We start from the raw sequence: 72,089 nt of genomic DNA on the forward strand, positions 1-72,089 counted from the left end.
GTCAGCACGGTTGGGGGTGAACTTTGCATATGTAGGGGTTTATAGGGAGACACTCTTCGAGTTGAATCCGCAATGCATTCCATAGATAATTTGACTACTTTTTATGTTTTCATGAATCTCAGATTCTGAACAACATCATAATGATTATGAGCTTGCGCGCATGAAAAGAATAAAGCAGAACAATGCCATGGCTGTCAAACTTGGCATTAAGGGAATGAAATCAAGTCTGGATGCAATGCAATGCAAACGCTCTCCACCTACAGATTCATGCTCAGAATCTGATCCTAACAGTGATTCTGAGCTAGAGGGAGACCTAAGTCAATGTAGCTCCCTAGTGGAGGAGTCAGAGGAAGATGCCCTATCTTATTCACCCATCAAGGTGCTTGCTCTAACTTTCCAAGGTTATATTTGTTGCACATATCTTGCAACTGATGCTTTGCATTGCTTCTACTTTGTTGAACTGCCATTAGCTTAGTTTACACATCGTGTATGTGCATACGCCCTGCCTATCCATTTTCAGTACATATTCCATCTGTCATCATACCATATTTATCCATTCAAATGATGTTCTTGTGTATCAGACGTTCAAAAGGAAGAGGGCGATTGCTGATCGTGGAGGAGCACAAGCAAAGTATTTGGAAAAGGTAGTGGCACCTGATAAATCAAATAGCCCATTAGGTGTAGTTGCAATATCACCTGACCCACAAAACACCCCAACTCTAGCAGACTCTAGCCCTACTACACTGGTCATTTCTGATGCCCCAACTCAGCAGACCCCAACTGCAGCAAACATTATGATTATGCCAGTTGACATAGCACCAGCTCTACGATGCAAAACCCCCATTCCAGCAAAGAGTACACCAAATCCAGTTGCCAAATCCCTTTTCGAACCAGAGAGAGCCCCAATTGCAGCAAATAGGACCCCTGTTCCATTTCTTCCCAGTTTAGAAGGCAAAGCTTATATTGTTGTCAGGAACTTTGTGCGCATCTTTCCTTCATGGAAAGATTATACCGCAGACACAGAACAATTTCCAGTCTTCCTCCGCAACTTATGCGTAAGTAATGTACTAATGTTATTCATGGTCATTGCTGCATATGTTTCTGCTGTCAGAAGACACAAGATTTCATTCTTTTAAATAGGCGAGGACCAAACTGGATTGTGAAGACGAGCAAGGGTTGGTTGCGCTTTTCAAGCACTCGTTGATGAAGTAACGTTCCTACATGAGGCAAGCGGACTTCAATGGCAAGTCTCTAAACAAAATTTCTGTAAAGTCTCCGGTGCTACATTTATCCGACGGTGACTAGAATAATCTTGTTACACATTGGTCTCGGCTGCAGTGTAAGGTACTATCTATGATATCACATCACAATTTGAACTACATTTCTGCATTTTCCTTAACGTCTCACTTGTACGAAAACTGTTAGCAGAAGAACATTCATTCTCAAGGGACCACAGAATCTCGCAACTATACTACACACTACATTGCTCTTGTGAGTACCTCTTGCCCTGTATGACCATACTTACTTTCATAGTTGTTTGATTATGTAGCATCACTGCACATGTTAGCCTCGTTATCGTCCAGTTGGTGGACATTATAAGATCTATATGGACTCTTACATAAATTTAGAATCAACCCAATGCTTTTGAAGAGGTTTAGCTCTGCAGTCCTCTTGTAAGGACTGAACGTCGTCTATCACTGTACTTACATTAACAGCTACTCCCTCCGTCCCATAATATAAGAACGTTTTGTACAGTACACCAGTGTTCAAAACACTCTTGTATTATGGGAAGAGGGATTGATTCATTATGTAGCATTCTGCATCTTATCTCCCTCGCCCACCATTTACTAAAAAAGATTAGATCTATATTTAATCTTACCAAAAAGTAGAATACACAGACAATCCCAGTGCAGAAGTGTAGCCCATTGCTCTTGTCAGTACATTTTGTCTTGTAATGCTTGTACTTCCAGGGATTGGTAGTTGATTATGTAGCATCAATCTGCATCTTATCTTCATTATCTTCTATCCCTTCTAGTATTATCATATCTATAATTACTCTCTACAAAATGTAGAGTACAGGCAATGCTTATGAAGAAGATTATGTGCTGAAATTCTTGAGTTATCCTTCCCTTGACATGGAGAAGGGCATTATAAAGCCGGTGTTAACTGTTAATGTAAGTCAGTCCTTCTAAAGACTTTATCCTCAACTGCTGTTTAATTTGCTCATACTCCCTATCGTTTACTGCTATTTAGTTTGCTGTTTCTACCAAAATGCATGTTCGCAAGAACCGTAAGTTCTAAGTTTTACTTGTAAAACCAAATTCCTTATTCATACCATGCACATTACTCAATAATCCCTATATGTATGCTTGTTTTTGGGGATCTATAATCCAGTGTGTGGTGAAGCAGCCCACATTTGCACCTTGTCATCTCCTGTTTTATCTTACTGATGTGGCTGATGGTATGAACAACATGCCATGCACATTAACCAAAATAGATACAATGATTTTCTTTGCCCTTCATCTATGCTTGTTATGTTGACATGGTAATCCAGTAGTGTGGTGAAGCTCCCCGCATTATGAACAATGCCAAATTATGCTATTGATATTTTGAACTTACTCTTTATTTTCTAATTTGAAATTGGATGGAATTGACAGCACAGTTATCATCTTTGTTTATACACGTGCAAAACCTGTCATCTCTCTGCTTTGTTTCTGGGTGATATGCCTGATGGCATGCACAAGTCTGCTGAAGGCTGTGAAACAAACCCAACATATATTGCAGCAAAGAAGGCAAAACATCTTGAAGATAGCGAGACAACCCCAAAGTCTTGTCTTGATGCAGTGTTCAAGTTACTTGAGACTAGCAGTCAGACAAGCTCACAGAAGTCGTTGTCTGAATCAGTTCGACTTCTTCAGTCCCAAGTTCTAGCAGAAAGGCATTCTGCAACTCAACTTCGACTTGAAGTCCTATCTCTAAGAAAGATTGCGGAGAACACCAATGAGAACCTCATCGCTAAACAGCTACACCTGGAAGCTATGACCGACATGCTAGGCCAGTCTCACAGCCTTGCTCAGCAGCTTGCACAGCAGTTCCCGTGCAAGGCTAACCTTTCTTGAACTGCCTTGGAAGTGGTCTCGGTTCAGTATTATTTTGTTACGCTGCAATGGTGCCCAGTTTTTGTAATCTGCTTCTTCGTTGCACGTTATGATCACTGGTGGTGAACTTCGATGCCCAGTGGATGTAATATACCATAAATCCTTTATTGTATAGTGTAGGTTTATTCTTAGTTACTATGCCGTAATTTCTTTATTGTATAGAGTAGGTTTGTTCTTAATTCCTACCTAGTTACTGCCATCATTCGCTATCTGAAAGAAAATTAGATGTAGTCGACCGGGCCAAAACATTCGCCTCTAACGGGCCTGGTGTTTAGCGGGCCACAATTGGGCCGGCCTACATCTTTCTTGGGCCCGAATCATTGGGGCCTTCACACTTTGCGCGAGGCCCACAACTTACACCGGCCTATATTTTAGTTGGGCCTTTTGTGGACCCAGCGCTTAGTTTGGCCCAAGCAGCGTTGGGCCATTAACATGCTGAATATTGTACTGGCCTATTATGGCCCAGATGAAACCATGGGTATCGGTGTACAAAAGTAGGGGTGCTCCTTTTGACCCCTTTACTTGTGCACGGACAGTCGGAGCCGCGCCCATGGCCACACTAACCAAAGCAGGGGAGGGAAGCTGGAGAGAAGCCGAAGCACAAGATGGCCAAGGCAATGCCAAGACCAAAGATACCAAAGAGCGAGAGGGCGAGGTGGACTCCCCCGGCAAGATCCTTGCCGGCGCAGGCCTCCGCGGCCCCGGCAAGAACTTTGCCAGGGCAACTTGCCCAAACACCAACAGAGCGAGCCGCCCTTGAGCCCACGGGTTCCAACCCAACCAACTACGATTGGACCAGGGCTCGGGAGGCACCTCTGTGGTGGCATGCAGATCTTTGTCAAGACCATAGAGATATGAGATCAGATGAGAACCAGAAGATGGCGACCCTCGGCGGAATCCTTGCCGAGGAGATCCATAAGACCCCCAGCAAGAGCCTTGCCAGGGACGACTGTAGCGCCACGGCAAGACCCTTGTAGGGCCCCCGGCAAGGCCCTTGCCGAGGGCGTCCGCGGGGCCACAGTCAGGCCCGCGCTGACCAAGACTCCACCGCCGTCCCCAAGCAGCTGCTAGCTCAACCAGCTGGGCAGGCACCTGCGTGGCGATGGGCGGCCTCTACGCCAACTCAGCAAGCACCTGCGTGGTGGCATGCAGATCTTCGTGAAGACCCTACTACCGCGCCACCTCAGCTGCCTGCCTGCGTGTATGGCGCCGCATGCATCGCTGGCCAGGGCGCGTGTCGAAACGAAGAGGAACGGCGACGGACGGGACGGGCCTTGCTCCCGTCCTCGATAAAGCTACGGGACACCTAAGCGACACATTAAATGCGTCTTGTCCTGTAATACGGGCGATAAGCTCATAGTACTGTAGGCCTTTCCACCTCCTGTGTGCCACTGTGGCAGCCCCTTTCGACTATAAAAGGAGGCCCATGGCGTACTGGAGGGGGATTCAGCTCTTTGCAACTACACAACCACCATAGATAGTTCGAGAGCTCAAGAACACTCAATACATCCACCAAAGCAGGACTAGAGTACTACGCATCCTCGCGGCCTGAACCTGGGTAAACGATCCTTGTGCTGACTATTAATCCTGCTCTTCTCACAACCTCGCGCCCCGGCAACCGTAGTAGGGATTCTTGTGATCACATAGGTGTCGTTTCCCACCGACATCTTTGGCGCGCCAGGTAGGGGGCACAATTGTGAGAATCTGGTCTAGTAGTTAGCCTAGCAGTTCTTCATCGCCATGGCTCCCAAGAAGAAGACGATCACAGCGATCGGCTCATCGGGAGCCGAACGGCCCGTGCCAGTGCGGGCAAGGAGCGGGCCGGTCGCGGACAGGACCCGGGCCACAGTCCGCGAGCACCAGCATCGCTCTGGCAGTCAGAGCCTGGCGAGCGGCGTCGTTCGTGCCCCAGGCAACGGGCCGCACGCCGCCAAATCTAAAGACGGAGTTGGGCCCCCCGCAGGCGGCGCGGGGCCCTCCAGGAGTGTCGTTGTGCCACCCACGGGCGGCGCAGCAACCTCCAAGACGCCCACGCGAGCGCCCACAGCGCGCTCTTCCCAGGGTGCGCGCGACAAGCAGCGCCACCATGCTGGAGACTCCGGACACCGACGTGGGAAGAGCCATGTGCATCGTCCGCGGGACGAAGGAGTCCAACATGCTCGCCGAAGTGCTGGCGAAAATGGCATGCAGCCGCTGGGCCGTGGTAGAGCTCCTTCTAACGTAGTTAGAAGTCGAAGCGCGCCACGGTCCACGCAGCTGTCACCACCACCCACGCCAGCGGAAGCTTTGGCGCGCGCGCAGCTGCTCCTCGACTTCCCTCCTGCCGTGGAGAAGCTCGACGAGTGGAGAGCCACCATCTGGAGCCTCGTCGCCGTCGCCAATAAAGATGATCCACGACCGGCGGGGCCTTCGGGCCGGCGCTCCATCGAACCACCGCATGCCAGCGGTGGAGGGGCCGGGGGCGCTGCGGCCACGGTGCACTCTCCTCCTCCACGCCAGCCACCGCGGGTGTCGGTCCGTCGCGATGACACTTCTGATAATATTTCCATAGCGTCGTCCGACCCACGGACCCACCGCGACCAGCGCCAAGTTCTTCGAGAACGAGCTCACGAAGATGCTCGAACCACTATCGAGCGTCGGCGTGATACACGCCACCAGTCGAACAAGCGGGCGGGACCCGCTATGGACCACCCAGCACCGGGGGGGCTCCGGCGGCCTACCTTACGAGGTGGGCTGCCCAGCCTTTACCCGTGAGCTCCGGCAGTTCCAGTGGCCGTCCCACCGCACGTCCAAGCCCGACGTCGGTGAGAAGTACACTGGCAAGACCCATCCGTCAGAGTTCCTCAGCATCTACACCATCGCGATGCAGGCTGCCGGACCTCGCGGCAACAAGGTGCTTGCCAATTACTTCCCGTTGGCACAGAAGCCCAATGTCATGTCTTGGTTGATGCACTTGCCGGCGGATTCCATTTCTTCTTGGTCGAATCTGTGCCATGAGTTCGTTGGCGCCTTCACTGGAGGCCACCAAGCTCATGGCCAGGCCAGTGATTTGCATATTATTCCCCAGAAGGAAGGGGAAACCCTGCGCAAGTACATCCAGAGGTTCAGCCGGGTGCAGTACAACATCCCCGATGTTCATCCCGCCGCCGTGATCAGCGCGTTCCATCAGAACGTGCGCAACCGCAAGATGTGTGAAGAGCTGGCGATGAACAAGGTTAAGGATGTGGCTGAACTTTGTGTTCTAACCGATAGGTGCGCCTGGGCTGAAGAGGGAAGGAAGTACCCCGGCGAGGACGCCGGCGCGGAAACTGACTCTACTGATGAAGACACCGCCGCCCCGATGAAGAAGGGCCGGCGTCGCAACAGGAAACACAAGGGCAAGACCGTGCTTGCCGTCGAGGGATCCGATAGCACCGGCGCTGCCAAGAAGGCCAAGGCAGACGACCCCGGCAAGGAGATTGCTGGGTGCGCCGCCTGCCGGGCCTTGGCGGCTGCCGACAAGCCAGGAAGCTCCGACAAGCAGTACTGCAAGATCCACCGCACCAAGGGCCACGACATCCAGAACTGCCGACAAGTCGAGCTGCTTGCTGAGAAGCAAAAAGCTGAGTACGAGAGGCGGGACAAGGAGAAGGGCCAGGATGGTGCCGAGGGATCCAGCAAGAAGCATGGCGGCCAAGGAGGCCGCCGCGGCAAGGTTAACCAACAAGAGAGGCCCGCTCGGGGCCGCGACAAGAAGCAAGAAGATGATGATCATGACGGGGACAACGAGTCCGGCGAGCAAGAGTTCTAGAAGGCTACAGAGGCCATGTGCGTCGACGGTGGCGCCTCGCTGCATACTTCTCACCGCCAGCTCAAACAGTGGGCGCGTGAGATTACAGTGGCGGAGCCCTCATTCGACGCTCAGAAGCCGCTGAAGTGGTCCAGCACGCCCCTCATCTTTGACGCCGAGGATCACCCTGACCGCACAAATGCGGTCGGGTGTTTGCCGTTGTTGGTTTCACCAACGATACGCAACCTCAAGGTGAACAAGATGCTGGTTGACGGCAGGGCCAGTCTGCTTGATTTCACCCGTTGTGATCAAAAGGCTGCAAATTCCTGATGGAGACCTCGAGGAAACGGGCACGTTTTAAGGGGTCAACCCGGGGAGGAGCCAGCCAAAGGGGAAGGTCACGTTGCCCGTGACGTTTGGAGGCGAGCTGAACTACATGACGGAGAGGATTGTCTTCGACGTAGCCGAGATCCCCTTGCCCTACAACGGGATCCTCGGCCGCCCGGCACTAGCCAAGTTCATGGCGGCGTCGCACTACGCCTACAACATGTTGAAGATGCCCGGGCCATTGACCTTCATCTTCGTCCCCTCCGACAAGAAGGATGCGCTGATTTGCACCGGCCAACTCTACTAGAAAGCAGTTGCAGCAGCTGCCACCAAGGCACTTGCTCCTGCCGCTGAAGCCCTGGGAGGGAAGAAGAAGCCCAGCAAGACCTCTCGCACCCACTCCGGCAAGCGCACCTCTTCGGAGTGTTGTGCTACCATCGAGGACTTGCCAGAGAGCTCCACCGGCAAGAGCAAGAAATCCAGAGCTGAGCCACCGCAGATCAAGAAGGTGTCCGTTAGGGAGGATGGCACGGGAGGGGCTTTCACCATAAGCTCCACCCTCGACAGCAAATAGGAAGGCGCGATCATCATCTTCGTGCGGGCGAATGTCGACGTGTTTGCATGGCAAGCATCCGACATCCCCGGTGTTCCCAGGGAGGTGATTGAGCACCACCTAACTGTCTGTCCTCATGCGCGGCCCGTCAAGCAGAAGGTCAGGAAGCAGGCTCTGGAAAGGTAGGAGTTCATCACAGAGGAGATCAGGAAGTTGGAAGCGGCAGGTTTGGTGAGAGGAGTGCTCCATCCGACGTGGTTGGCCAATTCGGTGGTGGTGCGCAAGGCAAATGGGAAGTGGAGGCTGTGTATTGACAACACAGATATCAATAAGGCTTGTCCCAAGGACCCCTTCCCGTTGCCGCGCATCGACCAGATTGTTGACTCCACGGCCGGGTGTGATCTGTTGTCATTCCTCGACTCCTACTCAGGCTACCACCAGATCTTCATGACAAGAGAAGATGAAGAGAAGACAGCATTCATCACCCCATGTGGTACGTATTGCTTTTTACGGATGCCATTCGGGTTGAAGAGTGCTGGCTCGACGTTTGCAAGAGCGGTCCAAATTGGTTTTGAACCCCAGCTCCATAGAAATATGGAAGCATACATGGATGACATAGTGGTCAAAACCAAGGACGGGGCAACTCTTGTACAACACCTGGAAGAGACGTTTGCCAACCTGCGCAAGATCAACCTCAAGCTGAACCCTGAGAAGTGTGTCTTCAGCGTTCCGTCCGGCAAGCTTCTTGGGTTCTTTGTGTCACAGCGCGGGATCGAGGCAAACCCAGACAAAATCAAGGCTATTGAACAGATTGAGGCGCCCAAGCGGATCAAGGACGTGCGTCGGCTCACTGGCTGCGTTGCCACCATGAGCCGATTCATCTCCAAGTCCGCCGAGCGCGCCCTCCCCTTTTTTAAAATCTTGAAGAAGGCAGGCCCAATGGAGTGGAACCCAGAAGCCGAGGCGGCGTTGCAGGATCTGAAGAAATACCTTTCCTCCACGCCAATACTGGTTGCGCCTAAACCACAAGAGTCGTTGCTGCTGTATCTAGCAGCAACGAATCAAGTGGTCAGCGCCGCACTGGTGGCACAGAGGGAGGTCGACGCGGAGGTAGTGGCAACGGCAGGACCGGTGGATGGCAAGCCAGAGATTCCCCCGGCAGGGCCTGGTGCCGGCAAGGCAAGGCCCCCGGCAGAGTCTGATGCCATCGGGGCGATGCCCGCACAGTCAAGTGAAGTGGTGCAGAAGAAGAAGATGATGCAACACGTGGTTTACTTTGTCAGCTCCCTCTTGCAGGGGGCTAGGTCGAGGTACTCCGGTGTGCAGAAATTGCTCTGCGGCCTCCTTATGGGCTCGAGGAAGCTGTGTCATTACTTCCAAGCCCACAAGATCACTGTCGTCACCCGCCTCCCATTGCAACGGATACTGCACAACCCAGATGCAACCGGAAGGATTGTGGAATGGGCCTTGGAGTTGTCGAGCTTTGGGTTGAAGTTTGAAAGTACCTCGACAATCCAGAGCAGAGTCTTGGCGGAGTTCATTGCAGAATGGACCTCAACGGCCGACGAAGAAATTCAGGAGACCGCTCTCCCCGGCAAGGAAGCAAGCCACGACTGGATCATGTACTTTGATGGGGCTTTCTCGCTGCAAGGCACCGGTGCCGGTGTGCTGCTTGTCGCACCCACCGGAGAGCACCTCAAGTATGTGATCCAGATGCACTTTCCCAGGGAGATGTCCACAAACAACACTGCCGAATACGAGGGGTTGCTTGCCGGTCTCAGGATCGCGGCGGACCTCGGGGTGAAAAAGCTCATCGTCAGGGGTGATTCACAGCTTGTCGTCAGACAAGTTAACAAGGATTATCAGAGTCCGTTGATGGAGGCCTACGTAGATGAGGTGAGGAAACTAGGGGAGCGCTTCATACAAGCAGAGCACGTTCCCCGAGCAGAGAACGACATCGCTGACTACCTGTCAAAGCGTGCTGCATTCAAGCTACCTGTGGAACGAGGTACCTTTTTGCTTCAGTTAACTAACCATCCGTCGAGCCATCAACAGAGCAGAACAAGCGGAGGAAGTCAGGCCCCGGCAAGTATGCTACCTCTTGAGCACTGCATTGGTTTTTCCCTTGAAGAGGAAAGGGTGATGCAGTAAAGTAGCGTAAGTATTTCCCTCAGTTTTTGAGAACCAAGGTATCAATCCAGTAGGAGACCATGCTCAAGTCCCTCGCACCTACACAAACAAATAAGAACCTCGCAACCAACGCAATAAAGGGGTTGTCAATCCCTTCATGGTCACTTACGAGAGTGAGATCTGATAGATATGATAAGATAATATTTTTGGTATTTTATGATAAAGAGAAATAAAGATGCAAAGTAAAATAAAAGGCAATAGAAATAGCTAAGTGTTGGAAAATTAATATGATGGAAAATAGACCTTGGGCCATAGGTTTCACTAGTGGCTTCTCTCAAGAGCATAAGTATTACGGTGGGTGAACAAATTACTGTTGAGCAATTGATAGAATTGAGCATAGTTATGAGAATATCTAGGTATGATCATATATATAGGCATCACGTCCGTGACAAGTAGACCGACTCCTGCCTGCATCTACTACTATTACTCCACACATCGACCGCTATCCAGCATGCATCTAGAGTATTAAGTTCATAAGAACAGAGTAACGCTTTAAGCAAGATGACATGATGTAGAGGGATAAACTCATGCAATATGATATAAACCCCATCTTGTGATCCTCGATGGCAACAATACAATACGTGCCTTGCTGCCCCTGCTGACACTGGGAAAGCACGACACCGCAAGATTGAACCCAAAGCTAAGCACTTCTCCCATTGCAAGAAAGATCAATCTTGTAGGCCAAACCAAACTGATAATTCGAAGAGAATTGCAAAGATAACCAATCATACATAAAATAATTCAGAGAAGATTCAAATATTGTTCATAGATAAACTTGATCATAAACCCACAATTCATCGGTCCTGAAAAACACACCGCAAAAGGAGATTACATGGAATAGATCTCCATGAGAATCGTGGAGAACTTTGTATTGAGATCCAAAGAGAGAGAATAAGCCATCTAGCTAATAACTATGGACCCGAAGGTCTGAGGTAAACTACTCACACATCATCGGAGAGGCTATGGTGTTGATGTAGAAGCCCTCCGTGATCAATGCCCCCTCCGGCAGGACGCCGGAAAAGGCCCCAAGAAGGGATCTCACGGGTACAGAAGGTTGCGGCGGTGGAATTAGGTTTTCGTGGATGCCCCTGATGGTTTGGGGGTACGTAGCTATATATAGGAGGAAGAAGTACGTTGGTGGAGCAATGTGGGCCCCACGAGGGTGGAGGGCGCGCCTGGGGGGGTAGGCGCTCCCCCTGCCTCGTGCTCTCCTCATTGCTTTCTTGACGTGGACTCCAAGTCCTCTGGATCACGTTTGTTCCAAAAATCACGTTCCCGAAGGTTTCATTCCGTTTGGACTCCGTTTGATTTTCTTTTTCTGCGAAACACTGAAATAGGCAAAAAACAGCAATTTGGGCTGAGCCTCCGGTTAATATGTTAGTCCCAAAAATAATATAAAGTGTATAATAAAGCCCATTAAACATCCAAAATAGAATATAATATAGCATGGAACAATAGAAAATTATAGATACGTTGGAGACGTATCAAAGTACTTTCCCGCCGAGCCCCCAGGGGCTGCCGGCAAGGGTGTTGCCGCGGATCCTGAGCCTGCCGAGGGACGGATGGCTCCGGCAGGGCGCCAAGCCCTGGCCGTAGAGACGGCTGCCCCCGTGGCGGAAGAGATGCCTTTGGTCCTTGCCGTCGAGCCCCAGGCTCCAGCATGGGCACAGCATACCGTCCATTTCCTCCAGACAGGGGAACTTCCTGAGGAGCAGGAAGAAGCGGAAAAAGTAGCCCGTCGGTCTGCCTTGTACCAGTTCGTCGACGACGTCCTGTACAGAAGAAGACCGAACGGTGTGAAATTGAAGTGCATCCCCCGGGAGGAAGGACTGGAGTTGTTGGCAGAGATACATGGAGGCATATGTGGCTCCCACATAGGGTCAAGGGCCCTTGCCGGCAAGGCATTCCGGCAAGGCTTCTTCTGGCCCACCGCCTCCAGGATGCAACGGCACTAGTAACCAAGTGTGAAGCGTGTCAGTTCCATTCAAAGAAGCTTCATCAACCAGCTCAAGCCCTTCAAACAATCCCTCTCGCCTGGCCATTTTCGGTCTGGGGGCTCGACATACTGGGCCCCTTCCCCCATGTTGTCGGGGGCATTGAGTACTTGTACGTTGCAATCGACAAGTTCACAAAGTGGCCGGAGGTGGAACCGGTGAGGAAGGTGACAGCACAGTCAGCCGTCAAGTTCTTCAAGGGACTAGTCTGCCGTTTGGTGTGCCAAACAGAGTCATCACCGATAACGGCACGCAGTTCACAAGACACACCTTCATGCAATACATTCAAGACCTCAGCAGCAAGGCATGTTTTGCTTCCGTGGCACACCCCTGGAGCAATGGCCAAGCGGAGAGGGCAAATGATGAAGTGTTGCGAGGCCTGAGAACGAAGACCTTTGACAAGCTGCACAAGAGTGGAAGGCACTGGATTGATGAGTTGTCGGCGGTTCTTTGGTAGATCAGGACGACGCCAAATCGAGCCACCGGCCAGACACCCTTTGCCCTAGTATATGGGGCAGAACCAATTCTCCCCATGGAACTCATATACGGGTCACCTCAAGTGCTCGCTTATGATGAGCTTGAGCAAGAGCAGTTGCGGCAAGATGACGCAATGCTCCTTGAGGAAGATCGTCTTCGGGCGGCTATGAGAGCAGCACGCTACCAGCAGGTCTTGCACCGCTACCATAGCCGCAAGGTCCATGCCCGAAGCTTTGAGGAAGGTGACCATGTTCTTCGGCGCGTTCAGTCGGCCAAGAATTCCAACAAGTTGACGCCAAAGTGGGAAGGCCCTTATTGGGTAATACGAGTCACCAGGCCCGGCGCAGTTCGCCTGGAGACCGAAGATGCTGTCCTAGTGAGCAACTCCTGGAACATCAAGCATCTTCGCAAGTTTTACCCATAAGGCGCGGCTTGTCGGGCCTCCCGGCAAGCCACCTTTTGTACAAGCTTCGCCGGCAAGGCATGTAACCCTCTGTACAAAGCCAGGCGCAGACCCTGAGCATAAATAAACGAAGCGCTGGCGCCCTAAGTTATAGCATGCATGCTAGGTCTAGGTCTCTTCCTTGGATAGGGTTGGTAGTGCTTAGCAGCGACTAACCCCTAGCCTGGAGTTCGAGTTTCGCGTCTTTCTGTTCTCTTTGGTTCACAGGGCACGCGGACACTTCTGCTGAGCCGCTTCGGAAGAAGGGAACGAACCGACGCTCCGGCCCCGGCATGCCAAGACCGCCGGGGGCTGAAGATACAAGGATCCAACCACGGCAAGCCAAGGTTGCCGGAGGCTACAGATTCAGATAAGTCTTTCATCCCCCTGTCATGCGTTTCCGTATAGAGCTGGGACATGTGAAACCTCGTTTATATTCTTAAAACCACCGTGCTCCCCCTTTCCTAAACCCAAGAGCTACCTCTTGGATCGGAATTTGGTAGTAGCCGCGGTGCCAAGGAGATGAACGAGGGGCCTAACTCTACTTCGCCCCTGCCTCCGCCAAGAGCGCGAGAACGGTCGACCGAAGTGGAGAGACAGCAAGGCCTGTTGCCGGGCAACAATGTTTATCTTAAAAATAACAAGGATTCGTCCTTGGCATGGGCCTCGCTCACGCACAAAGAACCCGGCAAGCCCCCTTTTCATTAAAAACATCCCATACAGGTACAGTTCATACGGAATTATAAACATGAGCAAGGGGATTACAAGTCTTAAATCTAACAAGTGCCCGCAGGCTTACAAACTAAAAAAAGATAAGGTGCCCGTAATCCCTTTCTTGTCCCTCTCCTCAGAAGGTGGAGCAAGACAGTGGAGGGCAAAAGGGGCGCCTAGGCGAGGAGCGAGGAACAAAAGGCACCAAGAGAACATCTTGGTGCTGGGGAAGGAGCTGGAAGACGAGGCAGCGGGCCGGCAATACGCGACGAAGGCGTCGGTGCCCGCATACTCCGAGTTGACGGCCGCCGCCTTCTTCACCTTCTCCGGCCCTCCTACGCCAGCCGCCCAAGGAAACGACGGGGAGCGCCCCGATGGAGAGCTTGGCGAGGAAGACCCTCGGCAGGGCGTAGGGCCGAGGAAGGGGCAGCGAGGTCAGTCGGAGTCGGCATCCTGCCGCTCGACTCCCTCGTCGTCGCTGTCGCTGTCCTCCTCGTCACTCCCGCTTGAGGAGGAATCTTCATCGTCGGAGGAGCTCTCCACGCAGCACTTCAGGTGAATTCCAAGGTCTCCGAAGACATCGACGGAGAGCAAGCCGCCCTCCATTAACATGAAGTAGAGGACGAGCCCCACTGTCAAGCTATGGATGCGGGCGAATGTCTTCCATCCGCGACGGAGATACATAACATGAGGAGCGGGGAAGTCGACGTCGACCCGCGTGTCGCCTGTCCCGCAGCCCCTCATGTGCAATCTGAGGGTCTGGGGCAGATCGAGCTCCATCTCCTGAGCGAAGGGGGTGGGGAGACGGAGACGACGACGCGGTGGCCGGCGCAGCCGGATGAAGAACTCGCGGGGCCGGTCCCCGACGTGACCCTCCATTGCGGGAGGCGCGGCCGCCGCGCCACCTCGTCCCCCTCTCCCCGACCACCGCGGCAACCTCGGCCACGCCCCCTCCCCCTTCCTTTTGCGGCTGGCTCCGCCGCCGCAGGCTCGTGGGAAGGAGGGATGCACTGACGAGCAGCGACCCTTGCCGCCACCGTCGAAGGCCCAGCACCTCCTCTCGCCATGGCAGGTGGGAAGAAACACATGTGAAGGAGGATGGGTGCTGAAGGAATGTGGGACGACGCCCTCCCTCCCCCTCCTTATAAAGGGGCGAGGTCGGGGCTCGGCCACCCCACTCAGCCAATCCAGCAGTTAGAGGCGCAGGGAATCAGGACCGACCCGCCGCCATCGCCAGCCACTTGCATGAAGGACGCGTGGCGGGCGAGCAGGGTCGAGAGGACAAGTGAGGCGACCGTTCCCCGCCCCATGATCGGGGGGGCGTGGGCGCCTTGAAGACCGCGACCCGAGTCCACCCAGTAAATGAGTCGCGCCTCCACGCCTCCCTCTTTTATGGGGAAGGCGCGAGCCGCCTCTTTACCACGATGTGACACATGCATGTGGAAACCGCCCCACGCATGACCCCCACGTCACGCACGACCCTCCACGTCACGCGCAGGTCATGTGGAAGCATAGCAGACGGTAAATTACTGTGGTAGAATCCGCCCCTCCTGCCCGCGCACCGTTTTGGGCCTGGCCCAACAACGTGTCGCGCTTATGTGTGGCCCAGGCCCGGGGGCTCCTGTCGGTGTACAAAAGTAGGGGCACTCCTTTTGACCCCTTTACTTGTGCACGGACAGTCGGAGCCGCGCCCACGGCCACACTAAGCAAAGCAGGGGAGGGAAGCCGGAGAGAAGCCGAAGCACAAGATGGCCAAGGCAACGCCAACACCAAAGATACCAAAGAGCGAGAGGGCGAGGTGGTCTTGCCGGGGCAGGCCTCCGCGGCCCCGGCAAGAACCTTGCCGGGGCAACTTGCCCAAACACCAATAGAGCGAGCCGCCCTTGAGCCCACGGGTTCCAACCCAACCAATTACGATTGGACCAGGGCTCGGGAGGCACCTCTGTGGTGGCATGCAGATCTTTGTCAAGACCATAGAGATATGAGATCAGATGAGAACCAGAAGACGGCGACCCTCGGCGAGATCCTTGCCGAGGAGATCCACAAGACCCCCGGCAAGCACCTTGCCGGGGATGACTGCAGCGCCACGGCAAGACCCTTGCCGGGCCCCCGGCAAGGCCCTTGCCGAGGGCGTCAGCGGGGCCACAGTCAGGCCCGCGTCGATGAAGACTCCACCGCCGTCCCCAAGCAGCTGCTAGCTCAACCAGCTGGGCAGGCACCTGCGTGGCGACAAGCGACCTCTACGCCAACACAGCAAGCACCTGCGTGGTGGCATGCAGATCTTCATGAAGACCCTACCACCGCGCCACCTCAGCTGCCTGCCTGCCTGCATGGCGCTGCATGCATCGCTAGCCAGGGCGCGTGTCGAAACGAAGAGGAGCGACGACGGACAGGACGGGCCTCGCTCCCGTCCCCGATAAAGCTAGGGGACACCTAAGCGACGCATTAAATGCGTCTTGTCCTGTAATACGGGCGATAAGCTCATAGTACTGTAGGCCTTTCCACCTCCTGTGTGCCACTGTGGCAGCCCCTTTCGACTATAAAAGGAGGCCCATGGCGTACTGGAGGGGGATTCAGCTCTTTGGAACTACACAGCCACCATAGCTAGTTTGAGAGCTCAATAACACTCAATACATCCACCAAAGCAGGACTAGGGTTTTACGCGTCCTCACGGCCCGAACCTGGGTAAACGATCCTTGTGTTGACTGTTAATCCTGCTCTTCTCACAACCTCGCGCCCCGGCAACCGTAGTAGGGATTCTTGTGATTCCATAGGTGTCGTTTCCCACCGACAATGGGCCTTTAGCAGGCCGAAATGCATATTGGGCCTCAATTTTCACTAGTCGTCGACGGGCCTTCAGTAGGCTGAAATGTAGACCGGGCCTTCTTGGGCCCAGTTATATCACGGGCAGTTACCAGGCCGAAACATATCTTGGGCCTTAGTTGGCCCACTGATATCATGGGCCTTTAAGAGGCCGAAAGCTTAGTATAGACATCAATGGGCAGAATTATGCGACAGGCCTTTAACAGGAGTCACGTTGGGCTTAACTGTTGCCACCTTTATCACGGGCCGTTAGTGGGCCTGATGTCCTATCGGACCATATATGGCCCATGGGCAGCACGGGCCATTCCCAGGCCGAAAGTCACACCGGGCTGAAATGGGCCCATGTCTACATCGGGCCTCTAACAGGCCGAAAGTCACTGGGCTGTAATTGGGCCCAAATATTCGGCGAACAATTAACGGGCCAGATCTGGCTTCGGGCCGTAAATGGGCCCAAATATTCGGCGAACAATTAACGGGCCAGATCTGGCTTGGGCCGTAAATGGGCCTTTATTAAGCAGGTCGTTATTGGGCTGGCCCACTAGTACCTAAGTAAGTACTACGGGCCTTTGACTGGGCCGGCCTTTTTAACCTATATGGGCCTCTGTTGGGTCGTGCCATGTGTCGACGTATCATAGGCGCTTTGGGTCCAATGAGTGGATGACATCTGTCCCAACGGTGAGCCGACACGTGTTTCCTCCAGCCAATGATGATTTTACACGTGGAAAATCCCCATTGGTCGGGACTGTTAACGGGTTATCGGATCCAAAACCGGACCCGATAGCTTAATGGTGTTCCGTTACGGTGGATGCCACGTGTCGGTCACCCTTGACGAAAGCACTTCTGTGACGCGCGATTTATCGTCATGGAAGTGGACACTTCCGTGATGATAATTTTTGTAATGTCATGGAACACTTCTACGACAGCACAGGTAAGACTATCTTGATTCGTTCATAAATTTGTCATGGATGTACATGGATGACAGAAAACGTGACCTACTGTGACAAACACGTATCATCATGGAAGTGTATCTTTTTTGTAGTGCATGACGTTGTTGGGCCGATCTCGGGTAGGCCCTAACGGGTTGTGAGTTACCGGGCCGTAAAATGGGCTATTTGCAAAGAGACCGTTAACAGGCTTTTCATGGGCCAGCCCGCTAACTTTTGACCAAGTCAAAGGGCCGGCCTTTGTAAGCTAAATGGGCCAGTGGTGGGCCGTCGCACGTGTCGACATATCATAGGCGCTTATCTGACCCACTGACGAGCTGACACGTGTTTCCTCCGGCCAATCAGAATTTTACACGTGGAAATTTCCCATTGGTCCGGGCTGTTAACGGGTTATCGGATCCAAAACCGGACCCGATAGCTTAACGGTGTCCCGTTACGGTGGATGCCACGTGTCGGTCACCCTTGACGAAAGCACTTCTGTGACGCGCGATTTATCGTCATGGAAGTGGACACTTCCGTGATGATAATTTTGGTAATGTCATGGAACACTTCTACGACAGCACAGGTATGACTATCTTGATTCTGTTATAAAATCGTCATGGATGTACATGCATGACAAAACGTGACCTACTGTGACAAACACGTATCATCACGGAAGTGTATTTTTTTGTAGTGCGTGATGATATATAAATTGTTGTATGAGATGATCATGTTTTGTAAAAGTTATCAGCAACTGGCAGGAGGCTTATGGTTGTCGCTTTATTGTATGAAATGCAGTCGCCATGTAATTGCTTTACTTTATCACTAAGCGGTAGCGATAGTCGTAGAAGCAATAGTTGGCGAGACGACAACGATGCTACGATGGAGATCAAGGTGTCAAGCCGGTGACTATGGTGATCATGACAGTGCTTTGGAGATGGAGATCAAAGGCACAAGATGATGATGGCCATATCATATCACTTATATTGATTTCATGTGATGTTTATCCTTTATGCATCTTATTTTCCTTAGTACAGCGGTAGCATTATAAGATGATCTCTCACTAAATTTCAAGGTACAAGTGTTCTCCTTGAGTATGCACCGTTGCTACAGTTCGTCATGCCGAAACACCACGTGATGATCAGGTGTCATAAGCTCTACGTTCACATATAATGGGTGCAAGCCAGTTTTGCACACGCAGAATACTCGGGTTAAACTGGACGAGCATAACATATGCAGATATGGCCTCGGAACACTGAGACCGAAAGGTCGAGCGTGAATCATATAGTAGATATGATCAACATAGTGATGTTCACCATTGAAAGCTACTCCATCTCACGTGATGACCGGACATGGTTTAGTTGATATGGATCATGTGATCATTTAGATGACTGGAGAGATGTCTATCTAAGTGGGATTTCTTAAGTAATATGATTAATTGAACTTTAATTTATCATGAACTTAGTCCTGATATTATTTGCATATCTATGTTGTAGATCAATAGCTCGCGTATATCTCCCCTGTTTTATTTTTGATATGTTCCTAGAGAAAACTAAGTTGAAAGATGATAGTAGCAATGATGCAGACTAGGTTCGCGATCTGAGGATTATCCTCATTGTTGCACAAAAGAATTATGTCCTTGATGCACCGCTAGGTGACATACCTATTGCAGGAGTATATGCAAACGTTATGAACGTTTGACAAGCTCGATATGATGACTACTTGATAGTTTAGTGCACCATGCTTTACGGCTTAAAACCGGGACTTCAAAAACGTTTTGAACGTCATGGAGCATATAAGATGTTCTAGGAGTTGAAATTAGTATTTCAGACTCATGCTCGTGTCGAGAGGTATGAGACCTCTGACAGTACTTTGCCTACAAGATGGAGGAGAATAGCTCAACCAGTGAGCATGTGCTCAGATTGTCTGGGTACTACAATCGCTTGAATCAAGTGGGAGTTAATCTTCCAGATAATATAGTGATTGATAGTGTTCTCTAGTCACTATCACCGAGCTACTAGAACTTCGTGATGAACTATAATATGCAAGGGATGACAAAAACGATTCCCGAGCTCTTCGCGATGCTGAAATCGGCGAAGGTAGAAATCAAGAAAAAGCATCAAGTGTTGATGTTAACAAGACCGCTAGTTTCAAAAAGGGCAAAGGAAAATAAAGGGAACTTCAAGAAGAATGGCAAGCAAGTTGCCACTCCCATGAAGAAACCCAAAGCTAGACCCAAGCCTGAAACTGAGTGCTTCTACTGCAAAGGAAATGGTCGCTGGAAGTGGAACTACCCTAGATACTTGGTGGATAAGAAGGATGGCAAAGTGAACAGAGCTATATTTGATATACATGTTATTGATGTGTACTTTATTAGCGTTTATAGTAACCCCTCGGTATTTGATACTGGTTCAGTTTCTAAGAGTAGTAACACGAAAACAGGAGTTGCAAGATAAACAGAGACTAGTTAAGGACGAGGTGACAATGTGTATTGGAAATGATTCCAAGGTTGATAAGATCAGCATCGCACACTCCTTTTACCTTCGGGATTAGTGTTGAACCTAAAATAAATGTTATTTGGTGTTTGCGTTGAGCATGAATATGATTGGATCATGTTTATTGCAATACAGTTATTCATTTAAGTTGAAGAATAATTGTTGTTCTGTTTACATGAATAAAACCTTCTATGGTCATACACTTAATATAAATGGTTTGTTGAATCTCGATTGTAGTGATACACATATTCATAATATTGAAGCCAAAAGATGCAAGGTTAATAATGATAGTGCATCTTATTTGTGGCACTGTCGTTTAGGTCATATTGGTGTAAAGCGCATAAAGAAACTCCATGCTGATGGGCTTTTGGAATCACTTGATTATGAATCACTTGATGCTTGCAAACCATGCCTCATGGGCAACATGACTAAAACTCCATTCTGGAGCGAGCAACTAACTTTTTGGAAATAATACATACTGATGTATGCGGTCCGATGAGTGTTGAGGCTCGCGGCGGGTATCATTATTTTCAAACCTTCACAGATGATTTGAGCAGATATGGGTATATCTACTTAATGAAACACAAGTCTGAAACATTTGAAAAGTTCAAAGAATTTCAGAGTGAAGTGGAGAATCGTCGTAACAAGAAAATAAAGTTTCTACGATCTGATCGCGGAGGCGAATATTTGAAGTTACGAGTTTGGCCTTCATTTAAAACAATGTGAAATAGTTTCACAACTCATGCCACCTGGAAAACCACATCGTAATGGTGTGTTCGAACATCATAACCGTACTTTATTAGATATGGTGTGATCTATGATGTCTCTTACCGATTTACCACTATTATTTTGGGTTTATGCATTAGAGACAGCTGCATTCACATTAAATAGGGCACCATCTAAATCGGTTGAGGTGACACCGTATGAATTGTGGTTTGGCGAGAAACCTAAGCTGTTGTTTCTTCAAATTTGGGGCTACGATGCTTATGTGAAAAAGCTTCAACCTGATAAGCTCGAACCCAAATTGGAGAAATGCGTCTTCATAGGGTACCCAAAGGAAACTGTTGGGTACACCTTCTATCACAGATCCGAAGGCAAGATATTCGTTGCTAAGAATGGATCCTTTCTAGAGAAGGAGTTTCTCTCGAAAGAAGTGAGTGGGAGGAAAGTAGAACTTGATGAGGTAATTGTACCTTCTTCCGAATTGGAAAGTAGTTCATCACAGAAATTAGTTCCAATTATGCCTACACCAATTAGTGAGGAAGTTAATGATGATGCTCATAAAACTTCAGATCAAGTTACTACCAAACCTCGTAGGTCAACCAGAGTACGTTTCGCACCAGAGTGGTATGGTAATCCTTTTTTGGAAGTCATGTTACTAGACCATGACGAAGCTACAAACTATGAGGAAGCGATGATGAGCCCAGATTCCGCGAAATGGCTTGAGGCCATGAAATCTGAGATAGGATCCATGTCTGAGAAACAAAGTATGGACTTTCATTGACTTGCCAGATGATCGGCAAGCCATTGAGAATAAATGGATCTTCAAGAGGAAGACGGACGCTGATAGTAGTGTTACTATCTACAAAGCTCGAATTGTCACAAAAGGTTTTCAACAAGTTCAAGGTGTTGACTATGATGAGATTTTCTCACTCGTATCGATGCTGAAAGTCTGTCCAAATCATGTTAGCAATTGCCACATTTTATGAAATCTGGCAAATGGATATCAAAATTGTATTCCTTAATGGATTTATTAAAAGAAGAGTTGTATATGATGCAACCAGAAGGTTTTCTCAATCCTAAAGGTGCTAACAAAGTGTGCAAGCTCCAGCAATCCATCTATGGATTGGTGCAAGCATCTCGGAGTTGGAATATACGCTTTGATGAGTTGATCAAAGCATATAGTTTTGTACAGACTTGCAGTGAAGCCTGTATTACAAGAAAGTGAGTGGGAGCACTACAGCCTTTCTGATAAGTATATGTGAGTGACATATTGTTGATCAGAAATGATGTAGAATTTCTGAAAAGCATAAAGGAGTGTTTGAAAGGAGTTTTTCAAAGAAAGACCTCGGTGAAGCTGCTTACACATTGAGCATCAAGATCTATAGAGATAGATCAAGACGCTTGATAAGATCTTTCAATGTGTACATACCTTGACAAGATTTTGAAGTAGTTCAAAATGGAACAGTCAAAGAAGGAGTTCTTGCCTGTGTTGCAAGGTGTGAAGTTGAGTAAGACTGAAAACCCGACCACTGCAGAAAATAGAAAGAGAATGAAAGTCATTCCCTATGCCTCAGTCATAGGTTCTATAAAGTATGCTATGTTGTGTACCAGACCTATTGTGTACCTCACCATAAGTTTGGCAAGAGGGTACAATAGTGATCCAGGAGTGGATCACTGGACAGCGGTCAAAATTATCCTTAGTAGAATAAGGAAATATTTCTCGGTTATGGAGGTGATAAAGAGTTCATCGTAAAGAGTTACGTCGATGCAAGCTTTGACACCAATCTAGATGACTCTGGGTCTCGATCTAGATACATATTGAAAGTGGGAGCAATTAGATAGAGTAGCTCAGTGCAGAGCATTATAGACATAGAAATTTGCAAAATACATACGGATCTGAATGTTGCAGATTCGTAGACTAAAATTTATCTCACAAGCAAAACATGATCACACTTTAGTGCTCTTGGGTGCTAATCATATAACATTGTGAACTAGATTATTGACTCTCGTAAACCCTTTTGAGTGTTGGTCACGTGGCGATATGAACTATGGGTGTTAATCACATGGTGATGTGAACTATTGGTATTAAATCACATGGCAATGTGAACTAGATTATTGACTCTAGTGCAAGTGGGAGACTGAAGGAAATATGCCCTAGAGGTGATAATAAAGTTATTATATTATTTCCTTATATCATGATAAATGTTTATTATTCATGCTAGAATTGTATTAACCGGAACTTGATACATGTGTGTATACATAGACAAAACAAAAGTGTCCCTTGTATGCCTCTACTGGACTAGCTCATTTATCAAAGATGGTTATGTTTCCTAACCATAGACATGTGTTGTCATTTGATGGACGGGATCACATCATTAGGAGAATGATGTGATGGACAAGACCCATTCGTTAGCTTAGCATTATGATCGTTACAGTTTCATTGCTACTGCTTTCTTCATGACTTATACTTGTTCCTCAGACTATGCGATTATGCAACTCCCGAATACCGGAGGTACACTTTGTGTGCTATCAAACGTCACAATGTAAATGGGTGATAAAGATGCTCTACAGGTGTCTCCGAAGGTATTTGTTGGATTGGCATAGATCGAGATTAGGATTTGTCACTCCGTGTTTCGAAGAGGTATCTCTAGGCCCTCTCAGTAATGCACATCACCATAAGCCTTGCAAGCAATGTGACTAATGAGTTAGTTGCGGGATGATACATTACGGAACGAGTAAAGAGACTTTCCGGTAACGAGATTGAACTAGGTATGATGATACCGACGATCGAATCTCGGGCAAGTAACATACTGATGACAAAGGGAACAACGTATGTTATTATGTGGTTTGACCGATAAAGATCTTCATAGAATATGTAGGAGCCAATATGAGCATCTAGGTTCCGCTATTGGTTATTGACCGGAGATGTGTCTCGGTCATGTCTACATAGTTCTCGAACCCGTAGGGTCCGCATGCTTAACGTTCGATGACGTATTATGAGTTATGCGTTTTTGATGACCGAAGTTTGTTCGGAGTCCCGGATGAGATCACGGACATGACGAGGAGTCTCGAAATGGTTGAGACATAAAGATTGATATATTGGAAGGCTATATTCGGACACCGGAATGGTTCCAAAGTGTATCGGGTATTTTCCGGAGTACCGGGGGGTTACCGGAACCCCCCGGGGGGTTAATGGGCCTTCATGGGCCCTAGTGGAAGAGAGGAGGCAGCAGGCAGGTGGAGGTGCGCGCTCCCCAAGCCCAAACCAAATTGGACTAGGGTTGGGGGGTGCGGCCCCCTTTCCTTCTCTCCTCCTCCCCTTTCCCCCTTCTCCTTGCAAGAATAGGAAGGGGGGCGAATCCTACTTGGAGTAGGACTCCCCCCTTGGGCGCGCCACACCTTGGCCGGCCTCCTCCTCCCTCCCCCCCTTTATATACGTGGGAGGGGCACCCCAAAGACACACAAGTTGATCTTTTAGCCGTGTGCGATGCCCCCCTCCATAGTTACACACCTTAGTCATATCGGTCGGATCGTGAAGACGTACGACTACATCAACCGCGTTGATAAAACGCTTCCGCTTTCGGTCTACGAGGGTACGTGGACACACTCTCCCCGCTTGTTGCTATGCTTCTCCTAGATAGATTTTGCGTGATCGTAGGAATTTTTTTGAAATTGTTGCGTTCCCCAACACTGACCAATGTTAGGCTCATGTCCATACAGTGCTTTGTAAGGAGAACAACCTAAAGAGGAGTGAAATGTGGAATTGTACCAGAATTCAGCCTGTGGCAGCCACTGTTTCCACTTGGCAGGACAATCATGGACTGCACATCTGAGATACATCTCCAAACACTAATTCACACGTTCAGTCTGGCCATCAGTTTGTGGATGATACGCTGTACTCATTTGTAATTCAGTGCCCCATACTCTAAAAAGCTCTTTCCAAAATGCACCAGTAAACACCTTGTCTCTGTCAGACACTATAGACAGGGGTAGCCCATGCAGCCTCACAACATTCTGAAGAAATGCTTTGGCCACTCCAGCAGCAGTGAATGGATGCTTGAGAGGGATAAAATGACTTACTTTAGTAAATCTGTCAACCACCACCAAAATAGAGCTATATCCTTCAGATTTGAGCAACCATTCTATGAAATCCATGTTGATGGACTGCCAGGGCCCTTCAGGTATTGGTAAGGGTTGTAGGAATCCAGGAGATTTACACAGCTCATGCTTTGCTTGTTGACAGATAGCACACTGCTTCACAAAGTTTTCCACATCAGTTTTCATACCTTGCCAACTGAATAGTTGCTTGACTCTGAAATAAGTAGGAAGAACTCCAGAATGGCCTCCGACAGGAGTAGAGTGAAAGGCTTGTATCAGTCTGGTTTGCAACCCCACATTAGCTCCAATCCAGATTTTATCATTATGTTTCAGAATTCCTTCATGCAATGTAAACCCAGGGCAAGCATTTGTATCAATAGCTAGTTTCTGTAGCGTTTCCTGAGCTATAGAGTCCACAGAGTAAGAATTTAAAACCTCTTGAATCCAAACAGGTTGTGAAGTGGATATAGCTTGTACTGGAAACAAGTGAGCTACCCTAGACAGTGCATCTCCCACTGTGTTCTCCACCCCTTTCTTGTATTGAATTGTGAACTATAGTCCCACTAATTTGGTCATGGCCTTTCTCTGCAGCTCGGAAGTTAGAACTTGATTTCCCAAGTGACATAAGCTCTAGTGATCTGTTTTGATTACAAAAGGGCCTCTGAACAAATAAGACCTCCACTTATCTATAGCCATCATAATTGCTAGAAACTATTTTTCATAAATTGATAACTTCTGGTTTTTCTGACCCAATGCTTTGTTGTAAAAAGCCACAGGATGTCCCTCTTGAGTAAGCACAACTCCAACTCCAAAGTCACATGCATCAGTTTCCACACCAAATTGCTTGTCAAAATCAGGTAGAGCTAGAACTGGAGTGGAGGCCATTGCTTGCTTTAACTGTTCAAAAGCATTCCAAGCCTCCTCTGACCAAAGAAATGATTGTTTCTTCAATAACATTGTCAAGGGTTTTGCTATGATCCCATAATTCTGGACAAATTTTCTATAGTACCCAGTGGGTCCAAGAAATCCTCTAAGCTCAGTTACATTACTGGGTATAGGCCAATCCAACATAGCAGAAGTTTTTGAGGGGTCATGGCCACACCTTTGTTAGAGATCACATGCCCCAGATATTCCAAAGACTGCTGCCCAAAGGAACATTTACTCTCCTTTACATAAAATTGATTTTCTCTCAGTACTATTAGCACTTCTCTCAAATCTTTGAGATGATCTTCCAAGGTCTTACTGAAAACAAGTATGTCATCCATAAAGGAGAGAACCTTCTTTCTGCCAGGAAATAAGAAGTTATCATACACTGAAAAGTGCCAGGAGCAGTTGCTAACCCAAAGGGCACTACTCTGAACTGGAATTGACCATGATGTGTTTTAAAGGCTGTTTTATATTCATCTTCAGGGACCATTCTAATTTGATGATATCCAGCTCTCAAATCCAGTTTAGAAAACCATTTTGCTCCAGCCAGTTCATCTATGACTGGCAAGGGAAATCTGCTTTTGATTGTCAGTGCATTGAGTTTTCTATAATCTACACAAAACCTCCATGTTCATCCTTTTTCTTAACTAGCAGCACTGGAGAGGCAAAAGGGCTCAAACTGGTTGTAATGAGTCCTGCCTTCATCATCTCATCTACTTGTCTTTCAATTTCATCCTTCTGCAAAGGAGAATACCTATAAGGTCTACTATTGACCGGTACAGCCCCAGGAACCAGATTAATAGCATGATCAATCTGTCTGCGAGGAGGTAGTTCAGGAAAGTCCTATTTGTCCTCTTTCTCATACACATGATGAATTAAAACCACTGCCATAATATCATTTCCCTTATCCCATTTCAATAACTGTTCCACAGGCATTTCCTTCAGTTCTGAGGTCTGATTGGGTATCACTCCCTGCAATTTCACAGACTGTCCTTTATAATCAAATTTAATCCACTTTTCAGCCCAATGGCACTTCATCACTCCCCATTTTTCTAACCAGTCCATGCCCAAAATTATGTCATAACTTCCCAATTGCAGTACTTTCATAGGACTAGTAAAGTTTTGTCCCTGCAACCACCAGGTTAAATTTGGAACATAGTCAGTACACTGTAGTTTATCACCATTTGCCACCTTGACAGATAAGGGCTCAAACAATTTTTCAGGTGTTAGCTTAATCCTATCCAGCAAGGCCTGGTCCACAAAAGTGTGTGTACTACCAGAATCCAACAACAGTAACACCACTTGGTTTCCAATCAGTGCTCTGAACTGTATAGTTTTTGGATGAGTAGCACCTGACAAGGCCTGAACAGAAATAGTAGCACATTCCTCTTGCTGGTCATACAACAGTGCATCTAACACAGCACCAGAAATGATCTCATGGGGATTCATAGCTTCCACTGACTTAAGCTGAGCAGATTTCTCACTTGAAGATGTGCAAACATGTCCAGGACTGTACTTCTCCCCACACCCATAACATAGCCCATTGGCTCTTCTGTACTCCTTAAGTTGTTTAGCTTTCCACAACTCACCTGGTGCAAAAGCACTTCTAGAGTCCTGTCTACCAGTGATTTTTTTGGATAAGTAGTTTTAATGCCCTTGTTTTGTTGCAGTAACCTCTTCTGGACTTGAGCATATAGTGCAGCTTGCTGAACAGATTCAGGTAACTGCATTTCCACTGCAGCTCTCAATTCCTCTTTTAAACCCATGATAAATCTTGTGACCAATAAGGTGTCACTCAGCTGAGGCTCATACAACCTGATGCTATATACCAACTGATGGAATTTGCTCTTGTGCTCCTCTACAGTACCCCACTGTTTCAACCTGAGTAGTGATTGAAGCAGCTCTCTATGCACATTAACATCAAACTCAGCAAGCAGTGCCTCACAGAACTATTCCCAATTTGGCCACACTCCCTTCTGTCTCACTGACTAAAACCAATGTGCTGCATTATCTACTAGATTCAGAGATGCAGAAGCCACCCGGAAACTGTCTGGAATGTTCTACATTTGGAAAAACGCCTCACACTGATCAATCCAGACCCTAGCCCCCGTACCATCAAATTTTGGAAAATCCATTTTGGGCATCCAATTCCTCTTCCCAGTCGCTTCCTCACACTAAACATGTTCTCCTTGCTCTCCACTGGGATACGGATTGTTGACATGTACCTGATGTGGCCGGTGTTGAATCCTTGCCGTGGAACCTTGGGACGCTGGTGCTGCACATAGCAATCCGTCTGGAGGCGGAGGAACTTGAGGAACAGTCCCTCCCTTAGCTGCGACCGGGGCACTCTATTTCATCGACTGAACTTGCTCCTGCTGTACCTTGCCCAAAGTGTCGCAGGAGAGATTTACCTTCACTTGAACCTGATCCAGGCGTTGCGACTGCTACTCCAGTTTTGCATCCAGCGCCTCCAATCGGTCGCAGATCTCCACCACTTTCGCCAACTTGCTCTGCTCGACGTGGATCTCCGCGAACTCCTTCAGCATATGCCTTCACCCACAAAAAGATAGCAGTCACGGGCCAAGTATACTTTCAGCATCCCTTCCTTGGAGCAGCTCAAAAATCTACAGAACCAAACAGTCTGGGTTCAGGTTCCGACTTCAGAGCACAAGGTTCAGAATCTACATCAGCTGGTTGCCCACGGACGGGGTCGACGATGAAATGCAGCTCGACACATCTTTCCGACCGGATCAAACTTGGATGCCCACGTCTGCATCGACTTCACAAGGCAAACACAAAGAAATTATATTGAGATGGAACTTGATTAGGCATTCACGACGCAATCCGGCATAGTGCATGTTGTTCATTATTCTTGCTGTCAACTAGAGCAAATGGGTAGAGTTTCAGATTTTTAGGCTTTTAGCTAAGTAATCATCATCATCATTGTTCTGTGAGCCTGGCCTAGCTTGAGCTTCTGGTTTTGCAATGCAGTAGCAGGTAAAGAATAAAAGATGAGATATCCCAGTTTCCAGAGCCATTATTTACTAAAATGAAGGTACGACTGAATGATTCATTTTCAGAGGAATTATTTCAGAGCCCCAAGAAAGTTACCACAAGAGGTTCTAGGGTATGGAACTATGGTCGATGGTAGTATCGTCTGAATGTTGTAATCAACCCTGCTGAGTAGTGAAGATGTCCATCATCCAACTTTCCATTAAAAAAATCATCTAGCTTTGCTCTGCAATCTACTTTCCCCGTCCCAAAATAAATGTCTCAACTTTATACTAACTTTCTTTGTACTAAATTTAGTATAAAGTTGAGACATGGTTTAGGGATTCTGAAATGGAACTGAAGTAAATGTAGTGAAAACTTGATGGTAAACAGATAATGGCAGCATGACTGTACATATTGTCCATACGGACAAGGCAACAACCTGATTTGAAATATATCATCAGGAATTGTTCTTTCAGACCAAGGACAAACTATGCGGGGGAATGCTTGCGGAAATTATAAGTCGTCAAGCAAATCAAGATAGAAGGTGCAGCCAAGTGCAGTTGAGATTTAGAGTCATATTCAGCAATGTGACGGAAGAAGCAAAAGACACCCGTTTCGTCGTGCCTGAGGTTGCCTGCACAATGAAAGAACTACCCAAATGATAAGTGCCACACTTGTGGCATGAAACAATCCGATCCTGACGTCTTTTACAACTAAAGTTGCCATCCGAAAAGAAAAAAGAAACGGAAAAAACTGAAACTTCCATCCGAAAGAAAGTTGCCATGCTTGACAACTAAAGTTGTCATCCTTGCGTCACTAAACTTACCATCAAAAAACGTTCAGAGTTGCCATGTGTTCCTGCCACACGTGTAGCACTTATCAGGGTCCAAGAACAGTGGATTGTCAACTTCTAAACCAAGGTAATCCGATCTCATGTTTCCCATCTGCTCTTTCTGGTTGGTCGCAGTACTCCATCGAGGGGCCTGCCGGATTCTACTCCCTCATATACAGCAACAGAAGCTGTGCTGAGTCGAACAAAAATCTCGACCATTTCTTATATTCTTCAGAACCTCGAATCCAGGGTAACTGCAGAAAGCACCTCAATCACTTTTGTCCCCCTTTCTTTTACTTGTTTTTAGCAATCTGCCCCTATCGTATTGCTTTTGCTTGGTTCGACAAATACGATACAATTTGGTATCTTCACTGAAAAAATCTTATGAAAATTGGGAGGCATATCTAAAGTAATTGTTCAGGGTAAAAACCTGCTTCTTTTGGTGCAAAATTAGTGAACCTTTTCCAAAAATATTCTTAGGAGTGGACGAGCTCGCCTGGTCACAGAACCGTGAGACACCCGTTCACATGGGGATATGGGCCGCGGCAGGTATTGTCAAGGGTATAGGTTTCCCGAAAAGTGAAGTACTTGGTCCAAATAGGTGATGGGTGGACCCACATATACAGCCGAGGTTAGTTGACACATTGAAAAATTGTTCATAGTGTGTTAAAAATTATTCATCGTGTATTTGAAAAATATTTATATACTAAAAATTATTCATTTGTATTGAAAAATATTCATTATGTCTTTAAAAGATATTCATAGTTTATTTCAAAACTTTTGATCATAAATTTGAAATTGTTCGAAAAATGTTTATTCGAGTGGTAAGGCTGGCCTTTTATTATCCTTCCCTAGACTATGGGATCAGGCAATGGTTACGCTTGTTATTGTGTATTTTAAAAATATCCACAAGTTATTAAAAATATGTACCATGTATTAAAAAATTGATCATCTTGTATTGAAAAATAATCATCATGTTTTAGAAAAATGTTCATAATATAATTTCCAAATGTTTATCGTGTACATGAAAAATGTTCACTATGTGTTTAAAAAACATGCTCACTATGAATCTCACAATGTGTATCTAAAAATTGTTCAATATGCTTTAAAAAAATTCAACGTGTATTAGCAAACTTTCAACATGTATTTTAAAATTGATTTTTTTTAAAACAAGGAGAAGAAAAAACAAAATTGAAAAATGGAAAAATAGAAAAATTAAAAATAAAGATAAAAATAACAATCGACAGAAAACCAAAAATTTAATAACACATAAATATGAAAAGAAGAAAAACCGACTGGAACCTTGCAAAAACCGGATGGAAGGTTCCCAAAACCCATCACTCGTTACACCGGCCAAGATAGATATGTGAGTTGTCTATTAGTCTTGCAATAAGCTAGAAATAGCTCTCACGATGCTATGCCATGCAAAAGCTATTTATCACTTATTGTGACGACACGTTAGTGCTCGCCTCAAGACCGACGGGACAAGGGCGGACATAGAAGTAGCCGAATAGAACAAGTTTCTAAGCAATTCTTTTTCAGGTTTTTCTGTATTGTTTTTCTAATCTGGTTTCTGGTCTGATTTTTATTCTTTCTTTCTGTTTTTATGCTTTTCTAATTATATTTATGTTCTTCATTTTCTATTTATTACTGTAATTTTTCTTCATGTTCTTTACGCGTCTTTGTTTCTTTTAATTTTCTAGTTTGATTACACATATTTTTAAATAAATATATTTTTGGAAAATGAGTTGAAACTTTTTAAAGTTTTTTCTTTGCCTTTTCATACCTATTTTTTCTCTTTATTTATTTATTTTTTCTGTTCTTTTAGTACCTCCTTTTATCATCTATTTTTAAAATATGCATAGTGCTTATCAAAAACAGAATTATCGTGCATTTCAAAAAAAAGAGTTCAATGAATATATTGAAAAAGACCATCATGTATTTAAAAATTGTGCATCGTATCTTTGAAAATGTTTGAAGTGTATTTCAAAATATTTTTCATTTTGTATAAAAAAGTTCATAGTGTTTTTAGAAAAGGTTCATCATGCAAAAATTATTCAGACTATATTTTTAAAAAAGGTTCAAGGTGTATTTAAATATCGTCACATCATTTATAAAAAATGACAGTCATTTATTTCAAAAAATTCTTGGCATAATTTTAAAATAATATTTATCATGAATTAAGAAAATGTCCATTGTGCATTTAAAAATATTACCACCATGTATACAGAAATTATCTTATTGTTTATAAAAAGGTTCTGCATGAATTTAAGATATGTCATCTCTCATTTAAATAAATGTTCAGGTTGTAATTAAAAAATGATCATCATGTTTGTGTATTTAAAAATATTGTTCATCATGTACAAAATTTGTTCATCATACCTTTAGAAAAGGTTCAGTGTGCATTTGAAAAATGTTCATCACGTATATAAAGGTTGTCATTTATTATTTAAAAAATATCCATCGAGTCTAAACATATTATTCATGACTTTTGAAAAATGTGAATTGTATATTAAAAAAATGTTGATCATGGTTTTAGAAAATGTTCATCATGTTTAAAAAAAGTCCTGCTGATTTGCAAAAAAATCATCGTGTTATTTGTAAATGTGAACGCCAGCTAAAAAAGTTGACCCTGACAAGAACTTCCATCCATGGCCGTCGCCTCCATGGAGGTGTTCTATTACTGAAGGTAACCGAGGTTGGTAGGGGGGGGGGGGGGGGGTGGATTTCAAATTGATCTGCCTACAGTGAACACACTTTACGTTAAGTTAGGTGGTTATCCCTTTCCCCCCTACCCCTATAATAAAAGGGGTGTTTACATTAAAAAAACTCTTCATCATGGCTTGGTGCCTACATCGACTACAATCGTACAGTTAATATGTTAACCAACTTACCAACGTTTCATCTGGAATTCTAGATGAATGGCCTGCGCCCTTGATAAATTGCAACATTCTTTTTTACGACGGCCATGGACTATACTTTGCAACATTTTGTAAACCAACTATACTTTGCATATTGATTCTGAATTGATGATAGTAGTAACTAACATGCAGTAGTTATATCATTGTGCATAGGAGCTCAGTACTCGTGGTTGGAGAAGGATCTGCAGAAAGTTGAACGACGAGTCACACCATGGGTTGTCGCTTGTTGGCACTCGCCGTGGTATAACAGCTATTCCTCACACTACCAGGAATTTGAGTGCATGAGGCAAGAACTAGAAGGACTCCTCTACCAATATATGGGGTCAACATTGTCTTCTCAGGACATGTAAGCATATGCATTGTTTGGTAAATGCTTTGATTCAGACTAAATTCCTTCGATCTCTTTGCTTTCTTTTCCCCCATCTAGATTAATCAATCGTACTCCCCTCAGTTCCTGCTCTTTTTTTATTGAAAAAGGAGGCTTGCCCCCGGTCTCTGCATCGGAGCGATGCATGCAGCCATCTTATTAAAAGGACTCAAAGTAGTACAAAATCAAATAAGTATTACAGCTGGCAAGCGGAGCAAACCTGCTCTTAATACCTTTTTTCCTTCTTTTTCTTCTGAACAAGTTTAGTTTATTTTGATTCTACATTTGATTAATCAAGGTACACACATAGGAAAGGATGAATCGGGTGCTCAACTATGTGTTGGATCCGTGCGGGCCGGTTTACATTAAGATTGGGGATGACAGTAACATTGAGAAAACCGACACTGGTCATGCAGATGACCCTGGAAAGTGTCCCTCATCGGGTGACAACCACCCTGAATTTGGTGGAGTCTGCCATCTGACATTCACTTCTGGTCCCGCCAAGGGGAATTTTTGCTGGGAATGACAGCCGGAATGGAGCGCATTCAGGGAAAGCAGTTTCGGCGACATTTTAGAGGTAATCACTTCACCTTCTCCTTCTCCTCTTCGCTCCTCACTCGATGTACGACACAAAAGGGAATGTGTCATGTGTATGTTCTTGTACCAGTTCTCAGCCAAGAAATGTGGAGAATTCCACATATGCCTTGTGGACATGGCACCGGAACTAGGAATATATATGGAGAACGGAGTGTAGGAGATCGGATCTACTCCTCTGTTCAGAAATATAAGATGTTTTGGATATTTTAATATAAACTACTACATACGGACTGAAATGAGTGGAAAAGAAACATAAAAAGTGTGCTGTATACCTACATCTGATTCACAAAACATAAGAACATCTTATGTTTGTGAACGGAGGAAGTATATAGCACGGAGGAACCAGATAAGTGCCTATTGCAGCCAAAGGGTGTGATTTCACAAGGTTGGTGATTCTGAAGTCTATGTTCTTTAATAGCCTTTCTTGAAAGAAGGAACCTATAACTTGTGTTTATCACCCATGTAGATTCTCAGTGCATTTGTTCGTTTGTGGATGCACAGGAGAGTCCCCCGGCGGGATGCCCTCTCCATTAAGTTATCATCTCAGGAGCTCAACAAGCTGCTAAAATGTCTGGCTCCTTTGGACTGCTACATGTATTGGTTTTGATCAGTACAGTTTTGTAGGAAGCACCCGGAAAAATAGTGTGTTGCTGAGTTGGCAGATTAAGTTCCTTATAGCAACGGGGTTTGTACATGAAACAACATACGCACATCATATATAAAAATAAATAAAAAATTGAATAGGGCACAGCATCATTGGGAACGCTCTTTTTTCGCGGGTACCACAGGGAATTTGAATAACAAAAAATAATTTCCGACCTACCGGATTCGAACCAGTGACCTAAGGATTTATCTGCAACACTACAGTCCTCCGCTCTACCAACTGAGCTAAGGTCGGATTGTGACAATTGGAAGCGCCGAAGTGTAGAGAACAATGACCACAGGACTGGCGTCATATAGTGAAATAGATCTTCACGAACAGAACCAGCAATGCTCTTTTTTTTTTGGGGTGATAGAACCAGCAATGCTGGTATAACACTTGGAGTCAAACACAACATCTGAATCAAATACATACACAGGCAACTTAACGTTAAAAAATAATTGAACATACCAACACCACCATTATATAGTTTGGAACTCAAATGGTAACACTTACATCAGCAAATTTAAGAAACCCTAGCTACCACCGCTCTACTGATCTCCATCGGTGAGGCTGCATGCTTGTTATTACAAGATTGTACTTTTGGATTCCATTCTTCTCTATCGTCCATTTTGGGGATTTGGTCTTCTTTTCTGAATTTTGTTAGTACCGGGCGAGTGGCCACAAAATGGGCTTGGCATCCATGTGGTAGGATTGCTTTTGATATTTGGCCTATGGATTTGGGCCCCCAATACCAGGTTGTCCGCCATATGTCTTCACATCCTTAGTCCCTTCAGCTCTAGGTGCCTTATCTTGCCTCGTGTTTGGGTGACTTTGGCGTTTGGGCCTCATCTGGTCTGGCTGACAAAAAAATTCATCTTTCATTGGCTGATCTGGCTAGTCAAATAATTGAATAAAAACCATGTGTGAGAATCGAAAAGGGCATAGAACAAGAAATACTGCAACAAACACACATCAATGCAAACATTAACCCCTTATATCGTAGTTTCTTATGTAGAGTTGTTTGCATTGATGTGTTTGTTGTAGTATTTCTTATCCTCCGATGACAATGATGATTGGTTCTTCATCCGTGGCTTATCGTTACCCACTAAGAACACATACAAAATCGTTCTCCACAAAGAAGATGAAACCCCATTGATATGCTAGTCTGGGGCAACAGAGTCCCTAACAAAGTTACATCGCTCCCAATAGTATTTGCATGCCTTGTGATCACCATGTGGAAGACTGTGACCACATCTTCCTCCATTGTCTACTCTCCACAGGGATTTGGAAATTCATAGGCATTCTCCAGGGGGCTATCTCGACACTCTCTAGGACTTATCTCAGTCCCTCATCTATATAATCATTTGATTCTATTCATATTTCTTTGGAGAACTTGGGATGCTTGCAAGGTGAAGGTTTTCACAATGAACACCAGCGCAACTCCCTCACTCTCAAGAAGATTATTTATAATCTCATCATAGTCACTTGTGTTTCAAAAACCGAGCAACAAGGTGGTTGCCTCCACATGGTGCCAATACCTCACTAGTGCAAATCCTAGCTTTTAAGTCGGACCAGAGAGAAAATTCACGAAGGGAAATAGTATAGAAGTAATGTACACCTGCGATATTTTCAGGGAACTATATAAGAATAACCTGTTCCAACAATAAATTATTGTAGTCGGTTGAAAAATCAAAACCGCCTCAGAGAATTCACTGAGCCGGTCGGAATTTCCAGCCAACTAGGATAAGTTTTTTACAGTCGGTTGCTTTGTGGCAACCGACCATAGTCGTTCTTAGGTAGGTCTGACATTCCAACCAGCTAGAATAATACAACACCCAAAAGTCCCACCTAGTCCATCTATATAAGTATACTTTGAGCTCTAACTCACTCCTTCTACCCTCTCTCTTTCTGCCGCTATCGTGATGGCAACACCCTCTTCCCACCGCCCACCAACATCCGACCGTGCTCACCGCCTGTTGCTCGATTTGACCAGTCTAGCTATCCCTACATGGATTTGGTTGCGTGGCCGTCCCTGCGTGGCTCCGGCATGGTCAAAGGTTGATAGGATTGAATGTTTAAGGACTGGAAGAAGGGTGAATAGTCATATAAAAATAAAACCACACTCATTTTACAAGTTGGTTGTTTTAAGAAACAAGCTTCTATGTTGGTACTTAGGAACACTTTAACAACCAAGCTAGAAAGGGTATTGTCAAAAAATAAGGTAACTTGCAAGAAAGTAAGAGTTGAGTTTGGGGGATGCAAACGCAAATGGGTTTGGATTCTTTTCCCCATGGTTTGAATAGTTGGTGCTATCCCACTCCACATTGATGGACGCTAGCTTTGAACCAAATGATTCTAGGATCACAAGGATCCTAGCTATATTGCCCACCAAGTGGCCCACCAAGGAAAACATACCTATTGTACCGTGGAGTGCATCAAGAAACCTCACTAAGGGGTACATCCTCACGAAGTACGAAATCTTTGAGCCCTCACAAACTCTTGAGTCCTTCACAATGTACATGAAAATGGCTCTCAAGTGACTCCTAAGTCCTAACCATCTAGGAGGCGCACCCCCTCCAATAGTAACAAGCAAAGCAAAGTCACTCGGTAGAAATCCTCAAAAGATCCTCAAGCAAAGCTTTTCTCAAGTACCCATAGGATCTCCCTCTCTCTCTCTCTCTCTCACACACACACACACAATATGAGTGGTATAAGAAAAAAGGAACACTAGGTGTAGGGGTTCAAGAAGAAGAGAGGAGCCTGACCCCTTTAAAGAATCATGGAAGTTTGTTGGAATCACCCAACAACTTCCTTTCATCCTTTGTTGCCTCGAGACTATCTAGACTTGAACTTGTGGGGGTTGGGATGGGATGAGGTGATCTCCAAAATGTTGGTCCAAGTCTATATATAGAGGTCGTAGAAATATAATCGTTACTTGAAAAAGTAACTAGCCCAACAGTACCGGAGAAAACTTCTTTGAACTACTGGACATTTTCAAATATTTGAACGACCAGAGCATGTCTCGATCGAAAACCTAAGAGAAAATATTGTACTATGAACTTAAGAGGTAAAATGAAGCAAAGGCTCTGAACAACAAAACTGCGGCTCTTTTCTACAGAAATAGAATATACCCAAAAGAACCGAGTAAAGCCAGTTGCTCGGTACCAGGTGGATGTGCACGGAAGTACTAGAACTATAATGTGACCTAATATAGAGGCAAACTGAAAAGGCCTCGAAAGTTCCATGAAAAATGTTATGCTCGAAGGCGTCGAAGCTAACAGGAAGAGTTTCACTGGAAACGTGGCTCAACATATAACATTATAAACATCAGTGGCAGTTCCGACCTATGGAAAACTGAGTTTGCTGGGAATGGACTTACTCTATATAGGCATGGTACTACCGGGTAGGAAAATAAGTGGTACCGAGAATGTTGAACATACCGGTAAAGTGGCTAAGGTGGATTCCTTTGAGGACTAGCTTAAGATCTTGTCTTGGAATTCATGCCAAAGAAATTTTGCTTGTGCCCTTCTTGATAGTACGGTTGTCATAAACTCAACATGAATCTTGGATTCACTAAAAGCTTATAGATTACAATCTAAAAACTTGAGGAAGACACCATCTTGAAAGCTTTGAGGTAGGGGTCACAATAATATCCACACAACTTTAAGGACTGTAATCCTGAATAAAACATGATACACAATTAGTCTTCTCAATAGTTTTCCATTAATCGCCAAAACCCAATAGGGGTATCTAAGAGATAAACTTTCAACGACACTCTGTCAAATCCAGTAGTGGTGATTAACCCCCATGCGGCTCCGACAAAGGTCAATGCACCCTTCCTGGATCCAGCCGTGTTGGCTACCCTAGCACAGTTCTGACCATGGTCCCTTCCTCTCCTTCTTAGGTATATGTGCGTAGATTATGTTCACTGTTTTTACCTCAGGAGGGAACTGCTTCTGGCCTCCATTGTTCGGCCTGCGAGGCTCATCGTCGTCCTTGCTACGGGGGCCCTTGCCTGGCTCCTCGGCTGTGAGCTTGCCGGCCTGTTTGATCACCCAACAGTTACGGTTGGTGTGGTTGGCAGGCTTGTCCTGGGTGCCATGTATCTGGCAAGGCCTATCCAGGATCTTGTCGAGTGCGGTCGGGCCGTCCCTGTTCCCTTTAGAGGGTTTCTTCCACTAACCGAATTTGGAGTTACTGAATCCGGCATTCACTGTCATATCCTCGGCTTCATCGCCATTGTGACGACGCTTATTTTTATTGCGCCGTGGCTTCCCGTTTCCATCCCGGACTTCCGAAGTTCTGGGGTCTTCGGGGTTATTGCTTCTGCGAGCCAGCCAACTATCCTCGCCTACGCAAAAGTGAGGTGAGAGCTTACATCATCCTCAACTTTTCTTGGCCGAGCTGACGAGCTAGCTATTCGTCTCTGAAAGTGCGTTATATCGACTAGAGGGGGGGTGAATAGGCGATTTTTATAAATTCTTCACCGAGGAATTTGTGGGTGAGGAAATTCCTTAGCGAAGAACTACTTGCAGCGGAATAAGTACTCACAAGTATGCATAGCAGAGCACAAGCATAGTCATCATGATGAAATGAAAACAAGCACAGAGTACAGAAAGCGTAAACATAGGATAACACAGGATGAAGACAAACAGACTGAGGAAATTGAACTGAGGAAATTGAGAAAGTCTTCAGTCAAAGTCTTGAAACACAGATATGAACAATTGCACAACACAGGAATGAGGAAATGAAAGAGTTGAGGAAATAGAACCAGTAAGCTTGGTGAAGACAATGATTTGGTAGACCAGTTCCAACTGCTGTCTCAGTTGTACATCTGGTTGGAGCGGCTAGGTATTTAAACCTGAGGACACACAGTCCTCACCATATTCTCCTTGAACTAAGGTCACACAGACCTCGTCCAATCACTCGTGGTAAGTCTTCAGGTGACTTCCGAACCTTCACAAACTCGGTCACTCGGCGATCCACAACTTCCTCTTGGATGCTCTAGACCATGACGCCTAATCGTCTGGAAGAAGCACAGTCTTCAAAGGTAACAAGCGTCGGATCTACGCAGAATCAATCTCTTCAGTGATGCTCAATCACTTTGGGTTTGTAGGTGTTTGGGTTTGGGTTTTTCCTCACTTGATGATTTTCGCTCAAAGTCCTCGGAGGATGGGATGCTCTCAAATGACAAGTGTCAGATTCTCTTGGAGCAGCCAACCAGCTAGTGGTTGTAGGGGGCGGCTATTTATAGCCTAGGGAGCAGCCCGCATGATAAGGCATAAATGCCCTTCAATGATATGACCGTTAGGTGGGTAGATATTTTGGGACAGCTGGCGCATAGCACATCAACGGTCGGAAATTTGAGGTTCAAATTCCTCAGGGCTATCATGTTCCTCACTGTGTAGGCAATCCGCACTGGCGAATCCCTAACTCCTCAGTCAGAACAAATTCCTCAGAGACCAGAAGAACTTCGTCTCTGTCACTGAAGAATATGACTGAACTGTATGAGATTTCCAATGGCTTCACTCGAAGGGATTGGTAGGTGTAGGATTTGAGTTGAGCATCACATGGAAATTTTTCCTTAGTATTTCCTCGACCCCCTTTAACAGTACGGTGTTTCCTATGACTCAAGAAAGAGAAAATGAAACTACGAAAACAAAAGTCTTCACGCTTCATATTCCTTAAGTGAATACCAAGTCTTCAAGGTCACACTAATTTCTTCACTTTCAAAGTCTTCAGAAAGTCTTCAGAAATCCAAAGTCTTCAGTCGAAGAACTTCATTTTTAGGGCTCGACTTTCACTGTAATTATCAAACTCCTCATAGACTTATAGATCTGTGTACACTCACAAACGCATTAGTCCCTTAACCTATAAGTCTTCAATACACCAAAATCACTAAGGGGCACTAGATGCACTTACAATCTCCCCCTTTTTGGTGATTGATGACAATATACGTTAAGTTTTCAACGGGGATAAACATATGAAGTGTAAATACTGATATTGAGGAATTTGATTGCAAGATATAGAAGAACTCCCCCTGAAGATGTGCATAGTGAGGAATTTGCTTTTGAAGCAATGCACACTTGAAGAGTTGAATCATGGAGATCTCCCCCTGTATCTTGTAATTCATACACGCATTTGACATAATATATGAAGAATTTGAAATGCATGATGAAATATGATGACTGATGTAATTCAGCATGCATGCAATAACATTAACGAGGAATAGGCATGCAGAAGAAACATCAAAAGTATCAGGTCACCATAAAGTTTAAGTTTACAACTCGATCCAACAAAGTCATCAGAAGAACGAGAGTTGTAACTTAGGAAAAAACGCCCATATAATAGACCCGCTTGAAGACTAACTCAAATTTCTCCCCCTTTGTCATCAAATGACCAAAAGGATCGAAAATGAGGACTAACGCCCCTGAAGAATATCAAGGTGATGAAGGAGCGTCAGCGTTGTTGGGGTCGGTTGTTGGAGTAGGGCCTGCCGCAATGTCGTCCAAATCTTCATTTTCATCAGTGTCACGTGATGAAGAATAGGAGCTGGCCACCAAGGAAGGAACCTTGACCTTCTTGTACTTCTTCGGAGGAGGTGCAGCCCAGTCAAGATCGTCCTTGAGACCCATTGTCTTCAGATCTTCTTCACTATAGACTTGAGACAGAACAGCCCAGGTGCGGTTGAGGATTTCATGAAGGTAGTAGTGGTTTTTCTTCACTGCATTGTGGGTAGCAGTCATGTTGTGAAGAATTGAACCAAACTTACGCTTAACCCATTTATGATTGCGATCAACCTTCTGGTGAAGACTGAGGAGAAGCTCACGTCAGTCATCACCCTGGGTGCTGTGCCTTGAAGATTTTGCTTGGGTGCGTTGGCGGCAGAGTCATGGGTGGCAGAGTCATCATTGGTGGAGTAGGATGCAGCCTTGCAAAATTGTCCATCCAATGGACGAGTGCCTTCATCAATTACAGCAGTAGCCTTGCCCTTTTCATCAGCTGAGGAAAATGTCCGTTTGAGGACTTTAATTGGGGGCAAGTAGCTGCAATGGTTCAGTGTATCAGCTTTATAGTTGAGTGAAGAACTTGTCCTGATGAATCTCATAATCCAAGGTGCATAAGGCTTCAACTCAAATGGTGACATGGCGACATTAGCCAGAGTCCTCATGAAGAAATCATGGAAGTTGATGGGAATGCCATGAATGATATTGAAAAGCAGATTCTTCATGATGCCAATGACTTCTTCTTCATTTGAGTCGTGGCCCTTGATTGGACTCAATGTCTTCGTCAGAATGCGATAGACAGTCCGAGGCACATACAACAATTCCTTCACAAGGAATTTTGTTCTTGAGGTCTGACCTGGCTTCAAAGGCTTCATCAGCACTTGCATGTAGTGATCGGTTAGCTCAGGTTCATTGTAGACGCAACAAGCACCTTCAAGGGGCGGACTGAGAGGTAAGGCACGAAGCAATTCAGTAGCTGGTGCCTTGTAGTGAGTGTTTTCAGACATCCAGTCCAGCACCCATGAATTCACATCTTCAGAATTTCCGGTGATGTGCAGCGTTGCATAGAATTGAAGAATAAGTTCTTCATTCCAATCACAGATGTCAGTGCAGAAATTTAACAGTCCAGCGTCGTGAAGAACACTGAGGACTGGCACGAAGCACGGCAGAGATTCCATGTCCACATGAGGAATGTGCTCATGATCGAAGACTTTCTCTTTGTTGAACAGCACCGAGGAATAGAAATTTGCTTGGCTGGCAGTCCAGAAACGCCTCTTCCTTATGCAAGCAGAGTCATAAGGGTTATAATCAGTGAAGAATACATGCTCGCCAAAGAAGGCATCAGTCTTGAATTTTTGCTTCCTGGAGAAAGGATCCTTTGGTTTGGGCAGAGGAGTGTCAGTGCATCACAACCTCAGGAATCACAATCTCAGGTTCTTCAGGCTGAGGAATTTCTGGTTCCTCTTAAGTGGCAGCCTGGTTCTTGAATTCTTCATTTTCAGTTTCTTCAGCGCTAGCGGCTGGAATGTCTTCATGAGCTTCATCAGATCCCATTTGAACAGTAGTGACTGGGGACTGAGGAATTTGCTGCAGTGGAGTGAAGAGTGGAGAATTGGGGTGTTGACTTTCCCAAAAGTCATCATTCATCACAGGTGTGGTACAGCCAATGTCCACATCTTCATCTTCAATTTCTTCAACGCCGGCCTCTTCAGCAGTAAACTGAGGCACATGCGAGGAAACAACTGGGGTTGAAGGGATTTCATCCACTTCAATTTCTTCATCCATCTGCTCTGACGTAGCAGCAGAAGGAGTTTCTTCATTAGATCCGCTAGGGATCACATATTCTTCACAAAAAGGAACAAGGTCCTTTGATGGCATGATGGAGATTGGAACATCATCAATCGGGTTTGCAAAAGAGCTGGTCATAGGCTTCATTTTCTTCGGAGCAGAAGAATCTGAAGAAGCTGATGCTTTCCTTTTCTTCACAGCTGCACGCTCTACAGCCTTGGTCTTCTTCACATCAGATGCAGATGGAAGGATTGGAGTTGGAGTAGGCGCAGGTGGAGCAGAGGAATTTTGGTGCAGTTTCTTCAGGCACAACTGATGCAGTTGCCCTGACCTCTTCATTTTCTTCAGGCGCACCGCTAGTGGGTGCCCTGGAACTCACATTATCTTCAGCTGCCTGATTGTCATCAGCGGTGCTGGCATGTTCTTCAGTTTGCTGAGCAGATGCTTCAGCCGGAGTGACTTCAATATGCACAGGGGCAGCGGCACTTGAAGTGAGTGTCTTCGTCATATTGACGAACCTGACCTTGGCTCCTTTCCAATCAGCATAGTAAGCGTTGAAATCATCGCTGAGGACTTTGATTTCAGACTGGAGCTTTACAAGTTCATCAGTTGTCATAGAGACAACGTTGTTCTTTAGGAACTTCTCCTTCCTGTACTGTGCTTTCTTGAGTTGCCTGGCCTTCTCATATTTCCATTTTTCTTCACTGATGAAATGGGTCAGCATGTGACTTTGGCCAGGTGTCAACTTGAAATCAGGCATAGGAATGTTTGGGCCCTTGGCTCTAGCGGCCCTGACTTGCCTGTCTCTGATGATTTCAGCAAGTTCTTCATCATCAGCTTCGTCTTCATCAGACGGTACTTGGAAGGCGACCTGCTTCTTCTGAGGACTTGGGCAAGAGCCTCGTCCAGCAGTTGTCTTTGTCTTCAGCAGAGAGGGTCCTGTTGAAGACTTTGGTGCAGCTGAGGAACTAGCTGAAGCTCCTGAGGCAATAGAGATGCCTGTAGTCCTTTGGCATGTGGCAAGATGCACAGGTGTTGAGGATTTTGTCGGAGCAGCTGAGGACTTTGGAGGAGCAGGAGCGGCTTGAGGAATTGGCCGTGAGGGCTGACCTGAGGAAATTGGCCATGAGGGCATTGACGAAGAGGCACTTGGCTTGTGCGCAGGCTTCTTTGCCATGGATTTCTTCGGCCGTACAGAGGCCTCAACAGCAGCAGCAGCAGTGGAATCTTCGTTGAATTTCCTCACTGCATCTTTTGCCTGTTTGGCCAACTTGGCTTGGCGCTTGGCCCATTCTTCAGGAAAATCCTCACCGAGCTTGATGCTAGTGGGATCTGCCTCTTGGCCAGGTGCCAATGGAGGTCTTGAGCATGGAGGAGTAATAGCGAATTTCTTCATGTATTTTGGAGTCACATACCTGTACTCCCTCCACTCTTTTGCCCATCTCCTTTCTATCCTCTGAATGCGCACCTTGCGCTGATTTTTATCTTCCTCAGGGGGTGTGCAGTATCCAGCATAAATGTCCTCAGGGATTTCAAAGGCAGTATTGACCTCATGCTTCTTTCCTCCTTTCTATGGCCTCTTTTCATTAGCCATTTTCTTTAGTTGAGGAATTTGAACAATTGAACTCTCTGAAGAAGTATGCAACTTTTCTTCAAGGAACGCTGCAAATGAGTTAAGTTGATGAGAACCTAGTGATTCAGCAGCGAACATGAGTACCTGTGAACAGAGTATAGTTGCGAGGAATTTGGAGAGGTCATATGCGTTCTCAGAAGGTTTTTCAATAAGAACAAGTTTGAGGAATTTGACCAGATGAGTCTTGAAGAATTTCACTAAGCGTTCTTTGTCTTAGGTTCCAGAGTTGTATAGATCGAAGATCCACACAATTGAGGAATCTTGAAGAAAAGTGATGCTTAGAGAAACGAATCAAGAGCAGATGACATGTGAGGTGTTTAGTGTGTGAGAATTTGAAGAAAAACACATTTGAAGATTTTGTAGTAAACATTTGAATCAAAGTGGGCAGTAAAAGTAACTTTTAATTACCCTGAACGAAGAACACGACGAACTGGGATGTGGAGAAGTGAAGCTCGTCTGTGCAGATCTTCCACACCCTAACTTGGCGGAGGAAGACGGCTACGGCGGCGGCGGAGTGAAGGTTTCCGCGGCCGGCGTTAGTACGGCGGCAACGAGGTCGAGGCAGTGAAGCTCTTCCTCACCGGCGACGATGATGTAGCGGCGGCGCAAGGGTTTGAGAAGCTCGAGCTTGGAGAGAGGTCGAGCGGAGTAAAAGAAGTGAGGAAGGGGAGAGGGGGTATTTATAGCCATGGTGAAAAACGGTTCGCCCAAAGAAATTGGACGAACGTGCCCCTGACCCTTCTCATTCGCATGACATGTGTCACCCACATACTGAGAGGTGGAGATCGTGTTACATCGTGGGTGGATAGATAAGTATATCGTGGGAAGCGGAACGGTTTGAGCGGCAAAGCCGAAATTTTGGATAAGATAAGTTAAAAGTTCCGTTCGCAAATTCTTTAGCTGACAAGGACACGGTGAAGATTTTGAACGAGTTTCAAATAGAACGCACATGAAGAATTTGTGAATAGATTGGGTTGAGTATAGCATAGAGGGGGAAGGGTCCGATCACATTCACTTAGCAGAAATAGCAACTTGAAGAATTAGCCATAAGTGAATATTGTAGAGGACATAAACTCATATATATATCTATATAGCCAATGAAGAGAAACGACGAAAACAGTGAAGATTTTGCAAAGTTGAAGAATATGAACAACTGAGGAATTTCAAAACTGAGGAAAAACTCAAATTGAAGATTTTCAACTTTTGTGGTGGCGTGACCCACCGTATAAGAATGATGATTTCAGACACCGCGTACAATTGTCGTAGGGTTCTGAGAATCAAATTCTTCATTAATTTCTTCACACTTAGAGTGTTATTCTTCATTGATTGAAGAGAAACGTTTCTTCATGTGTTGCACATCTAAGTCATCAATTTTGCATAAGTGTTAGGATGAGTGTCCTTTTCAAAGAACATTCGAAGATTCGAAGATATTTAGCTCACACCGCAACTTGCTAAATCTCTTCTCATCCAAGGGCTTTGTGAAGATATCGGCTAGCTGTTCTTCAGTCTTCACATGCTCAATAGAAATGTCGCCCTTCAACACATGATCGCGAAGAAAATGATGACGAATCTGAATGTGCTTTGTCTTTGAGTGCTGAACTGGGTTGTGAGCAATCTTGATGGCACTCTCATTGTCACAGAAGAGAGGCACATTCTTCACGTTGACGCCGTAGTCCTTGAGGGTTTGCTTCATCCATAGCAATTGAGCACAGCAAGAACCAGCAGCAATGTACTCAGCTTCAGCAGTAGACAGTGATACACAGTTCTGTTTCTTCGAGGACCAACAGACCAAAGATCGTCCGAGGAAATGACATGTACCAGATGTTGACTTGCGATCCACACGATCACCAGCATAGTCAGAGTCAGAATATCCAATGAGATCAAAAGCCGAGCCCTTGGGGTACCATAATCCTAGTGTTGGTGTGTGAGCTAGATATCGAAGAATATGCTTCACAGCCTTATTGTGTGATTCCTTCGGTGTAGCTTGAAATCGGGCACACATGCAAACACTAAGCATAATATCTGGCCTAGATGCACATAAGTACAATAAAGAACCAATCATGGAGCGGTATACCTTTTGATCGAAGTCAATACCATTTTCATCAGTGCACAGATGGCCATTAGTGGGCATAGGAATTTTGACGCCTTTGCAATCCTGCATGCTGAATTTCCTCAGTACATCCTTGAGGTATTTCTCCTGAGATATGAATATGCCATTGCGCTGTTGATGAATTTGAAGACCTAAGAAGAATTTCAACTCTCCCATCATAGACATTTGATATTCTTCACTCATCATATAGGCAAATTCATCACTATAACATTGGTCAGTACAGGCAAAGATGATGTCATCAACATACATTTGGCATACAAACAATTCATCATCATATGATTTAGTGAAAATAGTAGGGTCGAGTGAACCGGGTTTGAAGCCTTTCTTCATGAGGAATTCCTTCAAAGTATCATACCACGCCCGAGGGGCCTGCTTGAGGCCATAGAGGGCCTTATTTAGTCTGAAGACTTTGTCAGGATGCTTAGGATCTTCAAAACCTGGGGGTTGAGCAACATATACTTCTTCCTCAAGCTTACCATTGAGGAATGCACTTTTCACATCCATTTGATATAAGGTGATATCATGATGGTTAGCATAAGCAAGTAATATGCGAATAGCTTCAAGTCTAGCAACAGGTGCAAAAGTTTCATCGAAATCAATTCCTTCAACCTGTGTGTAGCCTTGAGCTACTAGCCGTGCCTTATTCCTTACCACAAGGCCATTTTCATCTTGCTTGTTGCGGTAGATCCACTTTGTGCCAATGATATTGTGTTTGCGAGGATCTGGACGATTGACCAGTTCCCAAATGTTGTTGAGCTTGAACTGATGTAATTCATCTTGCATGGCCTGAATCCACTCAGGCTCCAGAAATGCTTCATCTACCTTAGTGGGCTCTGAGATAGAGACAAAATCATAGTGCCCACAAAAGTTAGATAAATGTGAAGCTTTTGAGCGTGTGAGAGGACCTGGTGCTTCAATGTCATCGATGATCTTCTCAACTTGCACTTATTTTGCAATGCGAGGATGAGTAGGTTGTCGTCGAGGAATTTGATAAGCATTTTCTTCAGCACCATTTTCTTCAGAAATTTCTTCAGGTGCATTAGCTCGACGTTCTTCACGTTCTGGAATGAATTCTTCAGTAGATTCTTCGGTAGGAATGACATCCTCAGTATCCTTGAACTTGATAGTTTCCTCAGGTGCTGGTTCATCTATCGCAGAGGGTAGGTGCTCTCTTTGCGAGCCATTAGTTTCATCGAACCGCACATCTATAGTTTCAACAACCTTGTGAAGAACGGTGTTGAAGACTCTGTAGGTGTGCGAGTCCTTTTCGTAACCAAGCATAAAACCTTCATGTGCTTTCGGTGCAAATTTAGCATTGTGATGAGGATCTCTAATCCAACATTTAGCACCGAAGACTTTGAAATAACTCACATTGGGTTTCTTGTCAGTGAGGAGTTCATAGGCAGTCTTCTTGAAGAATTTGTGAAGATATACCCTGTTGATGATGTGGCACGCAGTATAAATTGCCTCAATCCAGAAGTGACGAGGCGTCTTGTACTCATCAAGCATAGTGCGAGCCATCTCAACAAGAGTTCTGTTCTTGCGCTCCACGACGCCATTTTGCTGAGGAGTGTAAGGAGCAGATAACTCATGAGTAATACCAAGTTCATCAAGATAGTCATCAAGACCAGAATTCTTGAACTCAGTTCCATTATCACTTCTGATGTGCTTGATCTTCACACCAAAGTTGGTTGAAGCCCTTGAGGAAAATCGTTTGAAGACTTCCTGCACTTCATTTTTGTAAGTAACAATGTGTACCCATGTGTAACGAGAGTAATCATCAACAATAACAAGCCCATAGAGAGATGCGTCATTTGTGACAGCTAAGTAATGGTTAGGACCAAAGAGGTCCATGTGAAGCAATTCGAATGGTCGAGTAGTAATCATGATAGTCTTTGCTGGATGCTTAGCCTTGGTCATCTTTCCAGCTTCACAAGCTCCACACAAGTGATCCTTGAGGAATTTGACATTCTCAATGCCAATGACATGCTTCTTCTTCGCAAGCGTGTGCAAATTCCTCATGCCTGCATGACCAAGTCGTCGATGCCATAGCCATCCTTCTGAAGCTTTTGCAAGTAGGCACACGACTGGTTGCGGTCCTGTAGAGAAATCAACAATATACAAGTCTCCTCTCCTAAAGCCTTCGAAGACTTTGGAATTGTCAGCTTCCATAACCACAACACAATGATACTTGCCAAAGACAACTACCATATCAAGATCACAAAGCATTGAGACAGACATGAGGTTGTATCCTAAGGACTCGACAAGCATGACTTTGTCCATGTGTCGATCCTTTGTGATCGCAACCTTACCTAGACCCAATACCTGACTTTTGCCTTTGTCAGCGAAGATGATATGCTTCAGATGCGATGGTGATAAGGGAGCATCAATCAATAGATTCTTGTCACCAGTCATGTGATTTGTACATCCACTATCGAGGACCCACTCAGTGGCTTTGGGTTGATCATCCTGCAGATGAATTAGTGCAGCTTACGAACTTCATATACTTATTAAGTGAAGAATATGACATCAATTCATCAGATCAATTTCATCAAGAAATAGGACAGATAAAGCAGTATGAGGACGTGAGAAATGAAAGTTCATTTCTTCATGATTAGCCTGCGTCCTTTCAGGCAATTTGTCAGGTCCCCAGCAAATTCTTCATACGTTCAAGTACGTCTGGAGACCTGACCCTGCAGAAGAGATTAGTTCTTTTTCTTCACCACCCACATCTGAAGGGGTGGCAAAGAGTTCATCACTCTGCGAGCTCCATAAGAGAAAGGTGGCATAGAAGCCAATCCATTTCGTTTCACATAAGAGGAGTTAGGGTAAGCATATGAATAAGCAGAGAAATTCTTCGAGGACTTATGAACATAATGATTAGAAGAATAATGCTCATATTCATAGCCCTTGGCTCTTCCCTGCGAAATAGAGTTGTTAGCACGATGATGTTCATATGAGGACTTTGATCCTTTTGAGGAATTTGATCCATGTGAGGAATTTGGTAGTATGAGGAATTTGATCTGGGGTTCCTATTCCTCACAGGTGGTGTCATGAGGACATTCACCTGAAGACTTTCAAGGCATCTTTTGGGAACCCAGATTTTCTTCATAGGAGAACCGTTCCTGCAGTTAGTGCCAACATATCTAACAAATGCTTCACCATTCTGATTTTTGAACAGTTTATAGTTGGAGTCAAATGACTCATCAGAAGAATGAGGAGATTCACATGTAAAGCCAGATAAATTAGATGGATCAACTGGAGGTCCCTTTGCATCAACCCATGAGGTTTTGGGGTACTGCTCAGGCTGCCAATATGTACCATCAGCATTGAGTTTCCTCTCAAAGGCAATACCCTCTTTCCTAGGGTTCCTGTTGAGGATCTGCTTTTTAAGCACATCACAAAGAGTCTAATGCCCTTTGAGGCTTTTGTACATGCCTGTCATGTACAATTCCTTCAGCCCTGCATTGTCAGTGATACTAGCAATGTCCTCAGATGAGGAATTAGTGATAGCAGAGACAGTTGAAGAATTTGTAGCATTAGAAGCATTTGAACATTCAGGTGAAGAATTAGCAGATTCACGTTCAATGCATTTCAAACATGGAGGAACAAATTCTTCCTGAGCAGCGCTGACTTGTTGAGCAAGTAATGAATCACGCTCCTTCTGAAGATCTTCATAACTCACTCTTAGCTTCTCCAGATCTTGCTTTCTTTGAAGAAATTCATAAGAAAGCTTCTCATGATCAGATAAGAGAGTGTTATGATGACCTTGAAGGTTGTCATACCTAGTCTGAAGTCTCTGAAGATTTTCAGTCAAGGTTTTAGTGCGATCCATTTCTTCACCCAACATATCATCACTCTTGTCTAGCATGTTTTGGACCTTTTCAAGGGCCCTTTGTTGTTTCACAGCAATCTTAGCAAGTTTAGAATAGCTAGGCTTAAGGTTTTCATCAGATTCATTTTCACTTGATTCAGATGAGGCATATTTGAGTACCTTGGCACCCTTTGCCATGAAGCAATAGGTGGGAGCGTAGTCATCATTGCCTTCATCAGCCTTGTTGGTGAGGTCATTTTCTTCAGAGTTGAAGATAGACTTGCTGACGAATGCAGTAGCGAGGGCTAGGCTTGCCACATCGGATTCGGAATCCTCAGATGCCTCCTCTTCCTCATTTTCTTCAGATTCAGCCTCAGAGTCCATTTCCTTGCCAATGAATGCCTGAGCCTTCTTGGAGCTACTCTTCTTGTGAGATGAAGACTTTGAGGATTTTGATGATGAAGATTTTGAGGATTTCTTCTTTTTCTTAGTATCACCAAAACTGTAATCCTTGTATTTCTTCTTCTTTGATTCCTTTTCCCACTGAGGGCAATCTTGAATGTAGTGTCCTGGTTTCTTGCATTTGTGACAAAGCCTCTTCTTGTAGTCACTAGATGAGGAATCATTGCTCCTTGAGGGTCTTCCAAAGCGACCACGTCTTGAGAGCTTCTGGAATTTCTTCACAAGCAATGCTAGATCATGGCTCAGTTCTTCAGGATCACCAAGACTGCTTTCAGAGTCTTCATCTTCAGACTCAGAAACTGCCTTGGCCTTCAGTGCACGTGATCTGCCATAGCTCGAACCATAGAGATCTCTCTTTTCAGCAAGCTTGAACTCATGAGTGTTTAGCCTTTCGAGGATATCAGCGGGATCAAGTGACTTGTAATCAGCACGCTCTTGTATCATCAAGGCCAGAGTATCAAATGAGGAATCAAGCGATCTCAGCAGTTTCTTCACCACCTCGTGGTCGGTGATGTCAGTGGCACCAAGTGCTTGAAGCTCTTTTGAGATGTCAGTGAGGCGATCGAAGGTTTGTTGAACATTCTCATTGTCGAGTCTTTTGAAGCGGTTGAAGAGATTGCGAAGAACATCAACTCGAGAGTCACGCTGTGTTGAGACTCCTTCATTTACTTTGGACATCCTATCCCAGATAAGCTTAGAAGTTTCCAAAGCACTCACTCTTCCATACTGTCCTTTGCTCAGATGGCCACATATGATATTCTTCGCTTGAGAATCGAGTTGCTTGAATCTCTTCACATCGGCAGCGTTCAGTGAGGGTGAGACGGAGGGAACACCTTTTTCCATAACATACCAGAGATCGTTATCAATTGCCTCAAGATGCATTCGCATCTTATTCTTCCAGTAGGGGTAGTCCGTCCCATCGAAGGTAGGACACCCAACAGAGACCTTGATCATACCTGCGGTCGACATAACTAAAACTCTAGACGGTTAAACCAAAATCACACAGAACAAGGGAGTACCTTGCTCTGATACCAATTGAAAGTGCGTTATATCGACTAGAGGGGGGGTGAATAGGCGATTTTTATAAATTCTTCACTGAGGAATTTGTGGGTGAGGAAATTCCTTAGCGAAGAACTACTTGCAGCGGAATAAGTACTCACAAGTATGCATAGCAGAGCACAAGCATAGTCATCATGATGAAATGAAAACAAGCACAGAGTACAGAAAGCGTAAACACAGGATAACACAGGATGAAGACAAACAGACTGAGGAAATTGAACTGAGGAAATTGAGAAAGTCTTCGGTCAAAGTCTTCAAACACAGATATGAACAATTGCACAACACAGGAATGAGGAAATGAAAGAGTTGAGGAAATAGAACCAGTAAGCTTGGTGAAGCCAATGATTTGGTAGACCAGTTCCAACTGCTGTCTCAGTTGTACATCTGGTTGGAGCGGCTAGGTATTTAAACTTGAGGACACCCAGTCCCGGACACACAGTCCTCACCGTATTCTCCTTGAACTAAGGTCACACAGACCTCGTCCAATCACTCGTGGTAAGTCTTCAGGTGACTTCCGAACCTTCACAAACTCGGTCACTCGGCGATCCACAATTTCCTCTTGGATGCTCTAGACCATGACGCCTAACCGTCTGGAAGAAGCACAGTCTTCGAAGGTAACAAGCGTCGGATCCACGCAGGATCAATCTCTTCAGTGATGCTCAATCACTTTGGGTTTGTAGGTGTTTGGGTTTGGGTTTTTCCTCACTTGATGATTTTCGCTCAAAGTCCTCGGAGGATGGGACGCTCTCAAATGACAAGTGTGAGTTTCTCTTGGAGCAGGCAACCAGCTAGTGGTTGTAGGGGGCGGCTGTTTATATCCTAGGGAGCAGCCCGCATGATAAGACATAAATGCCCTTCAATGATATGACCGTTAGGTGGGTAGATATTTTGGGACAGCTGGCGCATAGCACAACAACGGTCGGAAATTTGAGGTTCAAATTCCTCAGGGCTATCATGTTCCTCACTGTGTAGGCAATCCGCACTGGCGAATCCCTAACTCCTCAGTTAGAACAAATTCCTCAGAGACCAGAAGAACTTCGTCTCTGTCACTGAAGAATATGACTGAACTGTATGAGATTTCCAATGGCTTCACTCGAAGGGATTGGTAGGTGTAGGATTTGAGTTGACCATCACATGGAAATTTTTCCTTAGTATTTCCTCGACCCCCTTTAACACTACGGTGTTTCCTATGACTCAATAAAGAGAAAATGAAACTACGAAAACAAAAGTCTTCACGCTTCATATTCCTTAAATGAATACCAAGTCTTCAAGGTCACACTAATTTCTTCACTTTCAAAGTCTTCAGAAATCCAAAGTCTTCAGTCGAAGAACTTCATTTTTAGGGGTCGACTTTCACTGTAATTATCAAAATCCTCATAGACTTATAGATCTGTGTACACTCACAAACGCATTAGTCCCTTAACCTATAAGTCTTCAATACACCAAAATCACTAAGGGGCACTAGATGCACTTACAGTCTCGGATGCTGTGTTTGAATGCGGCTATCGCCTTAGCATCCAGACAATCGACGATTTGGTTCTTCTTAGTCCGAAACCGATTCCAAAATTGTAGGGCTGATTCTCCCGGCTGTTGGACCACATGGCTCAGGTCATCGGCATCCGGTTGCCGAACATAAGTGCCTTGAAGGTTGGCTCGGAAAGAATCCTCAAGCTCTTCCCAGCTCCCTATGGAGTTTTCAGGGAGGCTATTCAGCCAATGCCTGGCTGGTCCTTTGAGCTTAACTGGTAGGTATTTTATGGTGTGGAGATCGTCTCCTCGAGCCATGTGAATACGAAGAAGAAAATCTTCGATCCATACGGTCGGGTCTATAGTCTCGTCGTATTGTTCGATGTTAACGGGTTTAAACCCTTCGGGGAATTGATGCTGCATCACCTCATCCGTGACACATCGGGTGAGTGGAGCCCCTAAACCGGGCTATGTTGCGCCAGAGATTGCCTTCCATCTCGGCCCGGTGCTGCTCCCGAACTCCGTCATTTCGATCGTGCCAAGCTTGGTATCCGTCCCGTCCAGCGGGGGCGTACTCTCTAGATCCGTAAATGGACCTTAACTGACCTGCTCTAGCGGCTAGGTTGTGTCGTAGATCATATTAGTATTCTTGTTGTGCTGCCTCCTTACTCTTACGGCAAGGGGGAGCGGGTGGATATTCGGACTCTCCAGCCGGCCTATCCCTTCCAAGGGGGGGCGGTCGGGCTGGTCTGCTTGGGAATATCTTGGTGGTGTGCGCGCAAGGGCCTCGTCGTCAAATTGTGGCATCAGTTTCCGCTTTGGGTAGCTTTTAGTTTGCTGTTGGTAGCCGTGCCCCTCTTCGGCTGCCCGGACTTTTGTCCATCTATCGTCGAGGGTGTTTTGCTCGGCCTTCAGCTGCTTCTTTTTCAAGCTGCGGGCGGTGGCTATAAGCTGCTGCTTGAATCGTTCTTGATCAAGAGGATCTTCGAGGACAATAAAGTCTTCAGGCCCGAGGCTTTCTTCCTCCTCGGAAGGAGGCATGTAGTTGCTATCCTCGGAATCAACGGGATCGTCGGAGTCTCCGTGGTCTCCGGAGCCGCCTTGGTTATGGCCTTCCGGAGCAAGATTATGAAGGTCCAGTTTGGTGTTTTTACCGAGCTCGTCTCCGTCGTTCGGAGTGTTATCCACTCCGGTGCCATTTGTTTCTATGTGGGGATTGTTGTTTCTACTCCTTCTGTTTCCCTTAGATCGCCTCCGCTGGCGTCGGTGTTTTGGTGTTCCCTTGTTAAGGTCATCGCCGTCCTCCTTAGGTGCGTCGACCATGTACACATCATAGCTGGAGGTGGCGATCCATCTTCCTATTGCCGGGGCAGTTGTAGGGGGAACAGCGTGGGCTGGGACGTCGATACCCTCGTCCATCTCATCGGCCTCCTCGGAGGTGTAATCCAGCATGTCGGTTAAGTCGTCGACAGTAGCTACCAAGTGGGTGGTGGGTGGGGCGTAAAATTCACCGTGGCCTGCCTTGAGACCAAGCCAAGCGTTGGTCGAGGACGGGCCATCCGTGATGGTCATCATCTGAATCCGGTCCAGCATCTCATTTAGAAGGGATAGACTGGTCGTACGAGTGTCTGGGATTTCTACGGAGTCTACCTCCGGAGAGATGGTGCGAGGGGCGAGTCCGGCCAGGGTCGACCCCTGGTATTCGGACGCTGCAGTCGCATCTGGGGTTGAAGTCGGATCCAAGGCAGGAGAAGTGAGTCCGGCCGGGTTTGACTCCCGTTCATCGAACGCGGAATCCCTTCCAGGCTCGAGACCGGACACGAGGTAAGGGAAGCGAGTCTGGCCGGGGTTGACTCCCGGTCTTCAGACGTAGAGATCACCTCCAGGCTTGAGGCCGTACATGAAGTAATGGCCGACCCAGGGGTGGGGCCGAAAAGAGGTTCCGAAGTTGAAGCTTTAGGGTCTTTGGGTGCCTCAGGCAAAGCCGAGAAGCCAGTGAATATCAGATCGCCTTGAGCGTCAGCAACGTACTCTAGGTTACCAAATCTGATCTGGTGCTCAGGGGAAAAGTAGTCGACCTGGTCGAGATGACCGGTCGGGTTGGCGTGCAGAACGATGCTGCCGAATGCGAAGAGCTGGCCGGGGACGAAGATGTCCTCGGTGTTGACGCCATCTCCGATGATCATGCGAGCCATCTATCCTTTGGCGATCCAACAGCGGAACTCTCAATGAAAGCACAAATGTCGGTGTCAAAACCGGCGATCTCGGGTAGGGGGTCCCGAGCGGTGGATCTTGGATCAATGGGTAATAAGGGACGAAGAACACAGTGTTTACCCAGGTTCGGGCCCTCTCGGAGAGGTAAAACCCTACGTCCTGCTTGATTATATTGAAGTGTATGGATGGATTACAGAGCCGATCTACCACATGATTAGATGAACTAAACCCTGGGCGAGTAGGATGATGGTTGTTGTTCTAGCCTCTATAGACTAAACCCTCTAGTTTATATAGACACCAGGGGTACTAGGGTTTACACATGGTCGGTTACATGGAAGGAACAAACATGCCGATTCTTCTCATCTTGACTTGAAGGGCACACCAAGGCACCGAAGATCTCCCACCCGAATACGGGATCGCCTCATAGCTCGGCCTTCTAGCAGCTGTAGCGTGGCCCAACTGTCCGGCCCATAAGGACAGGGCTGGCAGCCCGAGGACCCCCTAGTCCAGGACTCCCTCACCTGTGCAGCTCCACCGAGGGTGAGATTGATGTCGTCCCAACCTCTACCGATGGATCTTTGAGGCGGTGAACTAGTTTCAGTAGATGAGTGAAGCAGATAAGTGTAAATACCAAGTTAGAGAATATGTGCTAGTAGATTGATAGTATGTTGTATTAGTGAACTAGTTATATTATGTTAGTAGTATGTTTTGGAAGTATAAGTAGTACAAAAATTCGGGATTTCTTTTGAGTTTGAAGTAAACAAGTGCCCAAGTCTCTAATACATGTTTGCACTGATTTAAGGATTTCTGGAAAACGAAGGAGGTGCAGGAGGTGCAAAGCATGTCTTTTTGTCCACAACATCGATGTGGTCGAGCATTTCTTGTCATTATATATGAGAATACACATTTATATGCCACTAGGGTTCTACTTGCTAACTTCAGTTGTCAAAGAAGGCCAGGAGCTCAAGGACGAAGGAGGAACCAGGGTAGCTAGCGGTAGGGTTCTGTTGTCTCCCGTCGAGCAGCCACCGGCCTGCCTCGCCCCTGTGGCCTTAGGGCCATGGAGACGCGGTGGATCCCGGTTCTTTCCAGCGGGAGGACTCCTTTTTTAGGTATTTTCTTGAGTTTTTGTTTGTGTCCTACTCAGGAAGGCGAGGAGGCGGCAACTTCTTGAAGATGGAATAAGGTTCTCCCCGCCTAGCCCCCGTCCCGATGGTGATTCTAGCGCTATCGGAGGGCGTGTGGAGATTTGTCTCCGGCGAATCTCGCAGGATTCAATCGGCGCTTGTCTTTGGTGGATCCGCTTGGATCCAGCCTTCGTTCTTCTATCTTCATGTGCCTACAGGTTTGATCCTTCTGATCTACGCTTATCTTCATCGACAACAGTTGTTATTCTGGTGCGCTGGCTCTGTAGGGCCTTTGCATGATGACTTCCCGACTATCTACTACAAGAGAGTTTGTCTGGCTCCGATGATGGAGGGGTGAGGACGGTGGCGCGCCATCGGCTCGCTCCAACGCTTCACTAGTAGAAAAAGGGCCTATTGTCCCGGTTCGTAAGGGCCATTTGTCCCGGTTGTTGAACCGGGACTAAAGTATCGTTACTAATGCCCTAGGCCTTTAGTCCCGGTTCTTACACAAACCGGGACAGATGGGCCTCCACGTGGCCGGTGCGACGAGCCCAGGCAGGAGGCCCTTTGGTCCCGGTTGGTGGCACCAACCGGGACCAATAGGCATCCACGCGTCAGCATTTCAGGGGCTGGGGTTTTTGTTTTTTTTTGAAAGGGGGGGGGGGTTTAGGGGGTTTTGGGGGGTTAGTTTAGGTGTTTCATATATTGTGTTAGCTAACTAATTAATAGAGAGAAGTGTCCTCTCTTATCTCCGTGCTTGGTCGACGCTACGTACTATACGTATAGAGAGAACTAGACACGCTAGCTAGTAAGCAAATGAAGGAAACAGAAGATCTTCATGAACATATGCATACAGAGAGAAGTGATATCGACCACCTCTCCTTCTCTGAGAGATTGGTCGAACAACAAGTTCTCGTATATCTAAGAGGTAGGGACTGGTCTCGCTGCTAAGGGAGAAGGAGACCTCTGCCTACTTATAGTATCTTTCCTCCAGCCTATCGAAACTCGTGTTTTTATTAACCAACAACACATGCACTTTGTTAGAATCCGACGCTACTGGCTACATATATACAGTATAATTATCTCTTACAATATAATCTCCTAATTATATATGAACTCAGGGTCCACATGGTATTCTCCGTCTTTATCGATCACGTGGTCAAGAAAGAATGCCGCCAATTCCTCTTGAATTGCTCGCATACGATCTGGTGGCAGGAGTTCATCCCGCATCCGAAATATCTAATTTGAAGAAGGGGGTCAATACATATATATGAATAAATGAAACTCAACACAAATGATGGTAATAAAATAAAATTGTGAATATTATTATTTACGCACTTCATATTGTTTGTCAGAGTAGCCCCGCTCACAGGTCATGTGGCGGATGGACTCGCAAATGTAGTATCCACAGTAATCATTCCGGGCTTCCTGCCACAACCACTTTACAAGAAACAGAGGTCAATCAAACTGATAAGAAAGCATGCTAAATGGTATTGATGAAACTAGCGCGCGCTTGAATCACTAGGAGATGCGCGGAACATGCTAGTAGTACTTACTTTCGGGTGTTTAAATTGCAGCTTCTTCGGCAGTCCCGGAGCTTTTGAGGTGAATTTTGTCCAAACCCTACCAGACAAAGAAAACAATTACTTGATATCAGGAAATGAACAAAGTTGCCGATATGGTGCAATGATGATCGATTTAACTTACTTCTCGAGCATTTCAGTCATGTCCGCATACTCCTTGGGATATTTTCGTCTCGAGTCTAAGACGGTTACTAGTCCCTTCTCAAGCTTAATCTCTAGGAGAATATAGTGAAAGCTGCGCACGCATGCATAACTCATCAATTACATTACTAGCTATAACCTGGACTAATAAGGGAAACCGAATATGCACAAGACAGTAACACTCACTTGAAGTTGTAAGGAAAGAGTATTATATCTTTGTTTTCATTTATTACCAACGATCGTAGCAAGTTGGCCTCGGTCTCTCTAGCCTTAAATTCAACCGTATATGCATCTATGAGATTTGTCTTAATGAACCCAATATCACTGATTTGTCTTTTTCTTCTTCTTCCTTCTTCCTAGCTAGATATATAAAACTTTTCTGAAAATGTAACTTTTGCATATATATAAAACTTTTCTAAAAATATGCATATATAAAACTTTTTCTTCTTCTTCTTCCTTCTTCCTAAATATATAAAACTTTTCTAAAAATCAAACTAACCTAAAATGTACTAAATTAGAGAACATATATAGATAAAACTTTTTTAAAAATCTAACTTTTGCATATATGAACATATATACACAGAGAACATACATACATATATACATTTTTATAAAAAAAAACAAATCATCATATATATGAACAAAAAATCTGAAAAAAGCATGACATATAATCATATATACACACATACATATACTCACACATATACATATAATCTGGAAAAAAACATCATATAAATGTGGGAAAAAAACAGGGAGGAAGGAGGCGGCGCCGACCTGACCAAGGAGAGGTGCGGCATGGTCAGGGCAGGGGTAGAGGCACGACGTCGGGGTAGAGGGCGGCGACGGCGGCGTGGTCGGGGCAGGGGCGACGACGGCGTGGTCGATTGGGGTAGGGCGAGGGCGCGCGGCGTGGTCGGGGCGGGGCGACGGCGGCGTGGTCGGGGCGGGCCGACGGCGGCGTGGTCGGGGCAGGGGCGGCGACGTCGACGGGGCTGAGGGCGGCGACGGCGTCGACGGGCGAGCTCGGGCAGCCTGGCGGCGTCGTCGGGGCGGGGCAACTGCAGAGATGAGTGTGAAAAACGCAAAGTGTTTTCTTATATACCAAGGGCATTGGTACCGGTTCGTGGCACCAACCGGTACCATTTCCACCTTTAGTCCCGGTTGGTGCCACCAACCGGGACCAAAGGTCTCTTTTCAGTAGCCCAAAGGGCGGGAAGCGGCGGCCTTTGGTCCCGGTTGGTGGAACCAACCGGGACTAAAGGGGGGCATTGGTACCGGTTGGTGCCACGAACCAGTACCAACGCAACCCTTTAGTCTCGGTTGGTGCCACCAACCGGGACCAAAGGCGTTGCACAGCGGCGTGGTGGTGGTAGTTTAGTCCCACCTCGCTAGTTGAGAGGGGCGCGCAGTGGTTTATAAGCCCCACTGTCGCACCCCTCTCGAGCTCCTCTCCATTGCAGGCTTACAGGCCTAATTGTGATTGCTATGCCTGATGGGCTTACTGGGCCTTCTGCGGGCCTGAATCCTGGCCCATTGATGGGTTTCTAGTCGTATTCAGGCCGTGGTGGCCCAGTAAGTGGCAATTTTTTTTATTTTTTCCCAGTTATTTTGTTTACTTTTTTGTTTTATTTATTTTGTTTTGTTTCTACTTACAACAAAATACTTTTTATTTTATTTTAGTTTCAATAATACTAGAGGTTTCTTATAATGTTTTGAACAGAAAATACTTTGATAATTTTAGTATCATAAATTTCATTTATGTTATTAAAGTTTATTTTATTTTATTTTATAAGAATCTATCTGAAGTAAGAATTTTTTTCTTTCAGAAAAAAGATAAGAACAAGAGGCTCACCACGGTGGTGCCGGCGACGAGATCGGTCCGGGCGATCGACGGCGGTGAAGACGGGGATGGGACGTGACGGACCGCTAAACCTGGACAAATCTCGGGGAAAATGAAGCTCGGAGGTCGAGTTTCGAGAGGAGAAAGATTAACTAGTGTGGCTCAGACATTTCATCGAACACCTCATGTGCATAGGAGGTGAGCTAGAGCACCCAAATGCCCTCCCCTCGCTGGCCAGAAAAAACAGAGCACTGTGGAGTGCTCTGCTGTGGCGATGGGGTATATATAGACAGCTCATTTGTCCCGGTTCGTGGCTGAAACCGGGACTAAAGCCCAGCCATCTGTCTCGGTTCAAGCCAAGAACCGGGACCAATGGTTGTGGCCCAGGAGCGATACCCATTGGTCCCGGTTCGTGCCTAGAACCGGGACAAATGGGTCCACACGAACCGGGACCAATGCCCACGAGGCCCCGGCCGGCCCCCTGGGCTCACGAACCGGGTCGAATGCCCCCATGGGTCCCGGTTCGTGGCCGAACCGGGACTAATGAGCTGGCCAGGCCCGAACGAAAGCCCTGTTTTCTACTAGTGGCTTGTAGTCGTCGCTAGGTGGTCTACGGGTCTGAATGTAATTTTTACTTCAGGTGTTCTTTGTACTATCTTGACAGATGATGAATAGATCGGAAATTTTTCTCCGCAAAAAAAAAGAAGGCCTACTAAAAATCGTACTAATAATAAAATATATTATGAAATATGAAAAAATTGGTAATGGAATGGAATGTGATGCAACGCAATTAAATGATTATATGTGATTCTGTGATAGATTATTTGCTGTGAATTTTGATTGCATGGCAACCTTTTGTAAACTGCTTGCCGTGAGTAATATGTACAGGTGGGGACGCCCCTGATTACATTCAAAATAAATAAATTAACACCCCGGCCAAGCCCCTGACTACATTCGTATGTATATGCGTCTTCATGTGAAGCTCCATCTGAAGTATTATACTGCTCTGAGTGAATGCTTCATTATGTATCGATGTCATAAAATATAACCTTGCGACGTTCCACACATCTTGAAGGTATATTTGTCTTGCTGAGCACTAACATACTATATACACTACATCCAGTAGTACAATTGTTGGATTTAAATACGCATGTGGCGACCACTGCATTTGATTCCATATTCTCTCCCACCCGATTATTGAACACGCATCCCAGTACTGCACATAGTGCTCGCAGTACAGCAACCTTATGTTATGATATGCAATCTCCTCTCGCCAACAACCATCCCCTTTTGCAAGCATATCACATCCCACATATAATATACAGCAAAATCCTGCAGCTAAAGACGACGACATTCCTCTAACCATGTGCATCGATCCGTAACATATATTTCATGTACTATAGTATCATTTCCATGACCACTCAACAGACCGGTTAGCTTATTAGCTAGATAGCTCGCTCGCGGACAACCCTTCAGTACACTTGTAGCTGTTAGACTCACTGACCAGACTTGTCCATGGGAGCGCAACCAGCTCACGGGCAAGACAAACACAGTTGAGCTAGTGCATCATGCAGTCCTGTGCAATTGAAACTTGCATCGATCCAGGGATGGTTCCAAGCTTGAGTTGCTTTCTTTTTGTTCTTAATGGTTCTAGCAGCTTTTGGGGCTATACCCCTCCTTTAATTTGGTTTAGAACTTTAGATAGTTTTTCCCACCCTTCTTATATGTGCATACGTTTCATAAATTTTGCAAGGAAAAAATAATACACAGTAGCTAGAGTAGAGTCCTACTGTTCGGATAAAAACTCATCCGGGGCAGATTACACACTTTGAGCTATCCGAAGCTCTGCAGCTGCCTATCCAGGGATGTGTAAGTCAGATGCACCAGTTCATATACACAAGCTAACAAGGCAGTAGTACGTAATTTCGCAAAAAAAGGGCAGTAGTACGTAGTAGATGCACTTGCACCATTGCAGAAAGCTTCCATGGCCCCTTACACCCTCTGGCCCTGGCCTGATGGGGCAAGCAGCCAGCTGCTCAATGCCAAGCAGATGCTCATAAATTCCCCTGTAAATGTCTCCGTTGACATCCAGCTAGCTACCTGACTCCCCCGAGTATATATTGCTCAGAGCACGGTGCGCTATACTGGTGGTAACTGGACGTGACCGGTCTCTTCACGTAGCTAACTGCTCTGCAGTTAGTTCATTGCGAGACTATGACTTCTCTTGCATAGAAGTTAAGTCACCGGATGGGCTTCTGGCGCCTTTATTCAAAGGCAGTGCAGTCCAAGGATGGGAACAAATCGAGCATAGATTATGAGAGTGATCATTCAGGCCAGTACAATGGAGAGAACGATTACAAGAGTGCCTCTGGGTATGTTACGGTTGGGAGAGGTATTAGGAAGGAAACAAAGAGTTGCATGGAGAACTGAGAAGGGAATATGTGTGCTGTGGAGAATGGAATCCAACTATAGTATAGTAGTCATGCCTGCGCTCCTGCTAGCTGCTAGCTAGCTGCAGGCAATATCAGTGCAAGCTGCAGTGGCAATGGTGTATCCTAGAGGGTGTTCTGCTGGCATCACATGCACGCGCATGTGGTTTAATTTTTAGTTCCACTGCTGGAATGTGTCAGTGCATGGCAGCTTAATTTGTGGGCAGCGAGGGGAAGATGACATCTTCCTCGTCACTTCCCATGCAGTCGAGTCAGTTTGTGTCTACTCCATTGTGATCCTCCCTAATTATATCTGACTCTCTCGTTGCTAGTACAAGCTGATCACGATGACATGCAATGACACACACACACACACGCACAGAAACACACAACGAATGCGCCATATGCATGTGAACTAACTCATCCAACAATCAGGCTAATTAAGCCATTTGAGGACCAACACTACGAAGTTCTTTACACGTTTACTCTTTGCCACTTTACCACAACGCATCTTAGTTAAGACAAAGGCTTCAGTGTACATATGCTTACAGATTAATTCGTTTTACACGACAGATTCTCTATTTGCTATATGGAATTCCATTAGTACACTATATATAGGTACTAATGAAAAATGAATTACATGTTTTGTCCTATCCATATATACACCGATTCTAAAGCATGCATGAGGGAGTAATTAGTTGTGAGCTTAGTTCAACAGTCATTTATTGAAATTTTCTCTCTCGATAAAGGGCATTTTTATTGACTCGTAACATAGCATCAAGGGGATATAAACAGCATGATCAAGTACATACACAGCCTCTGCATGATTAGGCGGATGCACACATTCAACACCAACACTCACACACAAAGGATCATGTTGGCATAAAGCAAAATCATACAAGACCAAAGCTATGCCTAGGCGAAAGAAAAATACAAAGAAAAAAAAAAGAGCAACGATGATCCATGCCAAGCAGCTGCTGACCCAACGAAGATGATTACAAGAGTCGGAAACATTTTTGCCATTTACGCAGGGGATTGCATGCAAGTGCAACCTCTAGTAGTGCGGGGTTTTTGCAAAATGCTTGAACATAAATGCAGTCCGATGAAACAACTAGGTGAACAAATATAAGCCATACACAGGAAAAATGACATTGAATTTCACACATGTATGCAAGTAAGCTCTTGATTTTGAGTTCAACCTCCTGTTACAAAATATGACAAATCAGTTGAGATGATGCTTCCTCTAGAGTACACCTTTAGACATTTGCAAAGAGAATTGACTTGCCCAAATCAATTAAATCGACCAAAATAGGATTAAAAATGTAAAATAACAAGCCAACGTTTCTAAAAAGCAAGAAAAATAAATAACTAAATACAAGCACTTGTACAATGTTGTAGAAATAAACAGGCAGATGGAATCACGGGCTCTAGTATAGTTTTGGATGGTCTCAAAGCCTAAGCTCAAGATCTAGTTCCTCGGCCGGGGTGCTAGGACAAAGCTTAAGTACCTTCACACGACGATTATCATCGTCGCCATCATCACGAGGATCATCACGTTGCAGATGCTCACTAGAGGAAGAAGACAGAACGAACTCGGTAGCCTCCAGATCAATCCTCCTCCTCTTGCGACATAGATGAACAATCTTTTCATCGTCTTCTTTATCATCATCCTCAAAGGCACTTCTTGTTCGGCGGCCCAAAAGGCTCAGCTTCAGCTCGCCAGCCCCAGCACGCAGTTCTTGCTCTGAACGTACCTCGGCGTCGCGAAGAAACACATCCTTCTCACCATGTTCTTGGGTGTCTGATGGGGACGCGAGAGGGGCGGCCAAGACTTGTTTGCCCCAAATGGTTCTTGCAGTTGCAGCGTCCACCAACGACTTCCCTGGATCCGAAAGAAAGCTGCGTACTGGATTAGGGTTAGCTTCTGTGCTTGGAGCACTAGGTCTTGGAGGAGGGCATGGCAGCGGCTGGATCATGTAGCCTTGATGAAGAGGCATGCCATGGACGTCGACGCCGCCCCCATCCTCCACCATCCCGGAGAGCTTGAGCCGGGCCCGGTCCCTCCGGTGCACGTTCATGTGCCCACCGAGGGCCTGCGCCGACCGGAACTCTCGGCCGCAGAAGCTGCACGAGTAGGATCTCGGCGGCCAGATGCAGCCCCCGAGGCTCCCCGCGGAGTCCTGGGCGAACGCGCGCTCCTCCCACGACTCGTAGTAGGTGGCCGAGGAGGTGCCGCCGCCGCTGCCGACGGCGATGTGCGGCGTGCTGAAGACGGCAGGCGCCTTCTGATCACCCTGCTTTCTCCTGGTTATCATCCAGTACTTTGCTGGATCCATGAGATGACGCTCCTAGCTACTAGCTACGATTCCTCTTGACTACTACAAAGTGCTCTGGGATGTCAAGACCATGGGAGGTGCTTGATGGCGGAGAGGTGGGTGGTCGGAGTCCAAGATGAAGCAGGACAAGAGTACATATCAAATCTACAGGTGTGAGAGGAAGCCGGAGGGAAGGGAGAAGCTGCAAGGGTTGCTTGATTTGCTTGCCTTTACGGATGCAAGCAACCTGACTCACCTTTCGTTGTCTGTAGTACCCTAGTGGGTCCTGGCCCTATCTTTTCTTCACACATCCAGTTTGTCACAGGAAGTGTGACTGTTTCTGAAACGAAAAGTGGCATCTTATTCAAATCCCAGATCAGTGTTAATTTGGTAGCTAGTGCAACTAGTTACAAGGTTTAACGATATTTAACCTGAGTGCTGCACGGCAACGAAAGGGGTGGTATCCGTCTCTATCTAGTCTTTGATGGCGATACTTGACTGGGTGTCAATAATTGCGTGTAAAGCTTATTTCAGCTAATTACGGTCACTGCCACATACTGTTATAAACAGCTTCATCCAGTCCAGCACCAGGGGTTCGATACCCCGGGAGTTGGTGGTCGATACCGTGTTGGGTGGGAGCGATGAAGCTCGAAATCATGAAAGACGGATCCATGATCCAAGACTAGGGGTTCGTTACCCTGGAAGTCCGAAATGTCAAAATGCCCATGTTGGGCGGGACGAATGATGCTCAGAATCATGAAGGTTAGATCCATGATCCATGACTAGGGATTTGATACTCTCGAAGTCGGAAAGGTCGAAATGCCCATGTTAGATGGGACGGCTGATGCTCGGATCAAATCCATGATCCAAAACTAAGGATTCAAGATCCCTGATGTTGGTTCGGTTGGATGACCAAGTTGGTCCGCTCGGATGTTCTGTGAAATGAGAAATAGTCGGATCCATGTGCCAAGACCAGGGGTTCGATACCAGAAGTTGAAAAGGTCGAAATGACATGTTGGATGTGACGGATGATTCTCACAATTATGGAAGTCCAGATCCATGATCCAAGAATAGGGGCTCAACCCTCCAAATTCCCATGTTGATTGGGAGGGATGATCCTCGAAATCATGAAGGTCAGATCAATGATCCAATACTAGGGGTTCGAGACACCCAAAATTGGTTCGGTTCGATGATCAAGTTGTCCCAATCGGATGTTTGATGATTTGATAGTCATATCCACGCTCTATGGCTAGGGCTCGAGGCCCCAGAGGTTGGTTCAGTGGGACGCATGAGTTTGTCCAATCGGTTGTGCTAGAAATGATAAAAGCAGGATCTATGACCCATGACTTAGGGAATGATACCCAGAAGTTGGGACGACTGGTAACCATAAAATGGAGAGGTCGGTTATCTCAAAATGTTCCAGAGGAGCGCGGCAAAATCATAAACTGGATGCACTGCCCAAGAAAGAAGAGATGAAGGGCCCGACATCTTACGTCACCCTCGACCAGGCGGATGGTTTGAGAGTCCTGGCCAAAATAGAAGCCTATAGAGGTGTGATCCTCGATCTAGGTGTTGAGACCGCAACAAGAACATGACCCCTTCACACCAACATGATGAAGATGATGAAATTCAAAGGAGCGACATGATACGTCTCAAACGTATCTATAACTTTTGCTAAATTTATGCTACTTTTATATCGTAAGTGCATAGCTTTGGCACCAATTAATTCAGTGCCCAGAGCCATTTATTGTTTTCGGGGACAAAACAATTCAACAAAAATACTGCTACTTGTGAACTACGTTGGGATTTCTCCGAAGAGGATAGGATGATGTAGTACAGTAGAGATAAGTATTTCCCTCAGTTAAGAACCAAGGTTATCAATACAGTCACTACTAGGAAAAGGGCTATAGATGAAATGGCCACTAATGGCGCACCAGACAGGTAGTGCGCCAGTACTATATAGCAGTGGCGCACCATGTGCTGGTGCGCCACTAGTAACAATTTTTTTTATTAATTTTTCAAACATACTAATGGCGCGCCAGGGCACAGTGCGCCATTACTAGTTCTAACTAGTAATGGCGCACCAGCCTCATAGTGCGCCACTACTATATATATTTTTTGCAAAACTACTAATGGCGCACTAGTGTATAGTGCGCCAGTACTAGTTTAAACTAGTAATGGCGCACTGTGCCCTGGTGCGCCATTAGTGTATATTTTTTTTTGGGAAACTACTAATGGAGCACCACCAGCAGGTGCGCCATTAGTAACCAGGGTTACTAATGGCGCATTTGTAGGTGGTGCGCCATTAGTAACCTGGGACCAGCTAGATATTTTGGACAGCCACACCTACCCACTCACTTTCCCCACTTCATTCTCTCCACCTCCTCCTCCAAGCTTGTCTCGGCTGCCTCCTCCTCACCTCATTTGCACCATAAATTCATCCAAATTAAGTGGTTAAATTACCTTTTTTGATAGGTAAGTAAGGGGGAAGCTATCTTTATGTTGTTCTCCCTCCAACAACGTGCACATGCACTTTTTATGGCCTAGTTAGATCTATGTATGTTTGTGGTGTTGCATATGTTTGTGGTGTTGCATATATGTTTGTGTTTGCAGGTACCGGTATTTGAAATGCGATAGTTGCCAATATTTTGCCGGAATGTTGATTCATTTCCGTTTGGGCGAGAATTTTGGCACTATGCATTCTTTTTGGTCCTATTTTTAGGGAAAGTCATGCCAAATTTTTTCTTGGTTCTAAAATATCGTTTTGCTCTACCCCGCAGGCGACCATGGTCCGCACGATGACCGAAGGCATCGTGAATAGGTTTTTGAGCTCCGCGAAGGCCGAGATGCTTCAAAACAACGAGACGGAGATAAGATGTCTGTGTCGAAGATGCAAGCTGAAGAGCCTTATTGCGGACCCGGATTCCGGGCAGGTGCGGGACCACCTGCTCTTGCGTGGTTTCATGGATGGCTATCGGTGGCAAGGTGATGAAGATGACTATGAAGTCGTCCATGGGGGCCGGGCAAGAAATAAGGAAGGGCAGCAAGACAACCACCGCGGCTCGGGCGGGCGAGAAGACGAAGAATCTCCAGGACATGATCACGACGGTGATGCTGTACACAGTCATCATGTAGAAGATGCCGGACATGATGATGAGGAAGATGCCGGAGCAGACGAAGGGCATGATCATGAAGATGAAGATGCCGGCGGAGCAGACGACGATGGACCATCGATGGGCTGGGTGCAGGACCCTCATATTCAAGAGCTGCTTCTCAAGCAGACGGATAACGCAAGAGCTGCCGCCCGAGAGAAAGCCAAGCTGGATCAACTAGAGATAGACGCAGTTACTCCATTGTATGAAGGATGCAGGCCCGAGGATACCCGCCTGAAAGTAACGCTCACGGCTCTGGAGATGAAGGTAAAACACAAAATGACCGACGCATGCTTCGACGAGAACATGTCATTCTGGCACGAACGTCTTCCCAAGGGGAACAAGTGCCCGACCAGTTTCGAGGAGGCGAAGAAAATCGTGTGTCCTCTGGATTTACCGCACGTGAAATACCATGTGTGCATGAACAATTGCATCATTTATCGGGACGAGCACGCGGAGTCTACCATATGTCCGGTGTGCGGCGTCACTCGATACAAGAAGAGGAAGAAAGCTCCTCGAAAAGTGGTGTGGTACTTTTTGATCACTCCTCGTCTGCAGCGGTATTTCGCGGACCCTAAGGTAGCAAAGCTCCTGCGTTGGCACGCGGATAGGGAGGAGAAGAAGCGAGAAGATGACGCAAATGATCCGGAGATAAATAAAAAAGACAAGATGCTGAGTCACCCTAAGGATGGGAGCCAATGGCAAAGCGTTGAACTTTGAACACCCAGAATTTGGGAAGGATCCAAGGAACATCGTGCTGGGCGCGAGCACCGATGGAGTCAATCCGTTTGGCAGCCAGAGAAGCACACATATCACCTGCCCTGTGTTTGTGTGGATGTACAACCTTCCCCCCTGGTTGTGCATGAAGAGGAAGTACATTCACATGAGTATGCTAATTGAAGGGCCGAAACAACCAGGGAACGACATCAATCTGTATCTGGGGCTGCTGAAAGAGGAGCTAGACACGCTGTGCAAAATGCCAGCCAATACGTGGGACGCCGCAGAGAAATAATATTTCCCTATGAGAGCCGCACTGCTCACGACGGTGCACGACTATCTCGGTTACGGATATCTCGCGGGGCAGGTGGTCCACGGATTTTCTGGATGCGTCAGGTGCATGGATGACACAACGTATCGCCAGCTAGGTAGAGATCCTGGGTCTTCGAAAACCGTGTTCATGGGACATCGAAGGTGGCTTCGCGACGATGACCCGTGGAGGAAACGCAAGGATCTGTTCGATGGTGAAACCGAACCCCGAAGACGCCCGCGTATGAGGAGCGGCGAGGAAATAGACGAGCTGTTGAAAAATTGGAAAGATTGCCCACTGCCGGGAAAGAAGCAAAAGGCGCCAGAGCCGGGAAAGAAGCGAAAGGCGCCAGAGCCGCTGCTGAAGGTATGGAAAACAAGGTCTGTTTTCTGGGACTTGCCGTACTGGAAGATCCACCGTGTGCCTCACTGCCTTGATGTCATGCATATCACGAAGAACGTGTGCGAGAGTCTGCTTGGTACCCTGCTCAACATGCCAGAGAGGACCAAAGATGGGCCGAAAGCAAGGGCAGACTTGAAATCAATGGGCATCAGGGAGGAGCTTCACGCTAATGATGATGATGATGAGGCGAAGCAGGACACGGAAAGTCATCGCAAAGGCAAAAAGGCCAAGAAGACCGGAAATGACTTCCCTCCCGCGTGCTTCACTCTAAGTCAGGAGGAGATCGATCCGTTTTTCACCTGCCTCGTAGGAGTAAAACTTCCTTACGGTTACACGGGGAAGATAAGCAGATACCTAGACTCAGCGAAGCAGAAGTTTAGCGGGATGAAGTCTCACGACTGTCACGTGCTGATGATGCAGATACTTCCAGTTGCAATCCGTGGGATCATGGACGCGCACGTCCGTGAAACGCTATTTGGCCTATGCAACTTTTTCGACGGCATCTCTCGGAAGTCGGTTGGCGTGAGGCAACTCAGAAGGCTACAGGAAGAGATCATGGTGATACTATGCGAGCTTGAGATGTACTTCCCGCCCGCATTCTTCGACGTTATGGTGCATCTGCTGGTCCATATCGTGGAGGATATCATCCAACTCGGGCCGACGTTCCTGCACAGCATGATGCCGTTCGAAAGGATGAATGGTGTCATCAAAGGATACGTTCGCAACATGTCACGTCCAGAGGGAAGCATAGCCAGGGGCTTTCTGACCGAAGAGTGCATCTCCTACTGCACGAATTATCTAGGCATCGAGAACCCCGTTGGTCTGCCCGTCAACAGGCACCTCGGCAGGCTCGCTGGATGGGGTCACCGTGAGGGTCGCCGCGAAATGCATGTCGACTTCGAGGGTCGACTTGCCGACTTTGAAAGAGCAAACCTAGTCGCGCTACAACACATAGACGTGGTCGATCCTTGGGTGATAGAGCACAAAACCTTTATTGAGAAGACGTACAAATGACCGAGGCCAACAGAGGACGGACGGAGATATAATCAAAGAGCACAACTCATGTTTCACGCGTTGGTTCAAGCAGAAGCTTCTGTCGTACCCTTTACATGAGGATTCTTCCGCGGAAGAACAACTCATATTTGCCTTGTCATAGGGCGCCGAGCACAACCTGATGACGTATGAGGCGTACGATATCAACGGCTACACATTCTACACCGAGGACAAGGACATGAAGAGCGATGGTTATCAGAACTCCGGGGTAACGATGGAATCCTACACCGGTAACGACAACGACAGATACTACGGAAGGATCAAGGAGATCTGGGAGCTGAGCTACGCTGGAGAGAAGGTCCTGATGTTCCGTGTCAGATGGGCCAAGAGCGTCATAAAAGAAGACCAGTATTTCACCAGCATGGTTATACCCGAAGCCAAATCCAAGACCGCAGGCGCGAACGTCACCGCGAAAAATGAGCCATGGGTACTGGCTTCCCAAGTGGACCAATGCTTCTTCATTACCGACCCGTCAAAGCCCAGTCGTGTTGTCATGAGGAGAGGCAAAAGGAAGATCATCGGAATGGATGGAGTCGCCAATGAGCAAGACTTCGACAAGTACGGCGACCCAAAGATGGAACATGACGACGATGAAGTATCAGCATACACCACAAGAAGAAGCAGGACCACCCTACCTAAAGGACGTCCATTCAAGAGAAGAACTCCATTTACGAAAAATAGGGGCAAGAAGATTGTGAACAGATAGCTAGCTAAGATCGATTGTATTTAAATTGTAGCCTTCATTTCTCGATTGTATTTCATGGGCACTTTTTGAACTCATGAATATTTTTAAATTTCATGGACACTCGATCTCGATCCCCCCCCCATCTCGATGGCTATCCCACCTCGCCAGATCCGGTCCCCCTCGCCGCCGAGCACCCCCCGCACCCTCTACCCCGCTCCACCGGCCACCGCCGCCGACCCCCCGCACCCTCCCCCGCTCCACCGCCGCCGACGACCCACCGCACCCTCCCCCGCTCCACCGCCGCCGACGACCCACCGCACCCTCCCCGGCCCGCTCCACCGCCGCCGACGACCCCCCGCACCCTCACCCACACCCTCCCCGGCCCGCTCCACCGTCACAAATGAATGCAACTAAAATTGCAAAAAAAAAACAAATTTGATTATATTTTCAAATAACAAATTTGATGATATTTTCAAATAATAAATTTGATGATATTTTTTCATATTCATAAATATTTTAAAATAACAAATTTGATGATATTTTAAAAAAAAATTATTACTGTTTTTATAAAAAATTATTACTGTTTCATATTCATTTTCATTTTCTAAAAAATTATTAGATGCAACAAAAAATAATAATAATAAAATTTACTTATGGCGCACCTCTGGCTGGTGCGCCATTGCTATATAAAAAAAGATTACTAATGGCGCACCGATCGCGGGTGTGCCATTGCTATCTAAAAAAACATACTAATGGCGCACCGCTGCGGGGTGCGCAATTAGTAAGCTTCCCCCTAGCTAATTCCTCCCTCTCCCTCGCCAGATCCCCTTCGTCCCTCTCCCTCACCAGATCCACCCGCGCGCTGCCCCGACCAGTACAGCGTACCACCCTCAGACTGATGGACAAACGGAACGTGTAAACCAAATCCTAGAAGATATGCTAAGAGCCTATGTGCTCACCTATGGATCCAGTTGGGAAGAGAGTCTACCGTATGCTGAATTTGCTTACAACAACAGTTACCAAGCCAGCTTGCAAATGGCACCCTTTGAAGCATTGTACGGACGAAGGTGTCGTACCCCACTGAATTGGTCAGAAACAGGTGACAGCCGTATCTTCGGCCCAGACATGCTTAAAGAGGCCGAGGAGAAAGTTAAGCAGATCAGGGACAGACTGAAGATAGCGCAGAGCCGACAAAAGAGCTACTATGATCAGAAGCATCGTGAGGTCAGCTTTGAACCCAGTGATTCCGTATACCTCCGAGTATCTCCTATGAGGGGTCTACAACGGTTCAAAATTAAGGGGAAGCTAGCCCCAAGAT

At 46.3% G+C, this 72,089-nt stretch overlaps 1 protein-coding gene, 1 non-coding gene and 1 pseudogene across 2 annotated transcripts; 1 reads left to right on the forward strand and 2 right to left on the reverse strand.

Annotated features, from left to right (window-relative positions):
• Positions 1-32,278: 32,278 nt before the first annotated feature.
• LOC109787047 (purple acid phosphatase 15-like) lies at positions 32,279-34,050 on the forward strand (annotated as a pseudogene).
• An 84-nt stretch (positions 34,051-34,134) lies between these two features.
• On the reverse strand, positions 34,135-34,219 carry TRNAY-GUA (transfer RNA tyrosine (anticodon GUA)). Its single transcript is given in 2 exon segments — positions 34,135-34,170; positions 34,183-34,219. It is a non-coding gene; the product is annotated as a tRNA-Tyr (tRNA).
• A 27,955-nt stretch (positions 34,220-62,174) lies between these two features.
• Positions 62,175-64,893, reverse strand: LOC109787040 (uncharacterized). Its single transcript, XM_020345599.4, has one exon. It carries the CDS (start codon positions 64,471-64,473, stop codon positions 63,586-63,588), a length of 888 nt encoding a protein of 295 aa, XP_020201188.1. The 5' UTR covers positions 64,474-64,893; the 3' UTR covers positions 62,175-63,585.
• Positions 64,894-72,089: the final 7,196 nt, after the last annotated feature.

This window comes from Aegilops tauschii, chromosome 1 (genome assembly GCF_002575655.3).
Source record: "Aegilops tauschii subsp. strangulata cultivar AL8/78 chromosome 1, Aet v6.0, whole genome shotgun sequence".
In the NCBI taxonomy this organism is placed as follows: Eukaryota; Viridiplantae; Streptophyta; class Magnoliopsida; order Poales; family Poaceae; genus Aegilops; species Aegilops tauschii.

Bases quoted from the DNA above. Each gene is read 5' to 3' on its own strand.
- LOC109787040 (XM_020345599.4), bottom strand. From the start codon at position 64,473: ATGGATCCAGCAAAGTACTGGATGATAACCAGGAGAAAGCAGGGTGAT.